The following is a 72,089-nucleotide window of genomic DNA, read 5'->3' as shown; positions in this document are numbered from 1 at the left end:
TTTTCATGCCATTGTGCTGTAGCTCAGAGCAGATCTGGGTGTTGCTATTGAGATTCTTGACATAGTTATAGAATGCTTTGTTTTTGTCCATAGAAACAGTAGCAATCTTGTTTTCATAGTTAGTTTTGGAGGATTTTATGAGGGATCTCAGCTTTTTACTGAGGCTGACCAGGGAGCTACTCCACTCATGGGATTTTACTCTCTTTTGCAACAGTTTCTTCCTTCTGTTGTAGAGTTCATTTATGGCAGGAGACCACCAGATTGGCTTCCTTTCTTTGGAGGATAGCATCTTGGTTCTGTTAGGGATAGCATGATCCATGCACTTGTGTAAGTGCTTATAGAGTGCATTTGTGTAGGATTCAGCAGTTGTAGCTGTATTGTCCATCTGCATGGGTGTCATGAAGTTCGCCACTTCTGTCTTGAGAAGCATGAAGTTGGCTTTGGAGACATTTTTTACAGTGGTTATCTTAATGAGGGGTGGGGGAGGGATGTGGATATCTTTGGTGATTAGCTTGTGGTTGGATTTGACCAAGGAGTTGACTTCAGGTGTGGAACACCAGTCACTCATGTTGGCAATGACTAGGTCAAGGATATTGTTACCCCTGTTGAGGGTGTGAATAAGTTGATCTAGGGCATTGGAATTTATGAATTCCAGAAAGCAGTGAGTGAAGGAGTTGGTACATGAGTAGTTTTCCCAGTTAATGGTAAGGTAGTTGAAATCCCCCATTATTAGGGTGTTTGGTTGAACTCTAATATTTTCCAGTATATCAAGAAAAGAGGAGTGGGAATCCTGGGGCATGATGGGGGATCTATAACAAGCTACAATTTGGATTGGAGTTTTGCCCATAGTTAGTTGCACTTGGATAATCTCAGATGCATTATGTTGGGCAACTAGCCTGGAGGTGTGGATATGCTTAATGAATATGGACACACCTCCACCTTTGGTGTTCCATTCCAACTTAGATGGCCAAAAGGTGTGGTATGAGTTATAGCCTGGTAATGCAGGGGGGCTCTCTGGGGCCTTGAACCAGGTCTCAGTCACTGCACAGATATCGATGTTCTCCATTTTAAGGAGTTCCTCGAGTGAGTGCATTTTGAGGTTTAGACTTCTACCACTGAGTAGCATTACCCTCAGTTTTTGCTTGCCTGTACCAGTTACTGTGGTGAGTTTGTCAGTTAAACTTTGCCTAAAAAAGGCACTATAGGGGTGGCAAGAGCCTTAGTCAGTATCAGGAATCCCAGGAGCAACAGGTGCAGGCCATCCCTGGCAAAGCGTCGTGGTCTGTCAACTATGTTGTCCCAGGCAGACAGATAGTGGATCCCCATAGAATGACACAAGAAGCTTAGCCAATTGTTGAAGTCAATAATTTTGTCCTTGTACTGCGGTATAATTCTGGGGGATGGCAGGATGCTACTCAGGGCTAGGGCCATACCTGCCAGGGCTACAAGATTGGAGAGATCTTCCATTTCTCTTTTCATGTAGTCCAGGGAGGTACATCTCCAGCTGTTCACACCAACATGGACAATGACAGAGTCATATTTGCACTTGTTGTAGAGTGACCTGAGTGCATGTGTTATGTGGTGGATCCTGGCACCCGACAAGCAGCTGACAGTAACCTTCTCCTTGTTTAGCCTGGTGAGTGGGACATCAGTGTGCCTGACTATAGAGTCACCTATGACTAGTGTGTTGGGTACGTTGTTATGCCTTATGGGCTATGGTTGAGTGGCACACTGAGTCTGTGGGCTATGTGTCATTTGGGTTGTGTTGGGGGTGGAGGTTGCTTGCGTTTCTGCTTTGGAGGTCTCTATTGCTTGGGCAGATTATTATTGAGAGCCTTCACAAATGTTTTTGTGTTTCTATGTGTGGATTTTGGTGGTGTATGTTTAGTGGGACTATGTGATGAGTGTGGTGTGGTGCAAGAGATTACCTTCTCCTCTTGACTTTCAAGTTTAGTCTTGTTTGGAGAGAGCTTTGCCTCCAGTTTTGCTAGATATGTGCATCTCTCATAGGTTGTAGTGTTGGGTGGTAGGAAGAGAAGGTTGTCTGTGTAAATAAACCAACTGCTACATTGCCCCAAGGTGCCTAGATTCATCATGTAGACAGGCGAGAACACCGGGAGCTGTCCTTTGGACAATGCCTGAATAAAAAACTATTTCCCTCTGGACAAGTGAGGAAAGTAAGTACAAGAGCTGTTTTCTTCTAAGCAGGTGAGGAAGGTAAATACAAAAACTGTTTTCCTCTAGGTAATGAGGAAGGTAGAGTGCTGTAATAATTTGTAGATTATTTACTGCTTACAACTGGTTCTGAGCAAGTGCTGAGCATAAAGAAGCAAATTCAAGTGCTAAAACCAAGAAACTGGCTACTTCCAAGGGAAAAACTGAAGAGCAGACTTTATGGCACAGGGAATAGTTTAACCCTAACTAAGCAAGATGCGCAAACTCGCACAAACCCACACAAACAGGTTTTTAACTCAGAAAGTGAAAAGGGATAGAAATCAGCCCTAAACGGCCAATAAGGTTAATTTCAGAGCTGGAAACCACTCCTCTTGTGACAGATAGGCTGCTCAATGCTTACCACTCTCACTGATAAGCAGAAAGACTTCCCACTACCACAACAAGGTCTGGACAACTCAGAAACACAAAGTAAAGTCCTGAAACCAGCAAATCTGGGATCCAAAGTATTCTAGTATAGGAAAGGGTGGGAAACGAGCAGTACAGATAGTATTTTTTGGGGGGTTGTTTTTTTTAAATTAAACAGAAAAAAGCAATTTAAACAGTAAATATACACAGAAAAGGATGTCGCACTTGAGTGTGATGCCTACAGTAGTAAATGCAGTTTAAATTATTAACTTTAAGTTGAAAATCAAAGTGCACACACAGTAAAATGATTTAACAGTAAAATGCAGCAGAAATAACAACAGAACCACAGTAACAACAGCTTTATTCTAATAAAAGATTTTGGTTTTTAAAACTGCTGCTGCCGTTCTTGTGCCTGAGACTGTACGTGTTTTGTTGCTCCTAGCTTTTAATGTGCGATAAGTGAAAACAGTCAAGAAAAAGATACTAAGATACTTAGAATCAGCAAAAAGTCTATCCTTTTCATTTCTGGTGCTGTAGTAGTCTGCAGGACACCCAAACAGGATCCGCCGAGCTAAAACAAGTGCAAACCCGTGCAAACTCAGGTTTTTAACTCAGAAAGTTGAAAGGGATAGAAATCAGCCCCAAATGGCCAATAAGGTTAATTTCAGAGCTGGAAATCACTCCTCTTCTGACAGATAGGCTGCACAATGCTTACCACTCTCACTGACAAGCAGAAAGAATTCCCACTACCACAACAAGGTCTGGACAACTCAAAAACACAAACTAAATTCCTGAAACCAGCAAATCTGGGATTTGGACTATTCTAGTATAGGAAAGGGCAAGAAATGAGCAGTACATATATATTTTTTGTTTTTTTGTGAAATTAAACAGAAAAAAGCATTTTAAACAGTAAATATGCACAGAAAATGCTGTTGCACATGAGTGTCACGCCTACAGTAGTAAATGCAGTTTAAATTATTAACTTTAAGTTAAAACCAAAGTGCACACACAGTAAAATGATTTAACAGTAAAATGCAGCAGAAATAACAACAGAACCACAGTAAAATGGCTTTTAAGGTGCGATAAGAGAAAACAGTCAAGACAAAGCCACTAAAATACTTAGAATCAACAAAAGGTCTCTCCTTCTCATTTCTGGTGCTGTAGTAATCTGCAGGACGCCCAAACAGGATCTGCGAGCTAAAACTGGCGCACTGCAACTGTGGTCCCACTTCACAAAGGCGGTGCCTCCACAGACCCTGGAAATTACCGGCCCATTAGCTTGACAAGCCTTATCTGCAAAGCCATGGAGAGGATCATAATGGACCTCATAAATAAAGACATAGGGAATTTGCAGACTTTGGATCCAACCCAGTTTGGCTTTGTCAAAGGCAGATCATGCCTTTTAAACTTGGTTGACTTTTTGAAACAGTCACCAAAGCCATTGATGAGGAAAGGCAGTCCATACAGCCTACCTCGATCTGGCTAAGGCCTTCGATACAATACCCCACTCGGGTATCATTGAAAAACTCATCAGCTTAAATGTTAACCCATACATCACAAGATGGGTTGCAAACTGGCTGAGTGACAGAACCCACAGGGTCAGAGTTGCTGGCGCCATGTCAGACTCAAAGCCTGTCACAAGTGGTGTCCCACAGGGCTCAGTCCTGGGCCCACTCTTGTTTGGCATCTACTTTTCCAAGTACAAGCAAACACAGGAGGGTTATGGCTGACAAAGTTTGCAGATGACTGCAAACTGGGCCATAGTAGAAAACACATCTGACACAGATATCCTTCAGAAGGGTCTCACAGAAGCGGATAACTGGTGCCAGAGCCACGCCTAAAGTTAAATGCCAAAAATGCATAGTCATACCCTTCGGGAAAAACAAGGTTACCCCTAGCTACCAAATAGGTGGCAATCCACTGAGCACAGAAGAAGTTATCAGGGACCTGGGGACCCAGGTTGATAGTAGTCTGTCATTCGACACCCATGTAGCTAAAGTAGTTAGGAAGTCCTTCTACATTGCCCACCTTATCATGAAGGGATTCTCATCTAGATCAAGGGAGGTCATAGTCTCCCTTTACTCATCACTCATCAGACCAATGATTGAGTACAATGCCCCATTGAATGTATCTGACCCGACACTTGCAGCAGCTGGAGAGGCCACAAAGTTCCTCACCAAAAGGATAAAGGGTCTCAAAATCTGTCCTATGCTGCCCGACTGAAAGAACTCCAGCTCTATTCAGTCGCCACGCTTGCTCAGAGGTGACCTTTGCCTAACATACAAGGCCATGTCAAACCCAGATTTGATGAATATGCTTCACCTCAAAAATCTAGATCCATCAGAGCCACAAGGCGGGAGACTTAAACCTCGACACGGCTATTAATAGGACGTGCTGGAGGGATAGATTCATCACCCAAAGACTCCCTATGCTGTGGAACAAAATCCCGGTACATGTGAGGCAGAGCACCTCGCTGGCCTTGTTCAAGAGAAATCTTGACCAATGGATGGGAGATCGCAGATATACCCCAGGAATTACCTCAGTGTCACTGCTCGACAGAGGCACAGCAAAATAATGGGTATAGTTCCCCATACTAAAGGGGTGGCGTAAGCCACAAAACAATGGGCTAGGCTTATAAATGCCCTCGGGCAGATAGCCTAGTATGAACCTATGAACCTATGAACAAGTGCAAACCTGTGCAAACACGGGTTTTTGACTCAGAAAGTTGAAAGGGATAGAAATCAGCCCAAAACGATCAATAAGGTTAATTTCAGACCTGGATTTGTATTACTATTAACTTCACTCAGCATAATTGGATACCCTTTTAAGAGCCTTATAGTAACTGACTGGTGGCAGTGAATCTACCTTATAGTCTGGGCAAAGTTGGTAGAGCGGGTAATCTGTGCCAGCCTTTCCTGGGTGTGTGTATATATATGTGTGTGTGTGTGTGTGTGTGTGTGTGTGTGTGTGTGTGTGTGTGTGTGTAAAATAAATCAAAAAGAATAAAAGAACAATAAAAGAACAAGAAAGTACTAAATATCTATTTACAGTAAACACCAACTACTTGGGGCATGGAAACGAAGCACTGGTTTCACAGACAGGGTGCTGGAGGACTTGGCTTGGACACTCGGCTGAGGGCCTAACCTTACAGCTGTTCCAGTGGGGAGTCTTATTGGGGAGCTGGAAGGAAACAGACAAACAAATACAGACCCCGAACTGAGTGTGTTCCCCTGTGTGCTCTTAAAGGAAATTGTGCTTGATGAAGAGAGGTCTGCATCTAGAAATACTGAGTGTATCAATTTGTATTCCAAGTGAACGTCTCTCTCCAGTGTCAGTGATGAAGATTCAGGCTCCTTGATTACTGGCCCAGAGTGGGGACATCACAATTGTTTTTTCAGGTAAATAGACAAGGAGGAGAGGCAACTATGTAGGGTCTTGGGGACAAACTCTTGGCAGAGAGAACACTGGGTATGGTTGTGAGAAACACTCATAGGTTCATAGGTTCATACTAGGCTATCTGCCCTAGGGCATTTATAAGCCTAGCCAGAATGTGTTTGGCTTTCGCCACCCATTTTAAATTTATTTTGCTATGCCCTTTTTCGAGGTTAGTATACTGTGCCTCTGTCTAACAGTGACACAGAAGTGATACCCGGGGTAAACCTACAATCTCCCATTCACTCATCAAGATTCCTCTTGAAGAGAGTCAATGAGGGACTCTGCCTAACCTGGACTGGGATTTTATTCCAGAGTGAAGGGAGCCTCAGGGTTATGAATCTGTCCCTCCAGCATGTCCTATTTATTTCAGTGCTGAGGTTCAAGTCTCTCGAGCGCGTAGCTCGATGGGATTTGGATTTTCTGAGGTGCAGCATGTCCATTAATTCCGGGTTGGACATGGCTTTATACGTCAGGCACAGATCGCCTCTGAACAGGCGGTACGCCACTGAGTAGAGCTGGAGTTTCTTTAACCAGGCAGCATAATGCATCTGTCTGAGCCCTTTGATCCTCTTGGTGAGGTACTTTTGGGGTCTTTCCAGTTGCTGCAGGTGTCTGGTAAGGTACATCCCAAAAGGGACATTGTACTCAATTATGAGCCTGATGAGGGATGAGTAAAGAGGCACGATGACCTCCCCTGATCTAGATGTGAATCCCTTCATGATTAGGTGGGCTATATAAAATGTTTTTTTAATCACTTTGGCTACGTGGTTGTCAAATGAGAGATTGCTATCAACTTGGGTCCCCAGGTCCCTAATTACTTCTTCTGTACTTAATGGATTACCACCTATGTGGTAATTTGTGGGCACTTTGTTTTTGCCAAAGGGGATGACTATACACTTTTTGGCATTTAGCTTGAGGCCATGGCTCTGGCACCAGTTGTCTGTTTCTATGAGGCCCTTTTGGAGGATGCTTGTGTCGGCTGGAGAGTCGATTATGGCGCCCAGTTTGCAGTCATCTGCGAACTTGGGCAGCCACAGTCCTTCCGTGTTGGCCTGTACTTCCGAGAAATATATACCGAACAAGAGAGGTCCCAGGACTGAGCCTTGTGGGACACCACTTGTAACTGGTTTGGAGTCTGACATGGCTCCAGCAATTCTAACCATGTGGGTTCTGTCCTTGAGCCAGTTTGCAATCCATCTAGTGACATAGGGGTTTATATTTAAGCTGGTGAGCTTATCTATAATGCCCGAAGTGGGGTATTGTATCGAAGGCTTTTGCGAGGTCCAGGTAGGCTGTGTGGACCACCTTCCCCTCGTGGCCTTGGTGACTGTTTCAAAGAAATCAACCAGGTTTAAGAGGCAGGATCTGCCCTTAACAAAGCCGAACTGGGTAGGATCCAGTGTCTGTAGGTCCCCAATATCTTTATTTATGAGGTCCATGATGATCCTTTCCATGGCTTTGCAGACCAAGCTAGTCAGGCTTATGGGGCGATAGTTTCCACGATCCGTTGAGGCACCACCTTTATGGAGAGGGACCACTGTTGCTGTACGCCACTCTTTGGGCACATATCCTGTAGTAAGGCTGAGATTGAACAGTAGTTTTATGTTTGGGTTTAGCTCTTCTTGGAGTTCATGTAGGGCAGCCGGGACACCATCTGGTCCCATTGATGCTGTGTTTTTGCTTTGGAGAGGCGGCTCTTACCTGAGCATCTGAGATGTCAGGGGGGCAGCACTCTGCTGGGATAGATATTTGCCCTTTTGGTGGGGAGGGGGGGAGAAGTTTGTGTTGAACCTGTCACCTAGGATGTTGGCAATGTCTGTGGGTTCAGTGTATTTTTTGTCATTTTGGACTAATTCTGAGCATATCTGGGAATTATCACCCAGGTTTCTAACATAACTAAAGAAAGCCTTGTGATTATCTTTAGTGTCCTGTGCAATTTTTCTCTCAAAGCTGGCCTTAGACAATTTTATGAGTGCCCGTAGTTTTTTGCTAATACTGATCATTACCTATATGTGCATCCGTACACCACCTTTATGCCCTATGCCTTGCACAAGGAGCATACATGTGAGGTACATTGCCTCAAACAGAAGAGACATTGTTCATGATGATCTTTATGGACAATCTGCCTCCCAAGTTAACACTTTCCTTCTGGATGATATGCAAACCAACACTAAAATAAAGAGAAGATAAGGAAGAACTCAGACTGGGCACTTATCTGAAAATGGCTCAGTAACCAACACAGACGACGGGCATGCAGACTGATGGTCAATGATGGTGTTTGGACTGGTGGCAAAGAAGTTCTGAAATATGTGCATCCGTACACCACCTTTATGCCCTATGCCTTGCACAGGGAGCATACATGTGAGGTACAATGCCTGTAAACACTAAAGGCTTTGGTATACTGGATGGACATTGAGCTATCCTTGGTAGGATATCCCTTATGTAAGGAATACTGCAACAGTGATATGACAGGCATCAACTTAGCTTTGGAATCCTAGCACTAACTAATTTAGCATACCTACTTCAATGTCTGATGCTGCATGTTTGCACTGTTTTATGGCCATGTACTAGAGTATCATTTTATTTAAAATATACAGCTTACAGTTAAGACCTAACATATCAGTTAGGGAACATATTTTTTTATCTCACATTCAGTTTCATGCAATATTCAATAAAATGCAAAATACAAACAGTTGTATGCAAGTAACAGAAATTGATGCAACACACTACTATTTCATTGATGGAATGATACAACATGCACTGCATGCCCTGACAACATCCATTATGCAGGATACATCACATATATATATATATATATATATTAGGCTAACAACCACCAGGGCCTTTATAAAATTAGCTGTGCAATCCATCCCAATTGTGTCCCTGTGTATCATGGGCATTTAGTAAGAGGGGTATGTTAAGAAGTTTCTGGAGAATATGTGAGGGGGTGTTAATTTGAGCATTACTGTCTGCCTCTATCAGATAAATGGAGAGGCAGGCCCAAGATGAATTTCCAATTTTCCATCTAGTGGTCAAGGTTATGCTTAAATAGGGTTAAGGATGGACTCTACTTCACGTGAATGGGGATCCTCTAAGACACATATTTGTCTTATTTATGTCACAAGCAAAATTTAAATCCTTGGATCTAGTGGTTCTGATGCTCTTCATTTTATGAATGTACAAAAGGCCCATCAGTGCTGTATCCCATGATGCCTTGGATGTCAGGCATTGCCTCTCTGTAACCTGTAGAGGACACAGTATAGAGATACGGCTTTATGGCAATACATATAGGACAATGTTTTTATACTTTGGATTCTCCTGGTGAGAAAACTTTGTGGGAGTTCCAGCATATGTACATGCCAAAGGGGGCATTACACTCAATACCGTGTCTGATAAGGACAAAATAAAGTAATACTATGACTTCCTTGGACCTGAATGCCATAACCTTACTTATAAGTTAGGCAACATAAAATGATTATCTCACTATCTTGGTAACAGTTCAGTCAAAGGCCAGACTACTATCAACATGTGTTCCCAGTTCACTGACTACTGGGTCACCTTTTAGGATTTTTTATTGATGGATTAATTAGCCTGCATTGCAGTTTTCCCAAAAGACAATATAATGCATTTCTTGGCATTGAATTTTAATCTGTGACTTTGGCATCAGTCATTTGTCTCTGTCAGACCCTCTTGTAAGATTTGTGTCATGGAGGGAATCTATGATAGCTCCCAACTTGCAGTTATCTGTGAATTTAGTCACCCAAAGGCCCTAAAATTTGTATTTACCTCTGAGTAGATGCCAAATGGGAGTAGTCCCAGCACAGAGGCCTGAGGTACCCCATTGGTGACCAGTCACTTAGTGGAGGTCGTATCACTAATCCTGACTTCCTGGGTCTTCTCGGTGAGCTGGCTGGCAATCAAGAGTTATGTAGAAATTCATCAACTATACCAGAGTTGGGTATTGTATTGAATGCCTTAACCAGGTCCAGATAGGCCGTATGCACTGTTTTCCCCTTATTCATTGACTTGGTGACATTCTCAAAGTCCACCAGATTTAGTAGGCATGACCCTCCCTTAACAAAGCTAAACTGGATTAGGTCCAGTGTATGAAGGTTGCCTATGTCTTTGTTGATCACTTCAATGATAATTCATTCCATGGCTTTGCATATTAGACTAATCAGACTAGTAGGTGGGAAGTAGAATAACCCTTGCAGTCCTCCATTCTTGTGGTGCAAAGCCAGTTTTAAGGCTATAGTTGAAAAGGGATTCAAGTGGTCATGTTTCACGCTATATAAGAGGCATCCTAAGATATTCTCAGGGCACAGTGAGGCTGTGTTTGCTAGTATGTATATGAAGGGGGAGGGGGGTTGAAGTTTGAGCTGAATTTGTCAGCCAGCAAATTCTCTATGTTATTCTGCTCAGTGAAGGTAGCACCATTGACAAATAGTTTGCCACACTGATATGTACTACCTTTGAGATTTTGGACATAGCTGTAGTAGGCGTTGTGGTTGTCTTTAGCATGTGAAGCTATCCTGACCTCATACTTGGCCTTGTTGGACTTAATTAGACCTCTTAGCTTCCTGTTTAGTTTAATTAGGGAGATCATATTAATATGGAAGTTGCTCTTCCTGATTTAACCATGACTTTTTTCCTTTTATTATATACCCTATCAAGGTTAGGATTCCACCAGTGTGGTTTGTTTTGGTCTTACTTCTAGTAGGTACAGTAGTCTCTATATAGCCATTTACATGGTTGTATAGGGTCTCTGTGAACAATTCTGCATAGGTTGCTGTGAACTCAGGGTTTAAAGGGGCACTGAATTTTGACAAATTATCACTTCATAGGATGTAGCTTGCTTTGGAATAATTCCTAACTGTTTCAGGGTTTACTGAGTTTAATATTTATTTCAAAGGTGACAGTTTTGTGGTCCAACCTCACCAGTGAACACATGACACTAGGGGGTGGATCAGGACTTATAATGGTGAGTACCAGGTCAAGTATGTTTGAACCTCTAGTGGGAGCGTGCGCTATCTGGTCAGGGGTATTTTTGTTAAAAAAAATAGGAATTATTGTGCCAAAAAGTATGAGGCAATTTATGTTCCAGTCTATAGAGGGATAGTCTCCTATAAATAGGGAATTTGGTTTAATAGTGAGTGTCTCCAGTAGGTGTGGGTATAAGCTATGGGATTCTAGGGACATACAGAGTGACTAATAGCTTGTTTGGCTCTGGTATGGGACTTTGTCTGTGGTGATTTACATGTGGATAAATTCCAGGGCATCGGCCTGTTTAGCCTATGTAGAGTTATGAGTGTTGCTAGTACAGACTGAGCCTCCACCTTTTGTCCCTGTCTGTGCAGCTGATGGTCTAACTGTGTGAAAGGCACTGAAGCCTTGCACTGCATGAGTACTTTCTGCAGATTTAAGCCATGTGTCAGTAGCAACACAGATGTCTATATTCCCTAATGAGGAGAGCTTGTAGGGTGTGGGGTTTATTGTTTAGGCTCCTAGTATTGAGCAGTAGCACCTTTACCTTTCTTTTTTTTTTTGCAATGTCAGTAGGTTTGTCAATTTGGCACTGCCTAAAAAGCTCTAAGGGGTGGATAAAGTGTTTAAGCCAATATTTGGAAGCCTATAAGAGAAAGGGGTAGACCATCATTTGCAAAGCAATGTGTTTTGTTAACTATGTCTTCCCATGCTGTCAAATATTGAATATCCCTGAAAGACACCAGAAACTAAGCCAATTATTGAAGTCAATCATCTTTTGTTTGTATTGTGGCACCATCCTTGGTGAAGGTAGAATGCTGTTCAATGCAAGGCACATATCTATCTGAAACACAGATTCAGAGTGCTCAACAATGTCTCTCTTCATACAGTCCAGGGAAGTATGTCTCAGGTCATTAACTCCCACATGAACTATAATAGAATCATACTAGTACCTGCTGTAGAGTTGAGTCCGTATGTAACTTGGTGAATCCTGGCTTCAGATAAGCCACTAACCTTTATCTTCTCTTTGTTTAATCTGGAGATTACTAACCGTTATCTTCTCCTTGTTTAATCTGGAGATTTCTAACTGTTATCTTCTCCTTGTTTAATCTGGAGATTACTAACCGTTATCTCCTCCTTGTTTAATCTGGAGATTACTAACCGTTATCTTCTCCTTGTTTAATCTGGAGATTACTAACCGTTATCTTCTCCTTGTTTAATCTGCAGATTACCAACCGTTATCTTCTCCTTGTTCAGTCTGGTTAGTGTTGAGTGTGGCATCTCTGTGTCGTACAATGGAGTTCCCTATGACAAGAGTATTGGGCAATGTGTTTGCTTGCCTTATGGGTTTTGCTCTTGGCGATCCACTGGGTTTAGGCGTATGTTTGGTATTTGGTGTTGCTTTTGGTGAGTGCCTTAGAGACTGCTGAGGGCTGGCACTGCAGTTTATAGACTTAGGAGGTCTTTGCAGTCTGGGAAGATTACTTTTTAGTTTCTCTGCATAAATTGGTCTATGTGTGTGGTGAACACTGTGTGGTGGATGTGTTCCTGACAACCTTATTTATATGAGAGATTTTTGCCTCCAATGAAATTGTGTATATAAATCTCTCACATACTATATTTGTTTCTTTAAAGATTAAATGGTTGTCTGTAAACATGAGATGACTGTTGCATTGTTTCAGGATACTCATATCTGCCAGGATGGCTACAGAGACATTTGGAAATTGCACACCCATGTTGTCTGGACCCGTATTTCGATGAACTACTATAGGTCATGGACTGGGTTATAGAGAGGTCTCCTTGGGTAGTCTCTGGAGTTTGGCACTAGACTAGGTTAGATTGTACTAAGATTTGATATTAGTAGTGCTGTTTAATGTGCAAACTAATTGCTCTAAGCTTGTCTCCATGCAATGCCTTTGTTTTAGTCACATTAAGTTATAGATTTTAGTTCTAAGGGAAGCTGTATATATAAAATTTAATTTCTGAGCATTTGTGTCTGTACAGGGCACTGATAACCTCTTGATGTAATAACACCAAGAAAGGTTGCTTGCTAGTTTAATGCTACAACAAAACTTAAACTACCTTGATAAGGCAATTTCAAGTGTTATGAACCTTTAAAAACATTTACAGGCAAAACAACAAATAAAGCAAAAATAAAGCAGTAGCACTATAAACAGTTAGCTGAAGTGCAAATCAGTAAAACTAATCTTATCTGCCAATGATTGAGCAGGATTAACTTAGGACCCCCCCCCCCCAGAGTGTAGCAAGGGTGGCAAGCAGATGGCAGCTTAGGGAAAATAGATAGAAGACAGTTTATAGCAATTGATGTTTGTTCAAGTGCAATACTGGTTTGCTGGTAGGCACTTAGTATTATGGATATATGGAAAACAATGGGTGGGAAAGAACTTAAATAGGTAACACAACAGACAATAACAATAAAAGAAGGGAGGGAGGAACTTTGGAAGTCAGGTTGCCATAAGGGGTGTAAAAGGCAGCTATTTAAAACCAAATCAAGAGAAGGGTGGGTGGTGTGGGGAAAATGGAGCTATGGTTAGAATTTCAGAAACGTTTAGATTAATGTCTTGGCGGGGGGGGGGGCAGACTTAAACAATAGGAGAAAAAAGAGTGGCAATGTTAAACTGGAATGCAACTTTAAGGAAGTATATAGAGCTATACTTTAGTTCTGGCTCTCAGATATGCAAAAAATTACTGTACCCATGCTTTGTAGAGTATCACTACACTGCTATGTTTTATTGGTAACAGGGATTACACATCCTGTCAATTTACATAAAAACTACAGAATATCTTACAAGAAGCACTCTAATACCGGATGTGTTATTCTGATACACATAGTATGTAAAGGAGTACCATTCTTAGTGACTGCTCTGCTACAATATACTATAGAATCATTTTATTGCAACTTACAAAACATAATGTGAATATAAAATACAGTTGTGTAAGTAAATTTACCATAACCGTAGATGTTCTAACAGATTACTGCTGCAGTAGCCTAAGCTATGGCTTATATCCTTCCAAAATTTCATTGACTTTCCATGTCCCTTAACTACTGTGTTGCTTGAGGACAGTTGCATAAAAACAGAGTTAGTACTCCAGAAGATTCAGATGTTTATTGCCTCAAGCAGGGAGACTACAGTCCTGAAAGGAAATGCAAGAAAAGAAAAAAATAAACATGTCTGACTGCCTCAGTGATCATCTCCCAATCTATAGAACCAGACAGGGTCCAAATGGGAAGATGATAAAATCAGCAAGCAAAGGAGAGTACTATTGCTGGAACTGAATGCATCCTGAAGTCTTGGCGAGTACCTTCATAAGGTAGACTTTGTTTTCAAAAGATCTCACCAAGACGACACTGATATATATATATATATATATATATATATATATATATATAATATATTTTACATAGCATGTAGCATGGATAGAAGTAACTTAAAAAATAAAAAAGACAGGTGGGTGCACAAGCCCCATGATTAAGAAGTGCCCAATCCTGGTAGGTGCACTGGTGCCAGAAGTGGAAAAAATACAGTGTAGAATTCTCAAGACATCTAAACATTCCTACAATGGGGTCAGGCCAGACTCAGTGGTGGATGGTTCCCCCTGTTACAGAAGCAAGTAGTACTCCACAAACAATGACAAGCCAAAAAATATGAGAGAGTGGACTACTGAGGATAAGAAAGACATTATATATGGTTACTATTATGCATGAAGCCTAGAATTTCCAGCTAGAAGACATACAAAAAGATTAAGACAGAAATTAGAGGAAAGAAAAATACTTACACAACAAAACCTGTCAAAAGCTTCCAATGAAAATTTATGTTCAATACAACAGATTCATGAAAAACATTATATAGACCAATAGACCTTGGGCTGTTTGGAAAAAAAGCAGATGATGAAGTTCAAAAATATAAAGAACATCTCGAGATTTTTGAAAGGTATAAAAAAAGAAACTTGGGCATGGGAAAGAAAGAGCTACCTGATATGGTGTAATATTTATGCAAAGGAGAAGGCCAAACTCATCAATACAAAAAGGCAGCTAGAAAGATATCTGAAGAGAAATACAGGCAAAGGCATCCATATATGGAACATTTCACTATACAAACATAAGATCACAAAGGGGGAATGTAGAACAGAAGATTATTAAAGTAAAAGTTAAATAGAAGATGAAGTTATGGAATACCTGCAAAGTGAAGCATTAGTGTAGGAAGTCTAACACAGATTATGTCATATCACAATGGAACAATGAGTCCCCAAAGTAAGGAGAAAAAGGAGGAGCAGGAGACATCTGAAGAAGAAATATGGACATGGGAAAGAAAAAGAGATTTAATATGGTGCAATATTTATGCAAAGGAGAAAGCAAAACTAATAAACACAAAAAGGCGGCACCAAAGATATTTGAAGAGAAATACAGATAATGGTATCTGGATATGGAACATTTTAGAATACAAAAAAATAAGACAACAAAAGGGGAAAGTAGAAAGAGGATTAGTAATGGAGAGGTTAAAGGAATAGAAACTGAAAATATGGATTACCTACTAAGTGAAGGATTTAGTGCAGAAAATCCAACTCTGGTAACATGACAGCATAACAGAACAATGTATCCCAAAATTAAAGAGAAATCTGTGGAACGGGAAGCATCTGATCAGTTCCCATATGAAGATACTTTGAAACTTTCAGTAGGAAACCAGTAAAAAAGTTCAGTTGGAGTTGCACAACAAGGGAAAGAGCAGGAAACGGTGGCAACTCTGATGCAGTCACTGTTGTGGAGTAAAAGGCCAGTGAGTTCCCATATGAAAGAGCAATGGATGACAGAGGATGAAATGAAGAGAATATGTCACAGGAATATGTTCTGAAACTTTCTCCAGAATACCTGCAGGAAACTGAGAATAAAAAAAAATGTGCCCTCATTTTAAAAGAGAAAGATCTAAGGGAAGAGTTTCTTGATTTAATAGAGATGGATAGCCATATTAAGATGATGAAAGAAATAGATTACAGAAGGTCAATAAGACCCAAAATGTTAGAAGTCTGATGAATCAAATGAACACAGTAATTCATGTGATGTAACAGACGTAAACAGAATATATGTGTGAAGGCAGAGCATAGATGGCCAACTGATAGCAGCATCTTTTTAGAGCTCCACAAAAATTATACTAGAATAGAGGAAAAAAATCTTTATCAAACAAAAAAAAGACAAATCTTAATAAGGAACTTCTAAACTGCAAACACACCAAATTTGAAGAAATTATGTTGAGATTTTCCTGTCAAAATAACCTGGAGATTACTTCAATTGTGTGGAAATGAGCAGCTCAAATAACTCTCACTCTGAAACTACTCTGAAGAAGGAAATTCAACTGATGTCATCCACACCACATGAACCATTTTTGAAACTGGATAGATTTACAGACATCTTAGAAAACCTTAAAGAAAACTTCCAAAAACAAACTGATGTCCTCAAGGAAATATTACAACAAACTAAAATATTAGATATGGAAACATCACTAAGTGACATAGATGGGAGACTTATGGAAGAAGAAAATCAGACTGATTTCCTACTACAACAGAACAACTGGCTAATCAGTAGAATAGATGACCTGGAGAACAGGGAAAGGAGAACAAATATAAGAATGTTTGGTCTTCCAGAGAAAACTGAAGGTGAGGACATCATTTTATTTTTAAACTCTTGGCCACTTGAAATACTAGACCTAAAAGAGGGATTATCAAATGGTATAGAGAGAGCGCACAGAGCCATAGGAAAACCAATACCCTCTTCACCTAAAGCACATCCAAGATCAAGTGTAGTAAAATTCCTGTCATATCTGGACAAAGAACTTATACTGAAATCAGCTTGGAGGAAAAGTCCCTTAACATATATACAAAATCAAATAAGATTTGACAGTGACTATTCTACAAGAGTACTAGAATGAAAGAAAAAAAAACTGGCCACTTGTGAAACTTCTTAAACAAAATAAAATAAAAGCACAACTTGTCTATCCTGCAAAAATCACATTTTTTTACTCAAATGACATGAGGACCTTCAACAACTTTGAGGAAGCATCTTCCTTCATAAAAAACAACAATATAATTACAATCCCAGAAGAAATGGACTGGTCAGCATCTAACACATTGAAAAGATCTCCTGAAAAAAATACTTGAACTGATGTGAGGAAGAATAAACTAAAAACTGAACTTAAAACCACAGAAACCAAAAAAACTCTCAAAGATTCAACTAGGATATAATCATCATATCCAAGTAAACAAAAAGTATGTACTTTTAACTTATTTTTCCTTTGTCTATCACAATTCACAAATTTCCACTTGTTTAGATACATGAATATTGAACACAGGATCTATTAATCAATGTTAAATTAGGAGAGATTATGCTATTATAAATGAAATGTTAATTAAAATAACATTAAACTAGTGATCAGCAGTCTACAAGAAGCAATAACTACTATAATGTATTTTATCTCGCAATATGCAAATGATATTTATAAGGGCTTGCATTCTTATAGTAACTCTAGATGTGTAACCTGTTTGACTTGAAAAAGGTACATTAATGAAGAATATGTTCCTTCAAATATATCTCTGCTTAGGAGTAATGGCTTATTATAGTAGATTTTGAGTTAAAAAACACTAACGGCTTCTCTGTTAAAAAAAAAATAAAGTTCAGTTAAACAGTGAAGTGCTCAAAGAAGCCGTACATTGACAATTTTTTGACTGCGAACATCCATGAGCACTCACAAATGTTATCTCACTTCGCAGTCAAAAAAAAATAACACTTCTCATTGACAATCACACAAAGTAACCCAATGCAGAACCTACAGTATATCAGGAAGTGTGGAATACATTCAGAGACGATAGCGAAAGTCATAATCAACAATATATACAGAGCTGAACTAACTTGGCATTTATGAAGCCTTTGAAGCACACTATAACTGTAATACAAGCTGAGATAAAAATGGTACCTGTGTAGTGCCTATTAAATTAATTAGGAATTAGCAAACACGAAATTAGCTTGTAGGGGAAGAAAAAGTGACTGCAAACAAGCCCATGGAATGGGTATTCACGCACTCACGTGCTATCTCTTTTTTTCTCTTCCTCAATAAAGGAAGGAGTTCTTAAAGTGGTATATACCACTTTTAAACATAAACAGGAGTATAGCTACTTTTCCAAATACACAAACCCCTCTACATATAAACAACTAAATACTCAAGTTACCAGACTGGATGAGGAAGCACATCTTAATTTATTCTGCTGGAAGTGAGTTGTAAATGCATATTAATAACAAATACTGAAACTTATAAAGAAGAAAACTCAGAAAAGAAACACGTAAAGTAAAAAGTTAGCAGAATCACTTTACTTCACTGATAAATGAAATCTAATGAGTAAGAACAGTATAAGAAGAGATTAACAGTATACTAGATCATATAATAGCTAATATCAATTCTTGCAGCAATAGTAATGAAAACTACCATGACTTGAAAAGCACCCAAATCTCAAGGGACAAACAAATAATGGGTAAAGGTGGAAAATATTCATGTAAGCAAGAGGAGTGCATTAAATATGTTAATGCTCAACAGATTGATTACAGAATAGTTGTCAGTCTATGAATGATTCAGGAATATATCATTTATATGATATTAACAAGAACATAATAAATGTTTAGTCAATGCATGCTTATAAATCTGATGCTATAATAATAATTATTGACAAGTTACATAGCCCAAATGGAAAGACAAATATAGATAAAAGAAATGCAGTGAGGCAAGCACCATTCAGATACTTGTAAGCACTGTAAAAGAATACAATTATTAAGCTGTTTAATTTTGACACTGAAGTAATAACTCAAGGCAGTTGTATTATTTTTACAACTGACTTAACAATACAAATATATGTTGAGTAAAAACTTTCAAAAAAGAACAAGAATTGTTATGATATCACTCTAGCTGAAAAAAGACATATCCTAATATGCATAATCAACTAAAAGCTGTATTGATAAAACATGGTTTATTACTGGAGTTTAAACAAAACCCTACTTTAGTACACAAGTATTACAAACATAATCATGTGAAATATTTTACTACACTTGTAAACAAAATACATTACTATATAATAAGATTGATGATGCTTGTATGCACAAGATATACTGAGTTGCAAATTGTGAATGCCACTGATAATATATAACTAATTAAAAACTTGTTTCCTCTCTTCTTTCTTCAGTATTACCAGTATCATTTTCAACTATACAAAAGCTTATTGATTATTTAAGAAAATACTAGCATAGAAAATTAATCAGACAAGTTGTTATACTATTGGACAATATATCATTTATTAATTATGCAATTATAGTTATTAGATCTTATAGAAATGTTAGTTGTTCTTAGAACAGAATGTTTTCAAGATACATTTGTATTTGCTAAGGTTTAAAGTAAACTATAAAGAATACATCAACTATAAAGAATTAAAAAATCACATTGAGAAGACATAAATAAAATTCCATACTATGATTATAATTAATATCAGAGAATTTTATTTTAATCTAATAAACATTGATATTTTTATATGAAATCAGCATATCTCCAGAGATTCTAAATTGAAGAGATATTCCCTTTTGCTGTGGTGAACTGTCCAATAAATAATCCACAAACCAAAAGACAGCTGGTTCACCCAGGCTAACACTGTATTGAAAAGCAAATAAACTGTCTGTGCAATCCAATCATACGATCTGAAGAAGAACCATTCGAAAGCGCTTATCGTTGGACAAGGGACTTAATTTTTATTATTTGTGTTCTTATTTTGTTTTATTTCATTCTTTTCATTAAATTCTGGATTTTAACAGAACTTTTATTACTGGATTGCACAGACAGTTTATTTGCTTTTCAATACAGTGTTAGCCTGGGTGAACCAGCTGTCTTTTGGTTAGAGATTCTAAATTGGAGCTCGGAGGGAGACAAATTTCCTTTATACTTGTTGGTAGATATGAGAGATAATCTGATATATTTTTTGTCTATCAGATTAGGAATGTATATCACTCCATGTTTGTTAATGGGATCTTTAAAATGTTTGACTACTTGGTTATATGTGTTTAATTGTAAATCACTCATTTTTCCTTTTCGTTATTGGCATGGACTTAGATCTAATTTAGATTTCTTAAAAGAAAAAAAAACAGTCTGTCTACAACAAATAAAATCAATAGAGATGTTACACAGCTTTTGTGTTATAAAACAACACTGAACATAAATCAATTCATAAACACTTTATATACACAAACAATAAATGGATTTAACCTTTCTTTCTCTAAATACTAATGGTTTAAATAACTCAAGGAAAAGATCAAATATATTAAGATATCTAAAATTAAATAAAGTACAAGTGGTATTTCTCCAAGAATCTCACTTTAAAACAAAATAATAAATGTGTATGGAACCTTAATGAATACTTAAAATGATCTCATTCTTTATACAAAAAAAAAGACCAGATGAGTATTACTCTTATGGAGAAAAAATGTTACTAACCCTCAAATTATTTATAACTATGAAGACAAAGATGGACTTATTGCAACTGTAATAGTGAAATTCAAGAACAGAATCTGGACACTGGTAAATATATATTTAAGGCAACCTGATAATAGGAAGAGATTTTAATTGCATCCTGGATAATTCGGAGACCACTAACAAAAGGAGTTTTCATCTTAATCCAATAGGGAAAGTATTTAAAAAATGGAGCAAAAGTGTAAATCTAATGGATTCATACAGATACAAAGAGAATAACTCTTTATCATTTTCTCACCAAGATCATAGATTTGGCACCCAAACAAGAACAGACAAAATTCATATATCTCAGGAATTAAATACGAATAATCAAATTTTCCATAATTCCATGCCCCTTTTCAGATCATAACTCATTAATTCTTAAATTACAAGTAGACTATAAAAGATTAATTTATATGACAAGAATACCAGCTTATATTACAAAAATAAAACAATTCAAACCATGGTTAGATTCAGAAGTACAATTTTTCCGAGATACAAATTATACTGAAGAATCAAATATAGTAATCTTATGGGACACCATGAACACATATTTATATGGGAAAGTCCTTTCATGGTTCAAAAATAAAACAAAAGAATGTGAATCAGAATTACACAATATTCAAAAACAAATCATAGAAATCAATAAAAATGAATCAGGAAACCCATCCAGCAATAAAAAGGCAATTGCAGAACTAATAAAAAAATATAATGAAATCTAACACATAAAACTAACTTGGCAATAGAAAAAGTAAAACTTAATTCATACTCTATCTCACCTAAATATATGCATAATCTAGCAACGAGAATTAAAAGACAAACTATTGAAAATAATATCAGAAATATTTTTCATGAAGGGAAGGAAAAAAGTATCAGATATAAATGATATTCTTTATGCATTTAAATATCATTACACTGAACATTATAGAGATGACAAGTCCCACTTCAACTTTTTAGATATAGATCTAAATTTTCCTAAAATAAAAGCAATACTGGAAAAATTAAAAATAGATATTCAAAAACAATTATCCCATAAAGAAATTATTGAAAAAATTAAGGAAAGTAAAAGCAGTAAAGCTCCAGAAATTGGTGGAATAATAATTGAATTATATAAAATATTCCCAACTTCAGCAATATCAATAATTCATAGAACACTAAATGAAATACAATCATAAAATACAATACCGCACTCATGGAGATATTCACTAATTACACCCATCATAAAGGAAAATAAAGATCCTAAACAGTGTAATTCCTAAAGACCAATTTCATTACTTAATAACAATTATAAAATCTTTATGTCTATTTTAGTTAACAGGATTAAAAATCTTTGATACACATTATAAATGAAGCTCAAACAGGGTTCATATACAATAGGCACACTCATGTTAACATTCAAAGAATTTTTGCATAGAATGGGCGTGCCTTTGTTGAAGTTTGGGCGTCGAGCTGGCACCTCGGCACCTGTAAAAAAAATCTACTGCCAATCATTAGCGGAGCAGAGTTCCGCTGTGACAACCCCTAACAGAGAAAAGCCGAAAGAAGAACAACATAGACTTTTTAAATAGAGATAATCAGGAAGCTCTTATACTTGCATTAGACATAGAAAAAGCTTTTGATGCAGTAAAATGGGAATATCTTTTCAAAGCACTTGAACTTTATGAATTTCCCTCTCACTTCATTACATTGATAAAAAATATATATAAAAATAATCTTGCTTATGTAAAACTTGGGTCATTTACCTCAGAAGCCATCGAGATAACCAAGGCCAAAAAACAAGGTTGCCCAATGTCTCCCATTTTATTTGCGCTAGCAATAGAATTATTTGTATTGTCAATACGTTGTGACCTTAAAATAAAAGGTATCGACATATATGGCCAACTTAACTCAAAAATTGTGTTATCCACTGATGACATTCTACTTACTCTGTCTGTTTCAGAAGAATCTTTACAAGAACTAGATGAGCTAGTGGAAAAATTTTATCTTATTTCAGGCCTTCGCTTTAACAAAACAAAGTCTAAATATATGTTATTGAACAAGAAATATGACATTCTATTAAATACAAATCATATAATTGGTAAACAGGTTTCCACTATAAATTACTTAGGAATAACCCTATGTGGAAATATGGAATCAACCTTAACAACAAATTATAATAATATTGTAAATAACATGAAAGCACAAACAGCAAAATGGAACAAAATCTATCTGAAATTTGAGGATAGCTTGGAAATAATAAAAATGATACTACTTCCAAAAATAAATTACAGAGCACAAGCTATCCCCATGATACCAAATAAAAAGTATTTAAAAGAGATAAACAAAATCCTTTTAAATTTCCTTTGGTTTCCAGAAAGGAACAGGATAGCTTTCACACATCACATTAGGCCATGGGAATTGGGAAGAATTAACTTTCCAGATATAGAGACATATATCAAAGCTTCTATTTTTAGAACAATCATAAATTGGGTAGATCCGAATTTTTCTTCCAACTGGCAAACTCTACATACTATTATTTTCTTAAATGAAAATAAAATAACACAAAAATCTTATGCTAAATGATCAAAATAATAAACTGGCATATATTATGTGTCAACTTTCAATATAATATAACAAAACCAATTAATCTAAACTATATAAATTACATTTACAATTTATTCAGAAGATTTATTAACACCGAAACAGATATACAATTATGGATAGAGTTATTAATGCCTTTCAGCTCCACAAAATATTTATTTAATAAGATCCATAAAATCACTATTACTAATTGGGAAATAAAACACTTTACATGTTGGCAACATTGTATAAAGAACCAAATAGTACTAGATACTCAACAAATAAAAAATATATGATATCTCAAAAACAGATTGGCTAGTGCTTCAAAGTATATTACCATACGCACAAGATCTTTGCAGAATAATTAACAATTCATCTTTTAAAACCAGGCCTAAATTTATAAATTATATGCATGAAGTTATATATAATAATTACAACTGGACAAACCAAGAATCAAAAATATACAAAATCTTAATGAACTATAAAGTTAAACCCAATCAAAATTATTGGAATTTCATTACAAGAAGACATTCAATAAATCTATCAATGGAAAGTAAAATTAATCTATTGTACAAAATTAAATTAACACCCAAATTACAAGTATGGAAGATATATACATGGAAATTTCTGCATAGAGCACTTATTACACCCAGCAAATTAGCCAAAATGAACTCATCCAAAGATGTTATTTGTTGGAGATGTTCATTAAAATGTGAAACAGACTGGATCCATATGCTATATGATTGTATTAACATTAAAAAATATTGGGAAGAAATCAGTAAATTTCTTCAAGCTATATTTACAGACTCCTTTGTACTAAGTCTCTATTTTTTAAAATGTTAATAATAACACAGAAATGAATAAAACATTTTATATCTTCTTTGGACTATACTAGCAGTAGCTAGGAAATGCATCACAAGAAAAAACATCACTGTTGGAAATTAAAGTCAAGGAACTGAGAATTACCCCTAAAACATGGATCAATAACCCTTGGGAGAAAATTCTTTCTCTTATTGAGACATTAAAAATGGACACAGATTCTTAATGTGTAACTTAAATATTTTCACAGATTGTTTTTTCTTATTCTCACCCAGGCCATTTGTAAATACTGTACATAGAATGTTATAATATCTTAATCATTTAGATAAATGTAATTATAACTATTGTTATATTTGGAAATGAATAAAACATTTCTGAGTAAAAAAAGAATATATTAGGGTGCAGCTAAATTAATAACAGATAAAGTCTTACTATAAAAATACAGGGCAATAAGGGAAAGGAAGGGAACAAATTAAATGCTAACATGGAAGTATTGAATAACGAAAACTATAAAGCAATTAAGACAAGAAGTGTCACTGTTAGAAAAGTATAGAAGAGGAAACAGATCAACAAATATTCTTAGAAAGATAGATGTGATAAAGCAGTGTGCAGTATTAGAACAGACCAGGATCCATCATACACTATGGCAAACAATAAACTAAATATATCAGCACAGGCAGAAAGCATAAGAAGGCATGTAGACAAATATAAAGGAAAAGTACAAAATAAGCAATTTATTGATGACCCAAAACATTTCAAAGAGAACTGGGAAACACACTAAAAGGAATAGAAATGCCACAAAAAAAAAAAAAAAAAAAAAAACTGAAGAAATAAACAAATTTTGGAGAACTATCTATGATAACCCTGTGGAACATAACAAAGATGTTGAATGGATATAAAAAATAAAAGAATCAATAAGAAGTTCAAATGTACAGGATATGAAATGGAATGAAGTAAAAGCCAGAGAAACTGAATCAAAATCAAGAAAAGCTCCTAAATGGAAAACTCCAGGCCCAGATGCAATATCTAACTTCTGGCTAAAAATATTAACATCTTTACATGAAAATGTTTACATAAGAACTAATTATGTAAGTCCCTGAACAGACACCAACCTGGTTAACAGCAGGAAAAACATTACTCCTTCTTAGGAGTGAACCTGCAAGCTACCTAAAAACTACAGACCAATAACTTCACCTTCCAACGATATATAAACTATATAATGGAATTGATGCTGACAGAGTTTATAGACATTTAGAAGAAAACTCAATTGTGGCAATAGAACAAAGGAGTAACAAAAGAAAGTCATACGGAACAAAAGATCATTTATTTTTAAATAAAGTCATAATGGAGAATTGTAAAAAGGGGAAGAATCTAAGTATGGCATGGATAGATTACAAAAAAGCATTTGACAGCATCTCACATTCATGGATAAAGGTGTGCTTGCAGATGTATAAGACAGAGCCTACATCAATCTCTTTCATTACAGCGACCATGACATAATGGCAAACTACTTTGCAGCTAAGCCATGATAAAGGACAAATTATTATCTCAGGGAAAAATTCATAGGGGATTATTGCAGGGTGACTTTCTGTCACTGCTGCTGTTTTTGTCTTGTTCTTTTTTTTAACAACTTTATTGAATTATCAGTTGTGGCATAGACACATTTCCATTTATATAAAAGTAATCAAACTGTATTAACAAGTTTACCTTTACAAACAGTATACTTCACATATATTGCTATATATCATATAACCTAAGCAGCATTACATAAATTATTTAAGTCCTACACTTTTTTTCTAACAAGAAACATCTTTATTAAACCATCACTTATGACACAGGCAATCATACATTTATATAAATGAAAACAAACCACACTGTCACAATCCTAGTTGCAAGCATTTTACATTAAAAACCATACTGACACACTCCCAGTTGCAAACATTATACATCACTTATAATCTACCCAATCATTTTCAGTCAAACATTACATAGCTCATTTAAGTCCTGCCTTCATTTAAACATCTTTCCTCCTCTGTACGTATTGTTCCCACAGTTCCCATTTTTCCTATGTAGTTTGCTCCTACCCTTTACTAAATATCTCAGTTTTTCTCTGTTACTATATTCACTACTTCTAGCATAGTTGGTTTAGCTTTTGATTTCCATTTTCTAGCAGTTTTTTTTTTTTTTTGGGCAGCAATCATAATTAGACACAGCAAGGCCTTACCATGTCTAGGCAATTCCGATTCTGTAGCTCAGAAAAATCATCTCTCTCATCACACCAATCTGCCCACCCAGCATCTCCAACAGTGCATCCTGCAGGGAATCCTTAAAGTCCATCAACTCACCACACTCCCAGAAAATATGTTCCTAATTACCTCCTTCTTCCCTGTCATACCATCAACATTCATTGTCTAGCTAAGGAAAAATTCTCTGGAGTCTACTTGGGGTATAAAAATATCTACATAAACATTTCCAAGTAAAAATCCTAAATCTTCTAGATTTTGTTGCCTATTTGGGAGATATACATATATCATCCCATTGTTTCTTTGTGACTTGCTTATCCAATCTCTCTTCCCAATCCCTTCTAACCTCCTCTGATTGATCCTTATAGTTATCATGCAATATTTTATATGTTGTACTAATTGTTCATTTTTTAATGGCAGCTTCTATTCTAGAGTCTACTAGAAAGTCTACCAGTGCTGGTCTTTTGTTTTGGACCCCCCTATTTCTTTCTCTTTGCCTATACTCTATCAATCCTTGATAGGGAAGGTAATCCCTAACCTGTTGTTCAAATACATTCTTGGCGAGTTCCCATTCTATCATCTTTCCACGTCTAGTTATTTTCTCCCAGTACCTTGGTTCCTTTGCCAGTTTTCTCCAATAAATTCTAACCCCCTCTTGCCTATTGTCTATATCCCTAATTGCAGTCATCCATATCAGCAGAACATCCTTTCTCCATTCCCATTGGCTTAGTTCTTAGGATACTTTCTGCTACTTTATAGATATAATATTCTGTATGATTATTGTTATTCTCCTTAAAGGCCTGCATCCAAAATCCCAGTTTCTTCAGCTTCCCCCCTGTTTCATCATCATGACTTTCCACTTTTCACAAGTTTTCTGCTTGTACTATGTCTATGTAGAGGAGTCTTAACCATGTAGCTCTGAAATACCCCTTCAAATCAGGTAATCCCAATCCGACCTGTTCTACTGGAAGAATCGGCTTATCCCACTTGACTCTAGCTATCATCTCCTCCCAGATAAATTCCTTTTTCTCTTTATTAATTGCTATCCTCAACTTCTCCTTTGGTTGATAAAAATATGCCTGACCTGTGTCTAAGACTAATGGGAACAACCAAACGGACAGTTGCCTGCGTTGGAATCCACAAAAAGCACAATTGCAATTAGCGCTTTCATCCACCTTTAATTAAAACGTGAACTTCTTCAGAAAAAACGGGAGCTCTCCCCTGCTCTCATTTTTAAACAAAGTTACAGGAAATGATGTAATGAATCTTGTTATACAAACAATCAACTATTAAATAATTTGTTGAATTCTTAAACAATTGTTCAAAAGTACTCTAATCATAAATCATTCACCCTTCCACAAACTTCACTCATACTGAAAATATATGATGGTTTAACTGTACAAACTTTTTCTTTAAAACTCGTAGTGACAAAATGTCAACTCTCTAAAACATATGATACCACACCGACTTCTATATGTCAGTGCTCTAAAATGTGTGTATATACAGACAAAACTGATAACCTAACGCACCGATGTCTGAGCGTGTATTTTGTTTTAATGTACATTGAAACTTCTTGAATCTCTTATCTAAATATATTAACATTAAGTTCTTACCTATATGATGACCACGTACTTTCTAACTGAAAAAATCTTATGTTTTAAATTAAATTCTACAAAAGCTCCCACGTATAATAAAACAACAACTATTATGAATGATGTTGCAATACACTTCGCAATCTGATCTTTACTGCCTCACAGCTTGATCCCCCTAAAACCATCTGTGGGCGTTTGTTTTAAATTCGCAAACATTGTTATGTCAAACCGGGAACAGGAACATCTTAAAAACCATCCAAGTTTTAACAAAGCAGTGTTTTATGTTAGATACATAGATGATTTGTTTTTTTTCTTTGGACTGGGAGTAAAATGGAGTTTGATAATATGGTACATGATTTAAATAACACAACAAGTTTTTTATTTTTTAAGTCTAGTGGGTATGGAAAAGATATTAGTTTTCTTGATTTGAATTTATATATAGATTCATTAAATGGAACTGTACACAGTAAGATATATAGGAAACCCTGTTTTGCCAACCAATACCTTCACAAAGACAGTCTTCATCCTCCACATATGAACAAAAATGTCATAAAAGGTCAAATGATCAGGTTAAGTAGATTAACATCAGAAGACAACATTTATTATGAAGAATTAGTTACATTAAGAAGAATGTTTGTTGAAAGGGGTTACAAAGTTAATTGGGTAAAAGGATTAGGAAAGGAGGTAAAAAGGCTAAGAAAAAATGTAGCCAAGCCAATTTTTCAACAACTAACACTGAGGTTACGGCCCATGTTGGTTTACAAAATATTGACAAAGGAGTTGTGGAAGAGTTTTATACTGCATTTCCCCTTCCAATATCAAATGAATTATGGTACATTAGAGAAATTATTGAAAAAAACTGGAGGATCATTTTGGGTAATAATGATCTAGTATCTTGTTTGGGAATTAGACCAAGGTTCACGTACAAGAACGTGATTAATGTAAAACACATTTTGGAACACACAAATTCTGCGTCACATACCACAGTTAGAGAAGTTAGCAACAAAAAAGGCACTTTTGCCTGTAAGGATTGTAGACAATGTCGTTATATGAGCAACACTTCATTTGTGACAGTGGGCTCACAAGTACTTCAATTGTCACAGCGATCACGTGGTTTATATAGCATCATGTACGACATGTGGCAGCTATTATATTGGGAAGACAATAAGGGTCCTAAAACGTAGAATTTACGAACACGTGTTGGCCATTAGGAATAAAGACAAAAATAATTCCCTAGCAAGACATGCTCAGTTGTGCACCGATTTCAAAAAGTTTGAATTTTTCATTTTGGATTATGTAGAAAAAGGTTTATTATTAGGTGATGTTAATAACAGGTTAGAACAAAAAGAGGCACTTTGGCAGTTAATTTTGGGGGCGGATCAACCTCCAGGGTTAAATGAGGTCATTAATATTAAATGTTTTTTGTTATATAGATAAGGTGGTTATTTATAATATCACATTTAGATTATTTTTTACCTAGTAGTAATTAATTTTGGGATATTTGTTTTTCACAAACATTTGGGTTGATACATATACATTTTTAAAACTTAGGTGTTCAAAAGTATGGAAGTGACATGTAAGGGAGTGTACCATTAAGGGGTGGACATTAGACAAAAGATAAAGTAAACAGTTTAATAAGAAAATAGTATTTTTTCCATAGACATATACACATCCAATCACCATTTGTCTGTAGATATTATGTATTTCAAGCGGTAATTTAAAACAAACGCCCACAGATGTCTTTTAGGGGGGGTTAAGCTGTGAGGCAGTAAAGATCAGATTGTGAAGTGTATTGCAACATCATTCATAATAGTTGTTTTATTATACGTGGGAGCTTTTGTAGAATTTAATTTAAAACATAAGATTTTTTCAGTTAGAAAGTACGTGGTCATCATATAGGTAAGAACTTAATGTTAATATATTTAGATAAGAGATTCAAGAAGTTTCAATATACATTAAAACAAAATACGCACTCAGACATCGGAGCGTTAGGTTATCAGTTTTGTCTGTATATACACACATTTTAGAGCACTGACATATAGAAGTCGGTGTGGTATCATATGTTTTAGAGAGTTGACATTTTGTCACTACGAGTTTTAAAGAAAAAGTTTGTACAGTTAAACCATCATATATTTTCAGTATGAGTGAAGTTTGTGGAAAGGTGAATGATTTATGATTAGAGTACTTTTGAACAATTGTTTAAGAATTCAACAAATTATTTAATAGTTGATTGTTTGCATAACAAGATTCATTACATCATTTCCTGTAACTTTGTTTAAAAACAAGAGCAGGGGAGAGCTCCCGTTTTTTCTGAAGAAGTTCACGTTTTAATTAAAGGTGGATGAAAGCGCTAATTGCAATTGTGCTTTTTGTGGATTCCAACGCAGTCAACTGTCCGTTTGGTTGTTTGGTTTGTGTTTTCAAAAGTTATTCGGCTTAGTCCATGTTCGTTCTATAAGACTAATGGGACTAAAAACATTTTAACTGCTTGTATCTTACTATCTATATCCATATAACAAAGCTTCAGTTTTCTCAGTTTTTGTATTATCTTTTGTTTAGTCTCTTCCCACACATCAGAATCATTTTCACTCCTGATTTATTTTCATTTATGTAAATGTATGATTGCCTATGTAGTAAGCAATGGTTTAATGAAGATATTTGTTGTTTAAAAAAAGCAAGAATTTAATAATTTATGTAATATTGCTTAGGTTATATGATCTATAGTGATATATGTGAAGTATAATGTTTGTTATGTTAATATAGCTTAATTACTTTTATATGAATGTAAATTTGTTTGTGTCACAAGAGACAATTCAATAAAGGTGTTTGAAAAAAAGAATAATTTTTAATCCATACTCCTAAATACTTCATTTTATCATGTCCCCATAAATATGGATATTGGTGAATCAATTCATATGTGGGTACATAATTTACCACTATTGTCTTTGTTTTAGCTTCATTAATTTTGTATCCCAAAACGATTTGAAACTGTCTCAAAATGTTTCCCAACACTGTAATGCCTCCTTCTGGTTTTGTCCGGTATGAAACTACATCATCTGCAAATACAGCCAGCTTTTCTTGACTACCATACCAGTTATATCTTTGAATTTCTGAGTCCCTTATTTTCTTTGCCAATGGTTCTAAATTTAATGCAAATAGGAAATAGCAAAGGGAAAGAGGACACATCTGCCTGACTCCACTGCTCAAACAGAAATTATCAGAGAGGACCTCACCCACTTTAATTTTCATCTCCAATCCCTCAAATATCCTCTTAATCAACCTCATAATTTTTTTCAGGAAATGCAAATGCTTCCATTGCCCTTTTCATAAAGTCCCAGCTTACTATGTCAAATGCTTTCTCTGCATCAAGACCCACCAACAACAATGGTATTTTCTTACATTCTGCTTCCATGTGGATTATCAATGTTCTGTTAATGTTGTCAAATGTTTGCCTTCCCTTCACAAAACCACATTGATCCATGTCTATCAATTTTGGCATTACTTTTGCCATTCATTTAGCCATTACAGACATGAACAATTTATGATCAATGTACCTGTATAAAGCTAGATATGATGGATCTTTACCCTCTTTAGGTATTACAGCTACAACCGCTTTCTTCCAGGATATTGGTACTTCTCTTCCTCTTAAAATACTGTTAAACAAAACCTTCCAGTTCTTTATAAGTTGTTTTTCCCTCCTAGCTTCCAGACATCCACAGGAATACCATCTATTCCTGGGCACTTTCCTGTAGATTGGTCATACATCACACTTTTTACCTCATCTCTTCCTGTCCTAACCATTAGTAATTGAGCCTCATCTACCTCTAACCTTGGCATATTTAATTCTTCCATAAACCTTTCAATTTGTATATTTTATTGATTTCCATATTTCTCTGCTTTATACAGACTTTCATAGAATTTCCAAAATATTTCTAATACCTCTACAGGATCTCTTGTTACCTTCTTTGCTATGGGCTCCCTAAGCTTGGCAACAGTCCTTTCTACTTTCTGTTGCCTGAGTTGTAGTGCTAAAAGTTTTTGTGCTCTAGTGTTATATTCAAAAATGGTTTCTTAACAGCAATATTTATAAACTAGTGCATATTATTTAGGTAATCCTTTATTTACTGCTTAGCATTCTGCAGTTGATCCTCTTCTTTTTCTATGTGTGATCTCCCTTATTTGTCAGTCCCTCTAAATAATGCTTGTTACTTCTTAACCATAGTTCCCATTATGTTATTTCCACCCTATTTTTAAACCCCACCTTAATTTTATCATACTCCCTAGCTATATTTTCAGAAGAAATTTCTATCCTCTTGAATAGCTCCTGAATGATCTTCACTACCCATTCCTTAAATTCCTCTCTTTTCACCAAATAGGTGTAAAGTGCCAATGTCTCATTTTTATTTCATTACCCTGTGTTTTATTTTAGTTATTATTGGTGCATGATCTGAAACAGTTATTGGTTCATATCAAAACCTTCAATTAAATACACATGTTCCTGTGAAACGTAAATTCTGCCTAGCCCTTTTTGTCTTGTTCTTAACCATTAAGCTGTCTACTTAACAGATTAGGTCGTGGTTATGGCTTGGCTCCCAGACAACAACAAAGTGTAAAGTCTTCTCATCTTCTTTTTGTGGATGATTTAAAACTGTATATTTCATCAGATGAGAAGCTGAAAGCACAACTGAAAATGGTCAAAACTTTATGAGATGATATAATAATGTATTTGGTCTTGATAAATGTGCAAAAGCAATATTTAAAGCAAGAAAACTGCAACACCAAGAAAATATCAGTCTGGGACAGGAATATGATATAAAGGAAATTAAGCAGGAGGGAGTGTATAAATATTTGGGATCTGATGAAGGATCAATAATAAAACATGAACAAATGTGAACAAAACTCAGTAAGGAATATTTTAGAAGATTAAAAATTAGTACTGAAAACAGCCCTAACATCTAGGAGCAAAGTCCAAGTTATAAACCAGTTTGCTCTTCCTGTTCTAACTTACAGTTTGGGGTGATTAACTGGCCCCCAAAGGTACTGGATCAGTTGGCCATGAAAACAAAAAAATTCTTCATATGCTTATCAAATGATATATAAAAATCAGTGTATACCAAGATTATATATTCCTCGTTCTAAAGGAGGTATGGGCCTCCTTGAATTTCATTACATACATAGATCTGTAATCGTAGGACTGCATACATATCTGCTGACCTCATCATATCCAAACATAGTGAAAGTTTTGAAATATGAAGAGAACAAATCTAACATGACTTACCTTCTTAGTTTAGCAGAAGCATATCAGTGTCAAGTGGGAATGGAAACCTATCTGTAAGTAGGCTAAAAACAGGCAGTAATGGAATGCGCCAAAAACAAAAGAAAGAATAACACATTAACACATTTATTTCTGCCCCTTACTGTAACCATTTATTACCTCCCTCCTTCCCCCACTGCACAAAGCTTTACATGATATATCCATAGTCTGCCCTCCTAGCAGAATTCTCTTGACTCAGCTCAATTAATTGTCCTCGCCTAGGTCTTCTCCCCCTGCGAAATAAGATAGTGTAACACAGCAATCTAGGGTTTCAGTGTCTCACTTGTTTGCTTACTATTACTGCCCTAGTTGTCTTGCTCTCCCTCCTACCTAGCCATCCTCCCGGAAGACCACCAGACATCACCCACCTTTTTTATTAACAGAATTGGAGATTATTATGTTATTTCCACCCTATTTTTAAACCCCACCTTAATTTTATCACACTCCCTAGCTATATTTTCAGAAGAAATTTCTATCCTCTTGAATAGCTCCTGAATGATCTTCACTACCCATTCCTTAAATTCCTCTCTTTTCACCAAATAGGTGGAAAGTGCCAATGTCTCATTTTTATTTCATTACCCTGTGTTTTATTTTAGTTATTATTGGTGCATGATCTGAAACAGTTATTGGTTCATAACAAGACCTTCAATTAAATACACATGTTCCTGTGAAACGTAAACTCTGCCTAGCCCTTTTTGTCTTGTTCTTAACCATTAAGCTGTCTACTTAACAGATTAGGTCGTGGTTATGGCTTGGCTCCCAGACAACAACAAAGTGTAAAGACTTCTCATCTTCTTTTTGTGGATGATTTAAAACTATATATTTCATCAGATGAGAAGCTGAAAGCACAACTGAAAATGGTCAAAACTTTCTGAGATGATATAATAATGTATTTGGTCTTGATAAATGTGCAAAAGCAATACTTAAAGCAAGAAAACTGCAACACCAAGAAAATATCAGTCTGGGACAGGAATATGATATAAAGGAACTTAAGCAGGAGGGAGTTTATAAATATTTGGGAACTGATGAAGGATCAATAATAAAACTTGAACAAATGTGAACAAAACACAGTAAGGAATATTTTAGAAGATTAAAAATGAGTACTCTAAAGATCCCTAACATCTAGGAGCAAAGTCCAAGTTATAAACCAATTTGCTCTTCCTGTTCTAACTTACAGTTTGGGGTGATTAACTGACCCCCAAAGGTACTGGATCAGTTGGCCATGAAAAAAAAAAAAATCTTCATATGCTTATCAAATCATATATAAAAATCAGTGTATATCAAGATTATATATTCCTCGTTCTAAAGGAGGTATGGGCCTCCTTGAATTTAATTACATACATAGATCTGTAATCGTAGGACTGCATACATATCTGCTGACCTCATCATATCCAAACATAGTGAAAGTTTTGAAATATGAAGAGAACAAATCTAACATGACTTACCTTCTTAGTTTAGCAGAAGCATATCAGTGTCAAGTGGGAATGGAAACCTAACTGTAAGTAGGCTAAAAATAGGCAGTAATGGAATGCGCCAAAAACAAAAGAAAGAATAACACATTAACACATTTATTTCTGCCCCTTACTGTAACCATTTATTACCTCCCTCCTTCCCCCACTGCACAAAGCTTTACATGATAAATCCCTAGTCTGCCCTCCTAGCAGAATTCTCTTGACTCATCTCAGTTAATTGTCCTCGCCTATGTCTTCTCCCCCTGCAAAATAAGATAGTGTAACACAGCAAGCTAGGGTTTCAGTGTCTCACTTATTTGCTTACTATTACTGCCCTAGTTGTCTTGCTCTCCATCCTACCTAGCCATCCTCCCAGCAGACCACCAGACCTCACCCACCTTTCTTATTGACAGAATTGGAGATAGTTTTTTTTCTGTTTTTGTTTTCGCTACTCCACTCTTTATGGACTTGGTGCAACCCACTCCATTCTCCCTCCACTTCACTCTGAGCTCACGCTGCTCCCATACCCTACCCCCATTCCCACCCACCCTCTTCTCTTACATTTATACATCCTGTTCCCCCTCCCCTCCAAGCTACAGACCAATCACAACCCTTGCATAATTGTTTACTCACCACCCACTCCTTTCCCTCTAGTACACACCCGTGTATCCAGCCTACTCAACCTGCCTTTCCCAATACCCCACTTATTTTACTACTTCCCATACCTCCTCTAAACTAATTTTACCTCCATCCTTGCTTAACATGTCTCACTCCTCAACCTTAACTTACTATACCATTATAATCACCCTCATAACTACTCTCTGTTGTCTTTCCCATCACACCTCTTACCACACCACACACAATTCCCCATCTCCAAACTCTCCCACTATATACACATAATGTCCTACTACTTTACACAGCTTTGTTCACATCTTTCCTTCACTGTTCAATTGCTTTACCTGAGACCTATCAAAACTAAAATCCTTTGATGTTATAATCAAACAGAAACTATGTTTTCACCCATTTCCCAGGCATCTCTCACTAATCCAACATTTCTCCACCCTATTTAACTCCTACCAGGTCTTCCCCATGTGGTGACATTCACCCCAGCCCTGGACCAATGACCTCATTTACCAACAATCTTTATTTAACAACTATTAACTCATTACATCTGAGTGATGCCTCCAGGTGCATCTGTAGTTAACTCCTACTGATGCCTCTAGGCAGCAAATATTGCTTGTTCATATTTGCATCAATAATTCTAAAACCATGCTATGTACATAGTTTTAAAAGATTTCATGTTAAAGCTTACACAATACCATACTCAATTCATTAATATCTGACCTCTGACTATGGAAGGTAAATAGATATTAACTGCCATTTTTATTATATCAATTTATATAGATATAATGTTCACATTTTTCTAAATATCTCAACAACCAAGTAACACAGATAGATCTCCTTAGCCTCATGTGAAAGTTCTCAGCTTGATGAATAAAATGTTGCTAACAGTATATATGTAACCTGAGTGATTGCTGAGATATTGTAAGTTGTTTACATCTTTTATACATGTAATAGTTACTGTTTACTGTGACTGATAAATTTCAGTTTAAGATCTAGAACCTAAAGAATAGTACCACTATAAAATAGTTTGTGCTGAAGACTTTGCCATTTATACTTCTTTCATCATCCCTATGATCAGGAGCAGCCTTAGGTCAACTGTGCCCCCTGCAAAAAAGTGCACAGCAGCACTCACCACACTACCTGGTGTGCCCCCCTGATCTATATTGAAAAAAGCCCTGCTAGAACAGCTGCCCCTAGGGCTGCCTAGCGGCTGGCCTTATGCTGCTAAGGCTATGCCTATGATTCCAGAGATATGAATATTTGCTTGAAATGTGAGGACATAATTTGATTCTGTCAAAAGGCTTAGGCTCCACCCATTGGAAGTTACAGTGCAAACTACCTGAGCTCCATTGGAGTGAATGAGTTAATGCAAGAAGCATCTGTACAAAATAATATAATTCCAAACCTGGTTTAGTAACTACTCCCCCGACATTGTAGCACTTACAGAAACATGGCTAAAACCACATATATCTGAAACAGAAATAATCCCACCCAGATTCAATATTCTTAGACAAGATCGGCTCCACAAAAAAGGAGGTGGAATTGCGTTGATATACCACGACACCTTAACTATTACACCATACTTCAAACCCATTCCTACCTTTTCTAATATGGAATTACTATTGGCTAATCTACATCTAAATAGCAAAAAAAATATGTATTGTTGCACATTACATCTCCCCACTCAAAACATACCTACACTGGAAGAGCTTCTTTCCAGGATGTTCCATAATATATCAAACACAACTATCGTCCTTGGTGATACTAACATTAATTGGCTAACTATCATCTCAACCTCCTCCACAAATAGCATTAACCTGTATAATTGTATTCAATTAATTACAGAGCCAACACACATAGTAAGTAAACAAGTTAAATCAATCTTAGATTGGATACTTGTCTCCCACCCCCAAAAATACACCAAATCTGGAACAATCCCTAATACTTTTAGTGATCATTTACCTGCCTTTACCTATAGAAACTAAACACATATAGTTAAAGTACATTCTCTTAGAACATCCAGGAACCTTACCCATTTTAGCCAACAAACTTTTATAGTTACTCTAAAAGCCCACAACTGGTACCCAATCAAGATACTTCCATTAGATGATGCAGTTAGCTACTTTAATAAGGCCTTTCTTGACACTCTTAACAGTCTTGCCTCCTTATGTACTAAAAGGATCAAACATAACCATGCCTCTTGGTTAACAAAACAAAGTAAACAATTACTCACCTCTAGAGGTAAAGCTTGGACAGAATGGCGGAAAAATAAATCTCCACAAAACAAACTCATATTTAAGCAACTTTGCAACAGTGCCAAAAACAAGTTATCCAAGACAAAAAAAATACTTCCCCACTCAGCTTTCAACTCAAGGGAAGAACCCCAAAATATTTTGGAAATCTGACTCCTCACTTTTCAATCCAGGAGCCCAGCATAACCCCCCACCATTTCCAGACAAAGACCAACAAGATATTCCCCTAGACTTTAATTCTCATTTTATTGATACCATTCAAAAACTTGTGAATTGGTTCTCCCAACAAGCCAACACAAATCTAAATAATAATAAAAACAACAATAACTGCTCCCATGTTCAGCCTCCCCACAACCCCCCCCATTATACATGTTTCTTCTAATAGCAGTACAACCCTTCCCTCTTTTACTATACAACATGTATCCACCACTTTAGTGCACAAACTACTAAAAAAAACTAAAGCCATCATCCCCCTTTTCTGACAAACTTCCAGCAGAATACCTAAATATCACTGCAGATGTTATAGCCTACCCTGTCAACATTCTTATTAATCATTCAGTCTTTGAGTTGTGCATCCTTCAACTCTGGAAAAACTCCATTATAACTCCCCTGCATAAGAGTGGCAACACCAATGACCTCTCTAACTACCGCCCATCTCTAGTTTTTCCTCCTCTGTCAAAAATCCTAGAAAAGTGCATATACTATCAACTGCTTAAATATATTACAGACAACAATTTACTCTCACCCACACAACATGGTTTTCGGCCAGCACACAGCACTACCACAGCCTTACTATCATTTACCAATACTGTAAACAAAGCCATAGATGCTGGTCTATTAACCACTGTTATTCTGCTCAACCTATCAAAAGCTTTTGATTCTGTGTCACACCATAAACTACTCATACAACTTGAGCCTCTAAACTGCTCCCCGCATACTATCACTTGATCGCAAAACTACCTTCATAATAGAAAACAATATATCAAATAGCAAAATAAACAATCAGAATATCTAACCAACAACACAGGAATTCCCCAAGGTTCTATTCTTGGGCCTCTGCTTTTTAATATATTCATTAACAATCTTCATAAAGCATCCCAACAAAGCACCCTTATCCAATACGCAGATGATTCGACCTTAATCACATCATCTAACAATCTCTCAGAACTCCATACCTTAACTCAAAAGGCATTTACATCCATAGAATCATGGCTAAGAGAATCACAACTGCTACTTAATCCCAAAAAAACTAATTTTGTACTATTCTTTTTAAACCCGTAACTCTTGACTTTAAGATAGTCTCACTTAACAATGTTGAAATTGAGATTGTTAAAACAGCAAAACTACTAGGCATTACAATTGATTACAAACTCTGTTTTGAGAACCACATACTCAGCACAAAAAGACTCACTTCAAACTATGGAAGCTCTATAGGCATAAAATCTCCCTAAATATATCTACCAAAACAAAACTTCCAAATAGTCTACTTCTCCCTTCCCTCCTCTATGGTAGCCCCATTTTCACCAACCTACACACATCACTCATGACCAAATTACAATCCTGCTACTACAAAATAACAAAATTTGCCACCAATATACCAACTTGCACACATCACTGCCTAGCCATTAAAACATTAAATTGGCTTGAATTCCCCCATTACCTATATTACACCCAACTCACTCTTACTCACAAACTAATATATAACCCACACTACTGCCCTTCTATACAAGATATGGTACAAATGTATACTCCGGCCTGAAATCTTAGATCTTCTAATAAATTACTCCTAACCATAACTAAACCGAACAAGAGAGGTGGTGAATACCTTTAGTCCCATACAGTAACCAAGCTCTGGAATTCTCTGTCATCCTCACTCAACTAGACACTACAAAATCTTTTAAGTCAGCATTAAAACAACATTATCTCAAAAACCTTACATGTACCTTAATCTTTTGAACAAACCTCCTTAAAAATGTACTTTATCCAGCACACACACAGTTGACTCACAAACCATGCCATGAAGAATGGCAACTACCTTTCTATGCTGTACAATGTATAAAAGTTGAGTAGCTAGAATTTGACTGAATCCATACTTATTGTTTTGTTATAAACTGTATTTTGCCTCAATGTCTGTGGTCTATGTAAAAAAATCTTTATAAACTGTTTTAAGTTTTTACTAACTTTGTTTAATATGATACTGTATCTTTTGGAGCTTTTCTCCCTGGGCATCCACTGAAAATGGAACTTTAATCCAGTGGACTTTCCCAGTCAACAAATGTTGATTGAAACAGTACAAATTTCACAATTTTTAACTATATTTTGACTTGGGAATGGGGTCCATTCCTGTCAAGTTATTAGAAGCCAAAAAGACTTGTAGAAATTAAACCAGACATCTCACACATCCACATAAACTGCATGTTTATAAAACAACACACAACTTTTCCAAATTTAACACAAACATGTTCATTATTAACCTATAATCTATTAACCCAGCCACTGGGAATGCACAAGCCACTGCATTTCTTTGTGCTGGTCCCAAGCCCGGATAAATAGGGAGGGTTGCGTCAGGAAGGGCATTTGGCATAAATTTTTGCCAAATCATACATGCAGACAACAGTACAAATATACATACCGGATCGGTCGAGGCCCTGGTTAACAATGACCGCCACCAGTACTGTTGGCCAACAGGGTGCTGGCAGAAATTGGGCTACTGTTGGCCAAAGGAGGAGAAGAGGGGGAAGGCATGCCTGAAGGCAGGTAAAGGCTAGGACTGTGATAGTGAGGGTCGGAACTTTGAATGTTAGCAGTATGACTGGTATAGGGAGAGAGCTAGCTGATATGATGGACCGAAGGAAGGCTGGTATAGTGTGTGTGCAAGAGACCAGATGGAAGAGGAGCAAGGCTAGGTGTATCGGAGGCTGTTTCAATTTGTTTTATCATGGTGTGAATGGGAGGAGAAATGGCGTAGGTGTTATCCTGAAGGAATGGTATGCCAAGAGTGTTTTGGAGGTGAAAATAGTGTTGGATAGAGTGATGTTTATGAAGCTGGAAATTGATGGTGTAATGATGAATGTTGTTAGTGCATATGCTCCACAAGTTGGGTGTGCGATGGATGAGAAAGAAAAATTTTGGAGTGAGTTGGATGAAGTGGTGATGACTATACCCAAGGGTGAGACTGGTGATTGGAGCAGATTTCAATGGGCATGTTGGAGAAGGGAACAGAGGGGATGAGGAAATGATGGGTAGGTATGGTGTTAAGCAAAGGAATGCAGAAGGTCAGATGGTAGTGGATTTTGCAAAAAGGATGGACATGGCTGTGATGAATACATATTTTAACAAGAGGGAGGAGCATAGGGTGACATACAAGAGTGGAGGAAGATGCACACAGGTGGATTATATCTTATGTAGAAGGGCAAGTCTGAAGGAGATTGGAGACTGTAAAGTGGTGGCAGGGGAAAGTGTAATTAGGCAGCATAGGATGATGGTTTGTAGGATGACACTGGTGATCAAGAAGAGGAGTATGAGTGTGAGGGCAGCACCAAGGATCAAATGGTGGAAACTGAAAAAGGGTAATTGTGAGGTGATGTTCAGGGAAGAGTTAAGACAGGCACTGGGTGGCAGTGAAGAGTTAATGAATAGAGTAACTACAGCAGAGCTAGTAAGAGAGATGGCTAGAAAGGTGCTTGGTGTGTGATCTGGAGAAAGAGGAAGGAGGACAGAGACCTGGTGGTGGAATGAAGAACAGGAGGAGAGTATACAGAGAAGAGGTTGGTGAAAAGTGGGAATGTTAGAGATGAGAAAGAAAGTAACAAAGAGTATAGATGAGATGGTGAGCAAAGAGGGAGATGCTATGGCTAAGGATATAGAAAGAGGATGAAGAGTTGTATAAAAGGTTGTGAAGGAGAGGAAAAGGACCTGTACTGATTGGCTGAGGGACCAAGCTAGTAAAGACCAAAAGATGTGCAAGCAGGTAAGGGTGATAAAGGATAATGAGGGAGGAAAAGAGGAGAGTGAGGGTGTGTTGAGATAAATGGAAGGGCTCATGAGAGAGGGAGAGAGAAATGGAGAGAATGAGAGTGAGAAAGTGAATGAGGATGTGTGATGTGTGAATCATGAAGTGCAGTGGTGAAGCAAGGAGGAAGTGGATAAAGCAGAGGAGGATGAAGGTCCAGAATACATACCTGTGGAAGCATGGAGGTGTTTAGGTGAAAATGGCAGCTTGTTTTTTAACTGGGTATCTTGGAAAGTGAGAGGATGCCTGAGGAATGGAGAAAAAGTGTTTTGGTACCGATTTTTAAGAATAAGGGTGATGTGCAGAGCTGTAGTAACTACAGAGGGATTAAATTGATCAGTCACAGCATGAAGTTATGGGAAAGAGTAGTGGAAGCTAGGTTAAGAACGGAGGTGATTATTAGTGATCAGCAGTATGGTTTCATTCCAGGAAAGAGCACTACAGATGCGATATTTGCTCAGAGAGTGTTAATGGAGAAGTACAGAGGAGGTCAGAAGGAGTTGCATTGCGTCTTTGTGGATTTAGAGAAAGCATATGACAGGGTGCCTAGAGAGGAGTTGTGGTATTGTATGAGGAAGTCGGGAGTGTCAGAGAAGTATGTAAGAGTGGTACAGGATATGTACGAGGGTAATGTGATAGCGGCGAGGTCTGTGATGGGAGTGACGGATGTGTTTAAGGTGGAGGTGGGATTACATCAATAATCAGCTCTGAGCTCTTTCTTATTTGCTATGGTGATGGACAGGTTGACAGACGAGATCAGACAGGAGTCCCCGTGGACTATGATGTTTGCAGATGACATTGTGATCTGTAGTGAGAGTAGGGAACAGGTGCAGGAGACCCTGGAGAGGTGGAGATATGCTCTAGAGAGGAGGAATGAAGGTCAGCAGGACTAAGACAGAATATATTTGTGTGAACAAGAGGGAGGATAGAGGAATGGTGAGGATGCAGGGAGTAGAGGTGGCGAAGGTGGATGAGTTTAAATACTTGGGATCAACAGTTCAGAGTAATGGTGAGTGTGGAAGAGAGGTGAAGAAGAGAGTACAGGCAGGATGGAGTGGGTGGAGAAGAGTGTCAGAAGTGATTTGTAACAGACAAGTACCAGTAAGAGTGAAAGGGAAGGTCTACAAGAGGGTAGTGAAACCAGCTATGCTATAGGGGTTGGAGACAGTGTCATTGACAAAAAGTCAGGAGTCAGAGCTTGACGTGGCAGAGTTGAAGATGTTAAGATTTGCACTAGGTGTGACGAGGATCGACAGGATTAAGAATAAGTATATTAGAGGGTCAGCCCAGGTTGGAAGGTTTGGAGACAAAGCCAGAGAGGCAAGATTGCATTGATTTGGACATGTGCTGAGGAGGGATGCAGAGTATATTGGGAAGAAGATGCTAAGGATGAAGCTGCCAGGTAACAGGAAAAGAGGAAGGCCTAAGATAAGGTTTATGGATGTGGTGAGAGAGGACATGCAGGTGGTTAGTGTGACAGAGCAAGATGCAGAGGACAGGAAGAAATGGAAACAGTTGATCTGCTGTGGCGATAAGAAGAAGAATCTGTTAACTGAAACTTCATTAAAATCTTCCCCTTAGATGATGCTGTAAATAAATTCAATACAACTTTCCTGAATATCCTAAATAGCCTTGCACCCCCTAGAAGGAAGAGAATAAAAACAAATAATGCAGTTTGGCTATCCAAAAAGAGTAGAATGCTAATGCAAGATAGAGAAAACCATGGAAAGAATTCCAAAATAAAAAATACTACAATATCTTGAAAACTTCAGGATTCTTCACAATCATACTAAAAAGCAAATTAATGAAGACAAAACACTAGAAAATACTATAATAACTTTACAAATAATAGTAAACACTCCCCTAAAAATTCTGGATAGCCATTAAAGAAATCTTGCATCCCAGCCATAAATTCAATCCTAACTCCTCTCCCAATAACGCATCCTTATTTCATAGCTAGTATACCATCTCTAACCAAGGATTCCCCTACTTCTAATCCTAACCCTCCCCAACAGCCACATATCACCACATCCACTTTCACCTTCAAACCTGTGTCCGCACCCTATTACTCTTAAACTCAAATCATGTTCTACTTCAGCTGATGACCTCCCAAGTGAATACCTTAAAACAGCAGCCGACAAAACTGCCTACCTTGCCCCAATCCTTATAAATAGGTCAATCCAGGAATCCCATGTTCCTTCTCTCTGTAAAAAGTTACACATTATCCATCTACACAAAGGAGGAAATTCAACAGACATTACTAACTTTAGACCTATAGCAATCTTATCTCCCCCCCTTCAAAATACTTGAAAACTGTATTTAATAACAACTGCTAAACTATCTCCTGCAAGAATAATTCTTGTCCCCCATACAACATGGCTTCCATCCTTCCCATAATACTAACATCACACTTCTAACCTATATAAATACCGTCAGTAAAGCTGACGATAACAGCAAACTAGTTGACTCCTTATTTCTAAGCACTGAAGCTTTCGACACAGCTTGCTACAGCAAACTTCTACTTCAAATGTCCTCATTAGTCCTGTTTCAGACCATATGTCTATGTTTCAAAAGCTACCTCTCCAAGAGGTATCAGTCAATACAATGGCACTCCACCCCCTCTCCATACCTCCCAGTCACCACTGGTGTACCACAAGGCTCTACCCTTGATCCCCTCCTCTTTAACATTCTTATCAACATCCTCCACACAACAAGTCTCCCTAATATAGTACGCAGTTTACTCCACACATATATGCACATCTGACAATGTGGCACACCTCCAAAACATTACACAGGAAGCTTCAACAGCAACTAAAACAAGGCTTTATAACTCACAACTCATGCTCAACCTGGAAAAAAAACTACTTTTTCAACCAAATCCCTCTCCCATGAAAGAACAAAATTTAAAATCCTCTCTCTTGATAATACACTATTGAAATCACTTCTCATAGCAAATTATTCGGGTTGATAGTGGATGAAAGTTGCTAAATTTGTAGTAAATACCCCTTTCAGAACCCACCACTATAGCACTAAAATTTCTAAATTGGTTAGAACTAACCTATCAGCTAACATATACACAGCTGCTTACTACCTATAAAATTATCCAGAATCAATCTGCTTGTCCAGCACTACATGTCATACTACATAACTGGATTCCTAGTCAGTTATTCTGATCCAGTGACCAAAAACTCATTTATGTCCACAGACCTATCAAATCTGTTGGGCATTGTCTGTATTCATACCATATTGCTAAGACCATTGCTAAGACCTAGAACTCCGTATTTCTATCCATCAGATCAATACCCTCCATCCCATACTTCAAAACCATTCTGAAAGATTTCCTAGCCAAAAGCTGACTCTGTTCTTGCTCAACACCAGGATAAACTATATCTCTAAATATGAACAGATACCTCTTCATACCTTACGTCTCCTTACTCACTTCCTTACATCTATCAATTTCTCTCCCCTGGCTTTGTCTGTAAATATGCTATAAGCCTGCTTTTTCTCACTTCATATTGCAATTCCTGCATGTATTATACTAACGTATCTTTAATTTCTGTATAAACTTGCAAAAATTTCTCAAACTATTAAAGCATTGTCATATAACTTGTATCTACTCTTAACCAATGTTTTCATATTATGTCTAAATTGATATAATTATTTAAACTATATTTGTTTTTTGTATTATTTTTAAAGACTGTAAGATTATTATTCTTAAAATATTTTGTAATACTTTGTAGCTTTTCTTCCCAGGCCTCAGCTGAAAATGGGCTCCTACCCAGATGGACCTTTCCATTAATCAATTGTCTGTGAATAAATAAATATGTGTATATATGTAAAATAAACAACACTGGCAGTTACTGTAGAGGACTAAAGCTCCAACTTGTTAACAAGCTGCCTCCTGTGGCAAGGGTGCATGGTTTGAATCTTTGTTTTCCACATAGTAGTATATACATCCACATCCTGGCGAAACACACACACACACACAGACACACACACACACACACACACACACACACACACACACACACACACACACACACACACACACTCACAAAAAGCACGTGGGGACAGAGACTGGGGAAAACTACAATACCAGTGATCAACTAGATCATGTAGTGTTGTAGTAAGTTTATTTACTCACCTGTACTGTGTTTAACATTTACATCACTGTTGCAGTTGACTAATCTATCTGATTAGATTACCATGTCTTAGAATAATATAAGGAGGTGGTGGACTTCCAAGATGGTTGCACATTGATCAACAGCTTAACTTCAGCTCTCCCAGTATGAAAAACAGATATTGATATATAAGAGGCAGTGATATTGTCATCTTGGGTAAAATTCAGTTACTGGCTATTAAGTACACTTCCTGGAGGCCAGCAAACAGGAAATGTTGGGAACCTTATAGAAAATCAACCATAAAAGGCAAAGAAAAAGCAGTGGCTGGGAAGAATCCTGTAGCTGTTCACCAAAAAACAGTTCAAGCTTCAACTTTGGTACATGTGGTGGCTTCCAGTAATTTAGAGGAAAAAATAAATCAGATGTTCTCTTAGGTGATTAAAATAAATGAAACATTGAAGGAATATATAAACAGAAATATCAAAAGGCTGGAAAAATGGACACTAACTAGCAATTCAAATGAACTGATAAAACTGCACAAATCAGTGACTGAAATGAAGAAAAGGCTTGCTGAGTATACGACTTCTTAAGAAGAGCTGTTTCGAAACATGGTAGAGTTAGAACACTGTATGTGCAAGGAAAACCTGAAATTTTCTGTGTACCAGAGAAACTGGAAGGAACAGACTGCATTAATTTTAGGAAAACACAAGTAAGTAACTGAACTGGCATTTCACAGCAAGATTTGTTAATTGAAAGCACATATTGAGTGTATGTTCCGAACCTGGTTGTGAGAAAGCAGCTAAGACCTGTAGTAGTAAAAATGTAATCATACCAGCAGAAAGAGTTGATCCTGACAAAACTGTGACAGAAGAAAAAGTATTAAAAACTGTAAACAGCAGTGTGTTAGTGGAAATTATTATTCATTTTACACCATGCAGAAGAGAAGCAAGTTTATCTGAGAAATCAGGAAATATTGACAGACAGGTGTGAGATTCAAGCTACTGTACCCAGCTGTCTTCAGAATTATTTTGCTGGACAACCAAAGGCATTTTTGGATGCAGAACAGGCTAAAGAGGAAATAAAAAGAAAATTTATTCAACAAAAAGTAAGCCAGCAAAAAAGAGGACTCTGATTCTCATTCTTCTGACAATAAAGCTCATAGAAAGCCTTTGTCAGTGCAACATTTTCCAGTGACCTAATGGAAAATGCTTGAGAGAGAGAAAAAAACACACAAGTTTAATAAATGAATCAGAAGTACCATAGACTTGAACGAGAGTCTGGTATTGGGAGATAGAGATGAACAGGAATCACTCACAGTTGTGCAATATGGCTTTGCAAGACAATGTAGTTGAGAAAGACTGAACTTGTATTGACTTTGTTAAACTTGTTGGTGGACTGTAAACCATATACCTCACTTTATGCCATTAATGTTTGAAAGGACACCAAAAAGAAAAAAAAAACTAAATAAAACATTTTTGTTCTTATTAGTATACTTATAGAACATTTCATAATATAAACTGCACGTTGTAAAGTAAATGAGTTTGTGTAATGTGTAGGCAGGGGTATTTTAAATGTGAGGAGTCTTCAGTGATGGTTGTGTGTGTTAAAGAAATGAAAGTAAATGAGTACTGTCTTTAGTTGCAAGAAATACATTAGTTACAGTATAGCAAGAGAAAAAGGTTTTATAAAAGGGGATTTAATTTAATATGCTGTGATATTGGGCTGCCAGGGTGTAAAAGTGCAGTGATTATATGTAGAATTAAGATAGTCTCTTTTCTTTTTACAAGGGTGAATATTTAGATTAATGTCCTTGGCTTAAGCTACAAATATTTTTTGTAAGCAAGTAGACTTGAAAAATAAGACAAAATGATGAAAGCCATGAAAATGCTAAGTTTTAAACAACTGGGACAATAATAGTTTTTTATGTTCAATGGGAATCAAGCAGTCTGGTGATGGAGCAGTTAGCTAGGGGAATTATGTACATGTAGTTCTGAGTGAAATGTACAAAGGTTCCTTCATGCATCTAAAAGTTGTTATCTTTTTTCTCTTTACAGACTACTGTTATATGGAAACAAGCTGTCTGCAGCTGCATGCAATTAATCTAGAGAGTTCTGTGCATTCTTTGCTAAGAGAAATGCAAAATTTAAATGTACAATGGCAAGCAAGTTCAATGAAAAATACATTTATTTATTTATTTAATCACTGACATTTGATTTCTGGGAAAGTCTGACTGGGTAGTAGCCCATTTTCAGTGGAGACCTGGGGAAAAGCTTCACATTATTACAAAACGTTTAAGAACAATAATTTTTCAATCTTAAAAAATAAAACAAAAACATCTACAGTTTAAACAATTATAACAAATTAGACATAATATAAAAACATTGGTTAAGAATCAATGTAAGGTGTATGACAATCATTTAATATGTTGAGAAATTTTAGACAGCTTGTAGAGAAATTAAAGACAAGTTAGTCTAATACAAACAGGAATTGCAATATGAAGTGATGGAAAAACAGGCTTATGATATATTTAGTGAGAAACTCCAAACCTTCTCAGACCCACAAGTACGGCAAGTGCAACAGCTCCAAACTCACAGAAAAGTCAAACAAACAAGAGCCAGCACAGAATGTGTGGTATAAACACAATTTAATGTGTAAAATACATAACCATGGTTGAAGGGACAAGAATCCCAACTCCCAAACCAAACCAGTTTCGGCTAGATAGCCTTCTTCAGTGGAAGACAAAAGACAAAATACAAAACACAACACAGAACCAAATGGTCCTTCTTATAAAGCAAAGGTAGAGCCCAACAGACATTCCTATTGGTTAATTCATAAGTATTCATTCAAACCAGGAGGGAATAACCCCCTAGTTTAATAATCCATTTTTTCTCCTTAGTGTTCAAAACACTGTGCCAACCAACTTTATCCCTCCCATTCCCCATAATGTGATCAATAATAGTAAATCTAAATACCAAAGTATTATGTTTGCATGTGTGTTTGTATAGGGAATTCCAGGGCTTTTTAAGTCTGATATCACTCATGTGTTCCCCTACTCTGAGTTTCAAAGGTCTTAATGTTTGGCCCACATAAAACACAGAGCATGTACAAGTCGCCAGATAAATCACCCAACTTGTATTACAATTGGCCAAAAAAGAAATATTGTATACTATAGATGTGTTCTTGCTACTGAATTCTTTTGTCTTATTTACCCAATGGCAGTATGAACAATGACCACAAGGGACACATCCCCTCAATATATCTCCAGTCAATGTTCTTTAATATGGAACATTCTCCCTGTAGTGCAAACTCTTATAGTGGCTAAAAAGGGAACCCAAGATGTGGCCCCTATGAAAAGAAAGGGCACATGTATCAATCAAATGGTCAGACAATTTGTGTTCTGCCAACAAAATATTCCAATGTCTGTGAATAATTTTCATAAAAAAATTGGTGTTCCTACCATATGTGGTAACCAGTCTCAATTTGGTCTCAGTATCTGATGAGTCCTTATGATATTCCAATAACCCTGCTCTGTCCTGATTGGAAGGAAATTGGATAGCCCTGCTGATGTCACCTTCTCTGTACCCCCTATCCTTAAATCTGTGAATAATATCCTGCTTATAATGGCTAAATGAGGAGGGATTAGAGCAGATCCTCTTTACCCTCAAAATTGAGATTTAGGGATGTTTCTGATGATATGTTGTGGGTGGAAGCTAGTAGCATGCAAGAGAGAATTGCATTGGGGAAACTTCCTATATATCTGAGTTTCCAGAGTATTATTCGAATTCCAACTAACTAATGCATCCAGAAAAGTAATTTCAGTCTTACTGAAATTAACCTTAAACTCTATACCCCATTTGTTCTCATTAAGGTAATCAACAAACTCCTGCAAAAAGATCTCATCCGACCTCCACACCAACCAACAATCAACAAGATATCACCTCCATATATCAATCTCATTAATGTACAAATTATGAGAAGCATCATAGATCAATTCCTCCTCCAAATAATCCATAAACAAATGCACATATATAGGGGCAAAGGAAGCCCCCATGGCTTTTCCTTGAACCTGCCAAACACATTGTTCTTGAAAATAGAACATGTTTTTGGTTAAAACATGTTCAGCCAGGCAAACAAGGAAGGTGTTAAAGCTTGGTTCATATAGTTTGGATCTCTCCAGCCAATACTGAAGGGCTATCAAACCCGCCCAATGTGGGATACTGATATACAGAGAGGTGACATCCAGGGTACATAACAGCCAATCCTCTTCCAATACCATATCTGATATAATACCCAAAAATTGGGTAGTGTCTTGAATTCAGGCCCACACACAGGACAACAGTGGTTTCAAATATAAAGTTAGAAATTCACAGAGGGGTTCTATAAGGAACCTTCTACCTGCCACTATTGGCCTGTCTGGTGGGTTTCTAGGATCCTTGTGGATTTTGGGGAGAAGACACAGGTATTGTTGCTTAGGATCAACCACTTTCAGGTGAAACGTATCACCCTTAGTGATAATACCTTGATCTTCAGCTTCATCCAAGAATTGATCAATCTCTGCCTTGAATCTACTAGTGGGGTCCAGTGGCATGGTCATATAATACCTGTCATCTGCTAGCTGTTTCTGAGCTTCCCCACTATATGTTTCCCAATCCATTATGACAACAGCCCCTCCTTTGTCTGCTGGTAAAATCACAATGTCCCTATTGAATCTCAGATTATTAATACATTCTCGTTCAACCTTAGTGATATTATTTCTAAACTTATCAAATTCACCAAGGTTAAAATGAAGATCCTTAAGGACATTTCCCTTAAAAATAGAAACAATGGGTGACATTGGGGCATAAACATTGATCCACGGAACCTGAAACCTCTCTATGTGTTATCTAAAGAATTATCAAAATATAACAGTAGGTTTAATAAACGGCAAAAATCAATCACATCCTGAGAAAAAGACTGCTCAGGAACAAAAAAAAAACAGGCACAAAACTCAGACCCTTATTCAGAATTTTTATTTCAGTATCAGAAAGACTCACAGAAGAGATGTTATGTACATTCATGCAGGTATCTATCTTTGTGTTATCGTTTTGAGAAGTCCCTCCAAATGGTTTATTGCCCTTGTGTTTCCTCCCCCCTCTCCTGACCCTGATCCTAAAGGGTGTGATAGGTTGTTACATTTGGGATCCAGAGACATTTCTGTGTGTCCATCATCCATCTCAGTGTTGGACAATGATTCCTCCCCAGAAGTAAATGAGTCTCTGCTCCTTTTGAGTATGGATTTTGGTAAGTGAAGAAGGGAGAGTAAGAAGGTGTAAGGAATGAAAAGGAACTTGTTCACATTTAGGGATATAGTTTACCCTGGCAAAGTTTGAAAGTATGGGAAATGAATAAGAGACAGCAGCCTCCCTGGCAGCCTTACTACTTTAATGCATTTAGTAGAATGGTGTACAATTTTAGTTTTATTTAATAGAGCTAATGTGCTTTTTCTTAGGGCTAAAAGTTAATGTTTTCCGAAAGCATACAATCTGTTTTTCACATCTTGGAGGGGAACAGAAATAAGAAAAGAATAGAAAGCAATCAGTGTAAGTGGGAACATAGGCTGTAACATGCTGTTTAGCAGGGGTATCCTTAATTTAACAATAAGCTCTCAAGCCCTCTGATATGCCTCCAACCTTTTGTTACTATTGTCTTGGGTTGCTCATCTTAATTATACACTGCTTGTAATCACAGTTCTTAGCACCAGAATCAAGGCAAAAGGTCCAATATCAGACATACTTTTTAAAAAGAAATGTCACTAATTTAGCAAGCTTACAAAATGCAATTACATAAATTAACAGATATTTTCTGAAGAAAAAGGTCTGTAACTGCAATGAATGTCATTATTTGTTGATGGTAATCCAACACATTTTTTTTTAAAAAAACATTGCAGATTGTAGGATGACAGAAGGGAAAATTATGAGCCAAAATAATGGAAATCCCAGAAAATCTGGGACATTTGAAAAGTATGATAAGTGACACAACACTCCTCCACTTCTGTTGTGCATTACAATCACCAAAAATCAGACACATACTGCAACAGTACCACTAGCTATGGCAGCAAACACACAGCAATGACACCATCCACCAAACAGGGCATTAAAGGCAAGGTATTGGCAAAAATGGCAAACATAGGGCAATGTATGTCTCCATAAAACATTGATGGAATTCTTAGGGACCACACTAAATACAATTTTACTTTTAAGTTCTCTACTGCACATTACAGAACAGTCACACCACCTTTACAATTCTTTTTTGGCTTTATACATATACAGTGTACCAGTGAACCATGAGGCATTTAACCAGCTCTCTGCTAAACACTGCTGCAATGGCTATACTTGACCAAAGCTATTGATGGATGCCAGCTCAGCACACACATCCTAGCTGTTGCAGCCAGTCCACTGCACTTATTCAAGTGCCCCCCTCGGCATGGCAGCAAGTAGGTATCAAAACAAACTGACTGAACCTCCCAGTTGTTTTACTTGATACTTTAAAGTAGCAAAAAAAAGCATGTTGTACCATCTCCTACACATAATTCTCACATACTAAACACAACTATAAAATAAAAACCTGAAAACCATCAATTGGACCACTATTTGGAAATGCACCCATCCAAACACAGCCTTTTCCCACTTCTTGAAAACTGAGACAAATTCAAGATTTAATCTCCATAATTATAAAAAGGAAGTAAGGGGGCAAAAGTGCACTTGTCTTTCACAACAACTAAAACTACTTAAATCCAGGGATTCCACATTGAATAAATGAAAACAGCAACTGCCATTCAACCAGCTACATGAAAGATACATCCACCTCAAGAAAATGTCCAGAATTGTTAACAAAGCAGCAAATGCTTCATTCTTAAATACAGACAGACCACAGTAGCCTCTAACCCAGAACACTTCTAGAAAAGTGCTAAAGTTTTTAGAGGAAGCATCACTGACTCCACAACACCTTCTAAGGAACTCTGCAAAGCTTTTAAAGTGTTTAAATTGCTTCCAGAGCCATACAGCAAAGATATAAATATCTCTTGATTTACTGCACTTGTACTTGCTTTATACAGTAATAGATAATGTTTTGAGCATTTTAAAGCACTTGTCTAATTTTGTGGCAAAACTCATCATTTCTCTTTTTGTTGGCTTTTGCTAGTTCTATTCATCTCTAAATCACCCTGCAGAAGAATGAATTAGCCAGGGACTTAGTTATTTGTTGCTTAATCTGCACTTGAGAGTTACTTTTGCTGTGCTTTTACATTAAGAAATTCCAGGAACATCCATCTTGTGGCAGAAGGTGTTTACATGGTTTCGATGAGTTGAGAAGCTCTCCAGGGAGCTTACATTGTAGTTGTTTACTGACTAGAGGGCATAGGAGCCATGTCTTCAGGCTTTATTCTGTGCTATAAATCAGGCACTTACTTACACTCAACTCTGCAACACTATAAATGTTTCAACTGCAACCAGAGCCATGCAGGCTAAAATAAGAATAGTTTCTTGATTTACTGCGCCTGTACTTGCTTTATGCAGTGATAGCTACTGTTTTAAGCATTTTAAAAAATATTTATTTAATTTTGTGGCTAAAAATCATCATTTCTCTATTTGCTTTTAATAGTTCTGTTTGCCTCCAGATTACCTTGCAGAAGGTCAAATTAGCCAGGGATGTAGTTGTTTGGTGGCTGTGTGTTGTTTAATCTGTACTTGCAAGCTACTGTTGCTGTGCTTTTACATTAAGAAATTCCAGGATCTATCTTGTGGCAAAGGGGGTTAACCTGTGCTCTCTGAGTTAGGAAGCACTCCAGGAAACTCAGAGTGTGGTCATTTATTGGATAATGGGCACAGGAGTCAGTTTCATTCTTATTTTTCTCTGCTATAAATCAGGGCAGTTCATTTTCACAGAGCTCTGCAACACTTTTCAAGTGTTTTTACTGCATCTAGAACAGTCTAAGCTAAGATATGAATATTTTCTTGATTTAATGCACTTGTACTTGCTTTAAACAGTGATAGCTACTGTTTTGAGCATTTTAAAGCATTTAAGTTTGTGGCTAAAATAATAATTTCTCTGTTTGCTTTTTCTAGTTCTGTTCATCTCCAGACTGCCTTGCAGAAGGATGAATTAGCCAGTGAATTACTTGTTTGACAGTTGTTTGTTGTTTAATCTACGCTTGAGTGGTAATTGTGCTATGTTTTTACATTAAGAAATTCCTGGATCATCCATCTTGTGGCAGAAGGTATTTATCTGGTCTCTAAGTTTGGAAGTACTCCAGGGAGCTCAAAGTGTGTTTGCCTTATTAGCTAGAGGCACAGAAGTTACTTTGCATTTTTTTTCTCAGCTATAAATGAGTTTGCGTGGATCTGCCCACCGGGTAGTGGCAGTTAGCAGTGCCCTGTATAGTAGCCAATGCCTAGACAGTAAAATGTCCCTATAAAGTTAGGTTTAAGTTTGAAACCTGTTAAACAGTGTGGCATTACATAGAATTAAGCTTACAGCAGCCATCTTGTGCATCAAATAGAACTACCATATCCTTATACTATACATCTTGCCTTTAACCCCAGAAACTAGTTTGCATATAGAACGGCACTACCATATCCTTGCACTATATCACATGTTGCCCTTAACCCTAGAAACTACCCTAGGAGACCCATGTTAAAACATAATTCTTAATCCTAAACAGCCCACCCTATTACACGACTGGACAAGATGAATATGCAATTTCCTAATGTCTCTGTGGCCAGCTTGGTAGATTTGGGCATCCTAATGCAATGTAGGAATTTTCCATGTTCTCAGACAACCAGTTAATCATTACAATAACACAGTATTAAGGATTCCAAAGAAGATAGTGGATTGCTAAAAGCTTTGGTGTGAAGCTCTTGCATATCTTCTGTGGTTTGACAAGACCATTTTCTTCATACTCCAGTAGATTCTATCTCTGGTTTCAATTTTCAAAAAAGAACATCATTTAAACTTCTTTCTACTAGACTATAATCAATTGTTTCAATATTCCTTTCACTGAATTAATAATAATTATATTTATAAAATGAGTCCGACTGAGTCACAACTGTTGGAAAATAATATGAAAAAGGAGTTACAATCTATGGCTTCAAGTCTGCAAGAGACATTTTTTAAAAATGGACAAACTGGTCAAACCAGATAATAAGTTAGGCCATATTAAAAATTAATTGTGATAAGCAGATAAATCGTTTGAAAGACATGTTTAAACAGCATAATGAAAAACTTACTCTTATAAAAGAAACATTAAATGAGTCTGATGGAATATTAAATGAAAAAGTACAGAATTAATTTTTACTGAAATAGAATAACAGTATTTTAGAAAAAAAAATGATTTAAAAATGGAAAAACAAAATAAGAATGTATGGTATCCAAGAAAAAACATGTTAAAGTTTTTGTCATCCTGTATTCCTAAGGTACTAAACCTTCCTAAAGCATTTTCCCATGGAATTAAAAGAGCCCACAGATCTCTTGCATCTCCTAAAAGAAAACTCCATTACCTAGGTCTATTGTAGTTAAATTCATTTCAAGCTTAGACAAAGATCTTGTTCTAATAACAGCCTAGTCAAATGTTCCTGTTAGAGTGGGAACTAACATCATCAGATATGGTAATGACTATTCACCCAGAGTTATGGAAAACCACAAACTTTGTATCCCTTTCATTAAAGAACTGAAAAAGAATAGCATTAAAGTTAATCTACTATTCCCAGCCAGATTTAAGATTTTTTTTTTTTACACGATGAAATTAAACTGTTTAAATTCCTAGGATAAATCACTTAATTTTTTTCCTGACTAGCAAAATCATCTCCTTTTATGAACCCCAGAGACATAGGTTCATAGCCTAGCCCATAGTTTTGTGGCTTTACCCCCTTTAGTATGGGGAACTAACTACCCATTTTTTTGCTGCCTCTGCTGTCGAGCAGTGACACTGAGGTAATCATCCAGTGGTCAAGATTTCTCTTGAACAAGACCACTCCCGCCCTTTGTGGCTCTGGCGGATCTAGATTTTTGAGGTGAAGCATATTCATCAAATCTGCAGCATAGGACAGATGTTTGAGACATGCTAATAAACTGTCATGGAAGACAACTAGTTCAAGTAAAAAAAAAAAAAAAAAGACAAATTACTTTTATTTATATACTGTTGTTTTTTTTTCCAGATGGGTTTCCATAAAATGTATCATATTAGGGAAACACTTGCATATCACATATATTACTTGATCTCAAGAATACTGAGATTAAGTTTGATATTGCTAATATAGTAATGTGTTTGATTGTTTACTATTACTTAAAAAACTGCCTATTTTACCTTTTACATGCTTGATTCAATATCAACTTTTAAAAGGATGTATTTCATTTCATTTTCCTTTATATTGATAAAATGGATTTATGCTTGAGACTTACTTCAAAATAATGCTGCCTTCCTTTGATGTCAAAGTTCATTGCTAAGAAATCATGTTATATAGTGATTGCATGTACAAGCACGTTAACATGGCAGCATCGTATAGTAGTAAAGAATTATGTATTTAGCTGGAGCTCTAAATTTAGAAGAATTCTTGGCATGGTTGTAATATCTTTTTAAATATAACAGGGTGATATCAAATTTTCTTTGCAAACTCATTTTATTTGCTAAATTCTTGCATTTGAGATTAATATTTAATCTTTAAGTATACTTTGTTATGGCTCTATGAATGCAGCTTTTATTCTTAAGTGTGTTTTAAAATGGGTATAGATTCTTTAGTCAAATATATTTCTGAAAGGTGACTTCAGGAGAGAGGGCTTTCTTTATGGGGAGTATTGAGTTTATAGTTTGATTAATGCATATATATCAGTCTTGTGATGGCAGTATTGGATTCTGGGGCTTCAGATGAGTTGTGTGGAGGGTGATGTTAGAGCACTTTAGTTTTATGTTCTTTGAGCTGGAGTTTCATTGTGTTGGCTCACTTGAGAGGTGTTGGGGCACTCAATTTTGGCCATTCCTTTGTGTAATTAGATTTGCGCTTATTCAAATTAGATTTGTCCTTATTCTTTCAGGATGGCACCTAGGATTCTGTTGCTGTTATGGATTTGTGTTTTTTGGGTTTCATCCCAGTGAATTTTGAACACCTGCTTATGTAGCAGATGTGTCATTTGAGCCTTTTGTTTTGGGAACACTGCATAATAGGAGTGATTTGATATTCATGGTGGTTTGTCTGCTGATGGATGAGAGGCTGTGGTGTGTCTGTGTGGCAGCTGGTGCTGTTGAGGGCTACCGCAAGCAGCCAAGGTACAAGTGTAACAGAGAATACACTGATGCACTAAATCAATTTCAACTAAGATATGAATTGCATACTATGCTGGTTAATCATTTGTATCCTTAATAACAAGCAAGCTAGGTTGTTTTTTTTTTTTTCAACAGTTTGGACCTAGCAGTATTAGTTGTTTAAATAGCTTTGGAAGTACCAGTCTTGGTTGTTTTGAAAGATGTTGTCTGAATTGTTTGATTCTTAGTTTTATGTAATAATTTAGGTATTTGTATCACTAATATAAACAGATGGAATGCTGCTGTTATTTAGGCAGTAAATTATATCATAGTGATTTAAAAATGCAGTTAGAGGGTCTAGTATGCTACATGCCTCCTATGTAAGCTTAATGATACAACTGCTTAGTTTTATTGCCAATTTTATTTACAATAAGGAATGTTAGTTTTTCTGCATGCAATGTTATTCGTTCAGGATACTACTAATTGATTAGCCCATATAAATGATTTCCAAGTGGAATCATATCAGTGCTTATGTACACTTGCTATTGAAATTTTATATACAAAAATTTAACATATTAAGGGTATTTTGGTGAGAAATATTTATATAATGGCCTGTTGTTATAATTAGATCTGTGCCCTTTTAATTAATAATAAACTACTGATGGATATTCTATCATTGATACCCAAGGGACTGGTGGCATCTCGCAACACTTGCCAATATAATTCACGCTTCTCAAAATGCATTTTCCAGTTACCCCCTTTCAAAAAAGGCACTTTTTCCAGTACAAAAAAAAAAAAAAGTACTTTGAATCGAATTCTAACATTATAAAAATGTAATGATGGTTCACCATTTAACATAGTGATTAGTTTATATTATGTTAATAGCAAGTGAATAATGTTAAAGATTATGTTTAATGTATTTTTTCTCAGTGAAGTAACTGACTGGTTATTGAATAAGATCTTACTGATTCAAAGTGCAGGTGCTCCCTACTTATACCCTTTCAAGTTACAAACTTTCAGACTTATGAACAAACTTGTCTGACGTTTGACCACCTTGCAAGAGGTGGCAATAGTGATCAGTATTCAGCCTGTAAATGAACACAGCATACTGTACTTGTCTCTCTGCGATGTGACTTACCACCTTGAATAGTAGTACCTTAAATATGTTGCTGCTCCATGGTTATTTTTACCTTAATACAGTAGTACCCCAGCATACCTCCAAAGTGTGTGAGAGAACCCAGTAGTATTGGTGGTGAATACAAGAAAAGGTGTTGCATTACCATGGAAACTAAGGTGGACATTATAAAGCAAAATGACTCGGGTGAGAAACTACAAACATAGCAAGTTTGCTTGGGATGAATTAAGTGTTTCAATAAATGTAAAAGAGAAAGAACACAATATGCAACATGTGAAAGGTTCTGTACCAATACATTCCATGATAATTAGTAAAAGACAAAGTGTGGTGATGGAAGAAATGGAAAAACTATTGAGTGTGTGGATGGAAGACCAATATTAGCGCTGCATAGCTATAAGTCTTAACATAATTCAGCAGAAGGCCACGAGTTTCTTTGAAGATTTAAGAATAAATGTGGTGACAGTGCCAGCATGACTGAAAAAGTAAACCTAAGTTAATCTATCGTTCAGAAAACCCCAGGTCCCTCATGGGTGTTGTCAAAGCTTCACTTTCTGTTGTGTGGAAGTCTAACCATAAAGCGTGGATGACAAAACCTCTTTTTGAAGATTGGATTTCCAATTCCTTTTCACCTGAGATGGAAAAGTACTGCTACAACAAAAACCTGCCCTTCAAGATCTTGCTTGTCCTAGATAATGTTTCAGGCCATCCAGCATTCTTGGACAGTTTTCACGACAACATCAAGGTGGTGTATCTGCCTCCCAGTAGCACCTCTGCCCTTCAGCCAATGGATCAAGGTGCCACACCAACTTTTAAGGCTTACTACCTGCACAGAACATTCAAATAGGCTGTAAAGGAGAATGAAGGGGACAGTGGAGTGACACTGAGAGAGTTCTGGAAGAACTACAATATCTACAAGGCAATTAAAAACACTGATGCTTCATGGCGTAAGGTACAGACTACCTCCATGACTAGCAGTTGGAAGAAGCTCTGCCCACAGTTTACAAACAGCTTGAATAGAATTATAGAGACAGCGACTTCAGTGGCCAACAAGACAGTGGAACTGGGCCGGCAACTGCAACTGAAAACTGAAGAAGATATCCATGAAATGTTGAAATGCCACAGTAAGGAGCTGAACAATGAGGATTTGATGAAGCTAGAGTCACAAAGGGCCCAGAAGGAAGTCACAGAGGAAGAACACAAAGCTGTGGAATCCAAGATATTCACCTGTAAGCAGCTGGCTGAAGAATTCAGTATGACTGAGAAGGTACTTGTTTCTTTTGAGTCTCAGGACCCAAACACTGAAAGGTTTACAAAAGTGTGTGTAGTTATTCATGAAGCTATTGCCTGCTACAGGAATATTTATGAGGATAAGACATCTCTTGATAAATATCTGAAGAGAGCTGAGGTGGGACACAAAATGCAAGAACAACAAGAAAAAGAACCAATGCCATCTACATCCACAGGAGGTTCTGTGAATATTCACGGTTCCTGATGGTGTTCCATCTGCACAAGCATCACAATCCTTTAGCTAAGTATTGCGCACAGTATAATACTATTACAGTACAGATTAAACTACAGTTCAAGGTTGGTAAAACATACACTAATGTCAAAAATATAGTACTACTGTCAAGTATTAGGGCACTTAATTAAACACTCCACTAATCAAACTCTGTGTACAGTGTGATTATTTCTGTTAATAGGTTCATAGGTTCATACTAGGCTATCTGCCCTAGGGCATTTATAAGCCTAGTCAGAGTGTGTTTGGCTTTCGCCACCCATTTTAAATTAATTTTGCTATGCCCTTTTTCAAGGTTAGTATACTGTGCCTCTGTCTAACAGTGACACAGAAGTGATACCTGGGGTAAACCTATGATCTCCCATCCACTTATCAAGATTCCTCTTGAAGAGAGTCAATGAGGGACTCTGCCTAACCTGGACTGGGATTTTATTCCAGAGTGAAGGAAGCCTCTGGGTTATGAATCTGTCCCTCCAGCATGTCCTATTTATTTCAGTGCTGAGGTTCAAGTCTCTCGAGCGCGTAGCTCGATGGGATTTGGATTTTCTGAGGTGCAGCATGTCCATTAATTCCGGGCTGGACATGGCTTTATACATCAGGCACAGATCGCCTCTGAGCAGGCGGTATGCCACTGAGTAGAGCTGGAGTTTCTTTAACCGGGCAGCATATGGCATCTGTTTGAGCCCTTTGATCCTCTTGGTGAGGTACTTTTGGGGTCTTTCCAGTTGCAGCAGGTGTCTGGTAAGGTACATCCCAAAAGGGGCATTGTACTCAATTATGGGCCTGATGAGGGATGAGTAAAGAGGCACAATGACCTCCCCTGATCTAGATGTGAATCTCTTCATGATTAGGTGGGCTATATAAAATGTTTTTCTAACCACTTTGGCCACGTGGTTGTCAAATGAGAGATTGCTATAAACTTGGGTCCCCAGGTCCCTAATTACTTCTTCTGTACTTAATGGATTACCACTTATGTGGTAATTTGTGGGCACTTTGTTTTTGCCAAAGGAGATGACTATACACTTTTTGGCGTTTAGCTTGAGGCCATGGCTCTGGCACCAGTTGTCTGTTTCTATGAGGCCCTTTTGGAGGATGCTTGTGTCGGCTGGGGAGTCAATTATGGTGCCCAGTTTGCAGTCATCTGTGAACTTGGTCAGCCACAGTCCTTCCATGTTGGCCTGTACCTCTGAGAAATATATACTGAACAAGAGAAGTCCCAGGACTGAGCCTTGTGGGATGCCACTTGTAACTGGTTTGGAGTCTGACATGGCTCCAGCAATTTTAACCATGTGGGTTCTGTCCTTGAGCCAGTTTGCAACCCATCTAGTGACATAGGGGTTTATATTTAAGCTGGTGAGCTTATCTATAATGCCCGAGTGGGGTATCGAAGGCTTTTGCGAGGTCCAGGTAGGCTGTGTGGACCACCTTCCCCTCATCAGTGGCCTTGGTGACTGTTTCAAAGAAATCGACCAGGTTTAAGAGGCAGGATCTGTCCTTAATAAAGCCGAACTGGGTAGGATCCAGTGTCTGTAGGTCCCCAATATCTTTATTTATGAGGTCCATGATGATCCTTTCCACAGCTTTGCAGACCAAGCTAGTCAGGCTTATGGGGCGATAGTTTCCAGGATCCGTTGAGGCACCCCCTTTGTGGAGAGGGACCACTGTTGCTGTACGCCACTCTTTGGGAACATATCCTGTAGTAAGGCTGAGATTGAACAGTAGTTTTATGTTTGGGTTTAGCTCTTCTTGGAGTTCATGTAGGACGCAGCCCAGGACACCGTCTGGTCCCATTGATGCTCTGTTTTTTGCTTTGGAGAGGGTGGCTCTTACCTGAGCATCTGCGATGTCAGGGGGGGCAGCACTCTGCTGGGATATTTTCCCTTTTGGTGGGGAGGGGGGGAGAAGTTTGCGCTGAACCTGTCAGCTAGGATGTTGGCAATGTCTGTGGGTTCGATGTATTTTTTGTCATTTTGGACTAATTCTGAGCACATCTGGGAATTCCCACCCAGGTTCCTAACATAACTAAAGAAAGCCTTGTGATTATCCTTAGTGTCCTGTGCAATTTTTCTCTCGAAGCTGGCCTTAGACAATTTTATGAGTGCCCGTAGTTTTTTGCTAATACTGATCAGAGATGCCTTCCCTTTTTGGGATTTTGCTATATCATGTAGTAGCTTCCTCCTTCTGTTGTATAGTTTGTTTATGGCTGGGGTCCACCAGACAGGACGTCTGCCTTTGGAGGATTGGTTCTTGGTTTTATTTGGGATTGCATGATCCATGCATTCCTGAAGGTGTTCATAGAATGCGTTTATAAAGGATTCTGCGGTCTGGGCCGTATTTTCCACAGGCTCGGGGGCTTTGAAGTATTCCACCTCGGTTTTGAGGAGTGTAAAATTTTCTTTAGAGAAGTTTTTCACTGTGATTTTCTGGGCAGGGGGTGGGGTCGGGATGTGAATATCCAGTGAGATTAGTTAATGGTCTGATCTTACCAGTGAGGGATACACTTCTGGTCTGGAGCATAGAGTCCCCATGTTGGTGATGATCAGGTCCAGTATGTTTTCCCCTCTTGTGGGAGTGGTAACAAGTTGTTCCATAGCATTTGAGTTTATAAATTCTAGGAACCTTTGGGCTAGGGTGTTGGAGCTGGAGTAATGCTCCCAGTCTATGTTTGGGTAGTTGAAGTCGCCCAATATAATGGTGTTTGGAGAGACCTTCATATTTTCCAGTGTTCTCAGGAAGGCCAAGTGGGGTTCCTGGGTTTAAGAGGGTGGTCTGTAGCAGGCTATAAACTGGAAGGCAGTTTTACCCACTGTTAGTTGCACATGGATAGTCTCTGATGCTTCTTTCTGTGCCACCAACCTGGAGGTGTGGGTATCTTTGACGAATATTGATACTCCCCCTCCTTTTGTGGTTCGGTCCAAGTTTTGGGGCCGAAAAGCATGGTATGAGGTATAACCTGGTAGTGCTGGGGTGCTCTCGGGAGCCTTGAACCAGGTTTCTTTTACTGCATAGATATCGATGTTCTCCATGCTAAGGAGGGTTTCGAGTGCATGCATCTTGAGGTTTAGACTTCTGGTGTTGAGTAGCATTACTCTTAGTTTCTTATCCCTTGTGATACCTATGGAGGTGGGTTTGTCTTTTGAGTCTTGCCTAAAAAAGGCACTATGGGGGAAGCAAAAGCCTTTGCCAATATCCAAAAACCCAGGGGTGACAGGTGCAAGCCGTCCCTAGCCAAGCATCGTGGCTTGTCGAGCATGTCATCCCAGGCTGACAGGCATTGTATCCCCTTTGAATGACACCAATACTTAAGCCAATTGTTGAAATTGATGATCTTGTCTTCATATTGTGGCATCATTCTTGGTGAGGGTAAGATGCTACTCAAGGTCAGGGTCATACCGGCCTGGGCTACATGCTCAGAGAGCTCCTCTATGTCTCTTTTCATGTAGTCCAGGGAGGTACGTCTCAGGTCATTCACACCAGCATGGACAATGACCGAGTCATATTTGTACTTGCCTTGGTGTGACCTGAATGCCTGTGTTATGTGGCGGATCCTAGCACCCGACAGGCAGCTCACCGTGACCTTCTCCTTGTTCAGCCTGGTGATCGGGATGTCAGTGTGCCTGACGATAGAGTCACCTATTACAAGTGTATTAGGTGTGTTGTTTAGCCTGAAGGGCTGTGACTGTTCGGCACACTGGCTTTGTGAGCTATGTATTGCACGTGTTTTGTTTTGGGGTAGCGGTTGCTTGGGTGTCTGCTTTGGAGGTCTCTGCTGCTTAGGCAGATTTTTATTTAGAGCCTCCGAGTATGTTTTTGTGTGTTTATGTGTTTGGTCTGCTGTCGTGGTAGGTCTATGTGAGACTGGAATCGTAGTGAGTGTGGTTTCCCTCTCCTCCTGACTGGTTACGCCAGTACTGAGTTGAGAGAGCTTAGCCTCCAGTTTGGCTATATGGTTGCATCTCTCACATGTGTTGGAATTTTTTGGGAGGAGGAGAGGGTTGTCTGTGTACATGAGGCAGTTGTAACATTGCCTCAAGATTCCCAGATTCACCAGCTGGACCAGAGAGGAGACTGACAACTGACCTTTGGACATGCTAGAATAGTACTGGGAATTCCTTTATAACTGAAAAAAAAGGGCCAATGGGGAACAAGGTACTCGAGGGGAGTTTGTGAGGGTGTAGTGCTTTTAATTTTTTAGTGCTGACTTATATAATTGTTTTAGTGAGCAAGTGCCAGGTAACCTAAATGCAATGTGTTACAGGTAACTTAAATGCAAAAATGACAAACAGTAACTTTCTTTAAAGTGAAACAAGGAAATAAGTACAGTAAGCAATGCAGATATCACTAGGGATCCACAGAAGCGCTGAAAAGCCGCGTTTTAGGTGGAATTAGCATTTCAGGGAAATAACAAGCATACAAACAAAGCTAGATTCAGCAGGCCTGGATCTAGTCTATGCTACAGCAAACAAGGTGTACCAATTTCAGTAAGAAACAGTTCAAATATGCAGGCACTATAAGCCTTTAACCAGAAATTGCCAGCTCAGAAGGGCAGAGTCCAGCCTCTCCTCCCACAAAAGTGCAGACCATGAACCTTCTTAATGTAAAATAACTGGCCTGAAGCCCAAGTGCTTAAACCAGAACTAATACACTTTTAGAATAACAGACACTGAGCCCTCAATCAGTAGTTCCCAACTTAGAAGGATGTAAGCTACCTGTCCTGCCACCACAGTGCAGGCCACAAACCTTCCTAATGTAAAACAACTGGTCTGAAGCCCAAGTGCTTAATCCAAAAGACTTAGAATGATAGCTACACTTTAATCAAGTTACTACCAAGCAGTAATACATACAATTGAATACTTTAAAGAATGCCTGGATTAGTGCTTAAGTTATACAAACAAAGCTAGATTCAGCAGGCCTGGATCTAGTCTATGCTACAGCAAACAAGGTGTACCAATTTCAGTAATAAGCAGTTCAAATATGCAGGCACTGTAAGCCTTTAACCAGAAATTCCCAGCTCAGAAGGGCAGAGTCCAGCCTCTCCTCCCACAAGACTGCAGACCACGAAACCTGTTAATGTAAAATAACTGGCCTGAAGCCCAAGTGCTTAAACCAGAATTAATACACTTTTAGAATAATAGACACTGAGCCCTCAATCAGCAGTTCCCAACTTAGAAGGATGTAAGCTACCTGTTCTGCCACTGCAGTGCAGACCACAAACCTTCTTAATGTAAAACAACTGGTTTGAAGCCCAAGTGCTTAAACTAAAAGGCTTAGAATGAGTTACACCAAGCAGTAATAAATACAATTGAGTACTATTAAGATGACGCAAAAGCAAAATAAAGTAGGAAGAAACACAAATACAGTAAAAGGAGATACATTTTTTTTAATGATTACAGTACAGTATTTTTATCTTTATCATGCATATTTTGCATATTCCAAAGACATGCATCTGGAGCATTTCTCCCCGGGCCTCCGCTGAAAACAGGCTCTGTGGAACCTAGTCGGACATTCCCGGTCAACAAATGTTAAATAAATAAATAAAATAAAAAATATTTGTGCTGTCAGATGCTTTTTGACAGTTATCAGTACAATTTTGAACACATTCCTTTATTCGTCAAGGGTATGTTGGACTTACAAACATTTTCAGCTTACAACAAACCCCCAGGAATGTTAGCACCTGTAGTTTTATTTTTAAGCAGTATGGCTTAACAGCCAGTAGGTGGCAGTGTACAAAGAGCTGAAGGAGCCTTTTAATCTGATGATGTTCATGTTTGGAATGAAGTAGGCAAAAGCCCTAACTAAAATGATGTTAGGTTTTACTTCTAGTGATTGCAAGTACGTTTTTTAATTTACAATATTATACTAATTTTTTTCTTAGCAATCCTTTTTACAAATTTTCCACTTCAGGGTTTTGAAATTTATACTAAATATCTTCTTGACATGTCTCACAACTTTATCATTCCCTGTTAGTTTAGTTCTCTTGGAGGTTTTGTCCCTCCTTTTATAAATTAAAAGTCCATCCTGACAATCCCTTGTCCTTTTTCACAATATAGGGTATGTTATCAGACCATAGGATTTCTATATACTACAGATTTTTTTATACAAGGAGTTAAATGATTCTGTCATTGCACCCTTTATTTTTTTACCTCACAAATGTCCCCCATAATTACATTAACTTCCATGACGGTTACCCAACTCACTTCTTTCCTTTGATTCATTCCTTCTCCTACTTCAGTTTTAGTTCACAGCAGTATATTAATTCCAAGCTCAAACTCTAAACCTTCCTCCTTGCCTTTTCTTCACACTAGTTTAGACACAGCTTATTCTTAAATGTGCTACTTTAAATTATAAACCCACTTTTAATTCACCCATATATTTGTGTACTATGTTATATATGATGTAACCCCATAATGGTAACACTCTCTTAACAGCAGCACCCTAACTACTCCATTCTTTATAATATATTGTTTGGGATTAAATTATTAATATTTATACTACATACAGTGGTGGCATACTACTATATTATTTGTATATATCTTCCTTCATATTTATAACTGGGTCTACTTCACTTCACCAAAAACTCATTTGGTAGAATTTCATTTGACCGAGACCAAATCGACGAAAGTTCAAATTACTGAAAAATCATTTAACCGAAACTCATTTCACTGAACGCTTACAATGCTGCATTTCAAAATACATTTTATTTGTGTAGAGTACTGTAAAAACATGCTGGCTATGCCCTCGAAACTCTCCCCTCTAAATTCTCCCACTCCATCTACCCTCTACCTCTCTTCCACCCCACAAACTACCTTTGATTACAGCAAGCTCTGATACTTCCATGCCTATCTACTTATTACATGGCAGTAACTTCTTATTGTAACAATTGTTAATATCTGCTATGACTTCATGGATGGAACAGATGCTAATTATCTACTGAATGTACTACATTCTTCATCTGTAACTATGTTTGTAATATTTTAATTGCTAGGATTCTTCATCTATAGCTATGTCTGTAATATTTTAATTTGTGGACTTTTCTCTCTGGGCCTCCACTGAAAATGGACCTGCGTCCAGTCAACAAATGTAAATAAATATATGCCCCTTTCCCCACTGTAGTGCGATCCTGGATTTAGTATATATAGTTGGGGGGTGTGGGGCATAGCCTCCCCAACATTGGTGAGTGTGGGGAGCATAGCCCCCCCCCCCATCTAATTTGGTTTTATAGTGTCCGGTTTCTGTTAAGAGGGTAAGTAAGTGTTTTTTAAGTTCTGGAAAGAGTTAGTCATTGGTGTTGTAAATGTGCATTTGTATGGTATAAAATGTAGTATTTTGAAATGCAGCATTGTAAGCTCTCAGTGAATTGAGTTTTGGTCAAATTATTATCTGGTAATTTGAACCTTCAGCGATTTGGTCTCAGTCAAATGAAACTCTACCAAACAAGTTTTTGGCAAAGTGAAGTAGACCCTTATAACTAGACTTAAACATTTAAGACTTCCATTTCCTCTGCTTTCTGACTGGGTACCTTCATTAGATGCCACATTTACTTGCAAATTATTTTATACTTACCTCCTTTGTACCACCACACAGGAGGATGTACCTAAATATGATTGATAGTCACTAAATTATGCTTCTAGTCCTCTAAATTTATAATGGTATTTATATTTGTTTATACTACTCTAGCATAAGTTTACAGGTATATCAGTATAAACAGTATACAAAAATATTATCATCCTTTCTCCACATCCCATACTTAAATGGCACTTGTTTTTCACTCTCTCCTAAATGTAATCCCAAAGGATACAACAAAAAAGGGGTTATAGAGTTATTAATGGTTCATTTGATTTCATACATTAGGCTTCTTTCATAGCATTGTACTTTTATATTTAGATGATTCATTTTTATGTCTTCATACATATCATACAAATCTAATTTATTACTATAGAAAATAAGATTAAATAGCTAGTCATGGTTTTACATGTCAAACAAATGCTTTGAATGCTTATAATTTTATTAACTGTTTTTGGAATTTTACTTTCAATTTGATTCATTGTAAATTGCTACCTTTAGTTAAATAAGCATCATCATTTTTTTAACTAATGTTTGAAATTACATAACCTGTAGCTGCCCTCACAAGTGTAAATCATTGATAATTATACAATTAACATGTCAGATTTAGTAAAATAATAATAATCTAAAACACATTTAATATATATAACACTGTGATTATGACTGTGTGCAAAAATGAGTATACCTATGTATCTGTGTATGTATTTGTGTGTGTGTGTGTGTGTGTGTGTGTATATATATATATATATATATATATATATATATATATATGTATATATATTAATATGGGTCTACTACCGGAGATTGAAATTACACTATTTCAAAATCCAGTAGTAAATGCCACTAACGCGAAAGTGCACTTCACCGAAAGTGCACTTTCGCGAACACCACTAGAACAAATGGGCAATGTCTTCCACTGTGGTGCAGTAGTCACGGACTTTAGGGTTAGGGCTTGGGTTAAGGATAGTGGCTAGCCCTACTAGGGCTAACACCCATCCCTGACCTAATTACTATGCAGTAATATGAAAACATAATCTATACAAAACAAGGTATATAAAAGCATAATATAAAAAAAATGTTAATTCATGACTTCATTATATCATATTAATACTTTGTCAATAAAATAAAATAAAATAAATAACCAACCATCCAACCAAATAGCATGTAAAAATACCTAGGAAATTACCTAAAACATTTTTACCTAAGCAAGCTTTTTAATTTTAATATACTTGCTAAAGAATAAATTTCATTGATACCCGGAGGGGCACAGGAGTTTAATAACAACTCCCATTTCAATTCATGTTCTTCAAGGTGTAACTTAACAATGCTACTATCTAAATAACTCACATTCTCATGTGCAGCTACCTGTGTTATGACTCAAAATTTAAAACAATGGCCGTGGTTATCTTTACAGTGCCTAGCTAGAGCATTATTCATTTTTTGTTTACCAATAGCATAGATGTGCTCGTAAATCCTGTCACGCAATCTACGATTGGTCTTACCGACATAGAAAGCTGGACAGGCATTGAAAGGTATACCACTGACCTGGAATTACAATTGAACTTGCCCTTAGTATAAAAATGTTGTAGTACCTTATTCAAAATTGTTCACCTGTTTCAATATAAATACAATATCTGCATGCATCACACCTATACATTCCTACATGCCTATTGGATGGTTTTATGGGAGTTATGGGTGTTAGTTTTATTACATATGCACATATATTTATATTTATTCTTAGTAAAACTAATACTTTCTATTGTGTCATGATGTTTGTAAAGTTTTGAAGTTTTTAGGTTTATTTTGGTCTTGTTAGCAAAACAATGCAACTGTGAAGTGTAATTTTAAATGAGTGCTGTGATCCACTTGCAGGCAATTAATCAATTAACTCTTCATGATGTAGAGTGGATTTTTGCCTGGCTGACTGTTTCTGTTTTTGTTCTTGCTCTACATCTGAAGAAGTCTGGATATTTCCCAAATGAAAAGCGCTTAATTTTATTTTGTTTTGGTATAAAAGTGAATAAGAGCAGCTTTTTACATTTATTTCTTCATCGAGCTGAGTGAAGTGTTGGTGCTTGTTCACAGTGTGTTCTTTTCTTCAGTTTTTCATTTGTCAGTTCATTTTCTACTTGGAGTGTGGCAACAGGCAACTCACATAACACCAGCACCGGTGATGCATTGGTTCAAAGTGAAACAACGGAAACCAGAAATTTAACTCATCTTCTTGAGTTAATGAATACCAGACTAGAGAGTTTAACTGCTAGAGTTGAACAACTCTCACAGTCCAGCAGGGGAGACATGGAAGGTCTTAATGCCACTGGTCTGACCAGAACTTCAACCGGACATCCAGGGGCTTTTATCCAACCTCAAGTGACAGCCAGCCAACGCACAAAAGGAGCAGTGGTGAGTAATGTTCCTTCGATCGATCTGCAAGGGCAGCAGTTTTCACCCAGACATATCCACTTGGTTCCAGGGCTTATGGGCACACAGAATGTTACAAATTGGCTTAGAGACGAAATTGATTTGGAAGATCAACAGAGGCAAATGAACACTGTGCAGCCGGCCAGTAACCATGTGAGTATTAGTGATAAACTGAAACTGTTTGACATCAAGTTACTTAAAGTAAAGAAGCTCCAGTTGGAGCTTAATTATTTTGACAAATGCTTGAAAGATAGCATAGTGCCGAAAGGCTTGAGATACTGGCAGTTTCCAACAGGCTTGATTCCTGGGTCACTGTTTTATAAGGAACTGATTGATTTATTCAACAACCAGGGGCTGGATTTACTTAGGCTTATGTCTAGGCATTACCAGTCGCAAATCAGTTCTCTGGCAGGGGAAGTTATGGAACTTGAAAAGGATATCAAGTCGGACACGGTTTTTGACCATTACCTATTTGATTATGATCGCATTTTTACCAGCATAGTACAACAGCTGGAGAATCTTAAGTACACAAAGATCAAGAAACTTCAAAGGGACTTAAAAGCCTATGCTGATGGGAAAGCTTTTCCTGAACCTCCAACCTCCCAGGTCTCTGCAGAAATATATAATAAACATAACCAGAGACCAAGCATGAATCAAAACAGTTATGTTGATGAACAAGACCAGCGGGAGTCTGAAACTAATACATTTGGTGAACAACATAACACTCGTAGTGCTAACTTTATAAATACAAATTCTAATTTGGAGAATGGTGCGACTGGTTTGGGGAATGTGCAAGATACTTTTGATGATAGAAATGAGAACAATTTTCACAATAACCAACCACAACAGTTTCAAAAAAACTTCCAGGGGGGGAGGGGGAGAAAATGGAACTCGAATTCAATGCAGTCCAGGAGGGTGTACAATACATGCAGCAACAAGAGATCTTAGGTTCAGAAATGGACAGCCCAGCAGTGATGGAAGCAGTTCATCAATGTAGGCCAATTGTAAATAAAAAAGGTGATTTTAAAGTGTTTAATTACACTGAGTATCCAATTGATGAACAACTAGTGAAACTTTTTGCAAAAGGAATGACATTTGTACCTACGAACAAAAGTAATTTATCTGAATTATTGATTGATTTCAGATTGTTTACTAGAAAATTAAATTTAACAGTCCTGTTGGGTAATTCTGCTTATAGTAATCAAGAATTAAGAGTTGCTAGCACTTTTAACCCCCCTGTTAATCCCTTAGTTGGTATGTTTGAATTATTATGTGAATTTGAACTTCGAAAGTTGGTCTGTCGCAGCAAAAAAAGTGTTTGTAACCCTAATATTTCTCTTCAAGAAATGCAGTTGTTTTCCAATTTTAGGAGCCTTCCTATTTGCATCATGCAACCGGATAAAGGGGGTGGACTGGTTGTCATGGACATACTAAATTATAACAACAAAATGAATCAGTTATTAGAGAAGGATACTTATGTGCAGGTCAGTTTAAACAAAATGAATATAGCTTATAACAGGATCAAAATGTTTATTAATGATTTATTTATTGATGGTTTAACTGACATTAATCTTAATTGTTATTTGTCCATGCCAGCACCCAGGATTCCCTTACTTTTTGGAGTTCCCAAGATCCACAAGGGGACCTCAGATCCACCTATGCGCCCACTCGTGGACGCCAGACAATCCATTACCTACCCATGTGCTAAAGTAGTGGATTCCATCCTTAAGAAATTTGTCAGCAAGGAGACCCAGATTTGTCGGGATTCACGGTCCTTTTTGGAACAAATTAATGCCTTGGCGTACAAAGAGGAAAATAATTTCCTAACAGTGGATGTTTGCGATCTCTATTCATCCATCCCCCAGGATATAGGTACAGAATGGGTACTGGAATTTATCAGGTCTAGGGGAGCTACAGAAAATGAGTTATGTCTTATTCAGAACCTTTTGGGGATAATCTTGAAAAACAATTACATTCTGTTTAATGACAAGTTTTACCTCCAAAGGATAGGAGTGGCAATGGGGTCCACTTGTGGAGCCAGTTTTGCAAATTTGGTTATGGCCTCTTGGGAATCAAATTATGTATTTACTAGTCAATGGATGAAAAACATTGTTTTTTATACTAGATTCCTGGACAATATTTTTATGATTATTGATGGTGATATGACCTTGGCTACCAGTATTGTTGATTTTTTCAACAGTTCGGTTGAGTTTCTGAGGTTTACCAAGGATTATCAGGAATCTTCAGTCCATTACTTGGATGTGGAACTTACAAAAAATATTCAGAAATCAAAATACACTGCAGATTTATAGAAAGAGTACTTATTCAAACTCTTTTTTGCATTTCTCTAGTGCACATCCTTTACAACAGAAAAAATCTGTTGTTAAGGGACAATTGGTTCGAGCAGCTCAGATGGTTTCTGGTGAAGTTGACTTTCAACAGGAATGTTTAAATCTTAGGAATATGTTCCTTAACAGGGGTTACCCTTCCAAATTTTTGGTTGGTATTATAAATGAAGTCCAGTTAAAAAGGTCCCAAGGTGTATACAAGCCTATTTTGAACAACTGTCCTATAAATGAATCATTTAATATAGGCACCTGAGTCCTCCCCTTACAGATGTGGTCAATGAACTAGGGGAAGGAAGGAATC

The sequence above is a fragment of the Protopterus annectens genome, chromosome 4.part0, assembly GCF_019279795.1.
Source record: "Protopterus annectens isolate FY-2018-M chromosome 4.part0, PAN1.0, whole genome shotgun sequence".
NCBI lineage: Eukaryota > Metazoa > Chordata > Ceratodontiformes > Protopteridae > Protopterus > Protopterus annectens.
Note: the sequence above shows the minus strand (reverse complement) of the source record.